The sequence below is a fragment of the Triticum aestivum genome, chromosome 3D, assembly GCF_018294505.1.
Source record: "Triticum aestivum cultivar Chinese Spring chromosome 3D, IWGSC CS RefSeq v2.1, whole genome shotgun sequence".
In the NCBI taxonomy this organism is placed as follows: Eukaryota; Viridiplantae; Streptophyta; class Magnoliopsida; order Poales; family Poaceae; genus Triticum; species Triticum aestivum.
In genome coordinates this window covers 615,047,196-615,119,284 of record NC_057802.1, presented here as the reverse complement: position 1 = coordinate 615,119,284, position 72,089 = coordinate 615,047,196, and the positions used below count along the sequence as shown (strand labels likewise).

The following is a 72,089-nucleotide window of genomic DNA, read 5'->3' as shown; positions in this document are numbered from 1 at the left end:
GCTACAATAAGGCGGATAAGGTGCCAGAGGTGTACGACCTGTATGCCATGGCCCACACTGCCTCTTTCAAGAAAGTCAAGGCTTTCTCTCAGTCTGACCTCGATGATGCAAACAACTTCACCAACATCTCCTCCCACAACAAGCTCGTGAGATATAGAGATGAGGGGAAGGCGAGGAAGGGGACTTTAACCCGAGCCAGGGTCCCATTGATCCAGAGCTGGTGATGATATCTGGTGGCGGGAGGTCCCATGGCTCCATAGCCATTGGAGATGGACTTATCCGTTGTCCTAGCACTCTCCCGGAGATCAAGGCGCGCCAGTCGAGCTCCGCTCCTGAGATAAGGCCTCGTGAACGGCCAGTGCAACTCGCCATCAAGGTTAGTGATACGTACTCAGTTATCTTTCTCCATTACATTGTGTGCGCTTCCATCAATGATTACAAATGGTCATGTGAGTGGTGTTGCAGGCTGCTATACAGACTGAGAGAGATAGAACGGAGAAACTTCTGGCGGAGGCGGCGGAGAGGCAGCGGGAGATGGAGGAGAGGACGAGAAAGATGATGGAGGAGGAGAGGGCACGGAATGACATGCAGGCAAGGGCCATGTACGAGCTCCTTGTGGTAAGTTTCTTCTGCAGATTACTTGCTAGTCTTAACATTTGAGTCTCATTACTAACTAGTATGACTCTGTTGTGAAAACCAAATGTGCAGTCTGTGTGCGAGAAGTCCGGTCAGCCCGCTCCGCCGATGCCAGTGATTGCTCCTGGGAGCACGGTGAGTTTAATTTGAATGGACATTACTTGCTAGTCTTAACATTTGAGTGTCATAATGCTAACGAGACATTGGAAATGATCTTTGGTGCAGCTTAACTCCAGAAACGCATCGCACGATCCTTCTCCAGGTAGCGGCACTAGCCACCCCGCTCCTACACCTCCCTGATCACGGTAAGTTTCTCTAGTGTTTTGCTTAACAAATGCATAAAGACCTAGACTTAGCTTTATTTCCTCCAATATGCTTACCATAATGACCTAGAGTTAGCTTCTTTTCCTCCAAAATGACTTAATAAGCTTACTGACCTCATAAACCATCCATTTTACCTAAGTTAGCTCTAAAACGATATGTACTTAGCTAACTTATGTCAAAAATTGCATAATTAGCTCATAAATGACCCATTTCACCTAGGTTAACTCATAAACGACCCATTTCACCTAGGTTAACTCATAAACGACCCATTTCACCTAGGTTAGCTCATAAACGACCCATTTCACCTAGGTTACCTCATAAACGACCCATTCCACCTAGGTTAGCTCATAAACGACCCATTTCACCTAGGTTAGCTCATAAACGATCCATTTCACCTAGGTTAGCTCATAAACGATCCATTTCACCTAACTTAGCTCATAAACGATCCATTTCACCTAAGATAGCTCATAAACGATCCATTTCACCTAGGTTAGCTAATAAACGATCCATTTCACCTAAGTTAGCTCATAAACGATCCATTTCAACTAATTTAGCTCATAAATGATCCAGTTCACCTAAGTTAGCTAATAAATGGCATATACTTCTTCTTCTAGTCTTCTTCTTCTTCTTCTATTCTTTTTCTTCTAGTCTAATTCTTCTTCTAGTCTTCTTATTCTAACTTTCTTATTTGTCATTTTGCAGGTTTCGTTCACTTCACGGAAGCCAGCTTTCTATGATGGATTGCTTGTTTTTTCCTTTGATGCACTTCTTGTATTCTGCTCGCTTGCTATGATGAAACTTTGCATATTGTACTATGTATGGATCGATGGAACTATGTGCAACCTACTATGTATGTATGGATATATATGTGCTGGATATTTATTATGTTGGATATATATGTGCTGGCTCCTGTGATATATTTGCTGTGATATATTTCCTGTGATAATTGTTGGATATAAGAAAAACAGAATAAAAAGAGGCAGTGCAGGCTCTTTGCCGTCCGCCGCGGACGGCAAAGACACCTTTGCCATCGGTGGCAGACGGCAAAGGGGGCACGTGGCGCCCACCTGTGCTTCCTGAGAGATGGGCCATTTGGCAAATTTGCCTACAGTGGCGGACGGCAAAGCTAAGCTGATGGCAAAGACTTTGCCTTTGCCGTCCACCATGGCAGACAGCAAAAAACAGCGGGCGCTGACGCATTGCTGACGTCAACTGGCGGACGGCAAAGAGGCGCTCAAATTTGCCGTCCGCTGGCGGACGGCAAAGGCCGCCGTTAGCCGCCTAACGGACTAACGCCGGCGGACGTCCAGTATTTTTTCCGTCCCTCCTCTTTGCCGTCCGCCGCTGTAGGCAAAGGACTCTTTGCCGTCCGCCATAAAAAGCAGACGGCAAAGGACCTGTTTACCGTAGCCTACTTTGCCGGAGCCTTTTGCCGTCCGCGGCTGACGGCAAATGCCTTTGCCGTCCGCCGTTCGAGCCTTTGCCGTCCGCCGTGGCAGACGGCAAAATAGTTGTTTCCTGTAGTGCTTGTTTTTGTAAATATGATTAGTTCATCGTTCCTGATTCAGCCTATTATGAATAAACATGTTTGCAATGATAATTAGAGATCATAGTTGCTTATGCCATGCTTGATTAGCTATGAGTTATAATGGTTTACCTTGCGTGCCAACATGCTATTAAAATGGTTATGATGTGGTATAGTGGGGTGGTATCCTCCTTTGAATGATTTAAGTGACTCGACTTGGCACATGTTCACACATGTAGTTGAAACAAATCAACATAGCCTTCACGATATTTATGTTCATGGTGGACTATATCCTACTCATGCTTGTACTCAATGTTTATTAATTTCAATGCATGTTCATGACTGTTGTCGCTCTCTAGTTGGTCGCTTCCCAGTCTTTTGCTAGCCTTCACTTGTACTAAGCGGGAATACTGCTTGTGCATCCAATCCTTTAAACCCCAAAGTTATGCCATATGAGTCCACCATACCTACCTATATGTGGTATCTACCTGCCGTTCCAAGTAAATTTGTATGTGCCAAACTCTAAACCTTCAAATGAAATTCTGTTTTGTATGCTCGAATAGCTCATGTATCAACTAGGGTTGTCTGTATCTTCCATGCTAGGCGGGTTATTCTCAAGAGGAGTGGACTCCGCTCCTCACTCACGAGAAAATGGCTGGTCACCGGGAAGCCCAGTCCCATGCTTTATGCAAACTAAATCAAAATAATTGCAAACAAAACTCCCCTGGGACTGTTGTTAGTCGGAGGCACTCGTTGTTTCGAGCAAGCCATGGATTGATGCTTGTTGGTGGAGGGGGAGTATAAACTTTACCATTCTATTTGGGAAACGCCTATAATGTGTGTGGCATGGAAGATATCGCCATCTCTTGGTTGTTATGTTGACATTGAAAGTATGCCGCTCAAAATATTATTTATCTCTGCTTTAAAATCGAGCTCTGGCACCTCTACAAATCCCTGCTTCCCTCTGCGAAGGGCCTATCTATTTACTTTTATGTTGAGTCATCACCCTCTTATTAAAAGCACCAGCTGGAGAGCACTGCTGCCATTTGCATTCATTACTATTAATTTATATTGGGTATGACTATGACTGGATCTCTTATACCATGAATTACAAAGTCTAGTCAGTCCTTGATCTTTAAAGGTGCTCTGCATTTATGTTTTGCGGTCTCAGAAAGGGCTAGCGAGATACCATCCTGTTATATCATATTATGATTGTTTTGAGATTTATTATTATTGCTCGCTAGTTGATTATGCTATTGATATGAGTAAACATGAGACCTAAGAGTTATTGTGAATGTGGTTAGTCATAATCTTTGCTGAAAACTTGAATGCTGGCTTTACATATTTACAACAACAAGAGCAAACAGAGTTTGTAAAAGTTTTTCTTTATCACTTTCAGTTTATCAACTGAATTGCTTGAGGCCAAGCAAAGGTTTATCCTTTGGGGAGTTGATACGTCTCCGTCGTATCTACTTTTCCAAACACTTTTTCCCTTGTTTTGGACTCTAACTTGCATGGTTTGAATGGAACTAACCCGGACTGACGCTGTTTTCAGCAGACTTTCCATGGTGTTATTTATGTGCAGAAACAAAAGTTCTCGGAATGACCTGAAACTCCATGGAACATCTTTTTGGAAAATATTAAAAATACTGGAAGAAAAATCCACGTCAGCGGGCCCACACCCCGTCCATGAGGGGGGGGCGCGCCTGCCCCCTGGGCGCGCCCCCTGCCTCGTGGGCCCCCTGACGCTCCACCGACCTCAACTCCAACTCCATATATTCACTTTCGGGGAGAAAAAAATCAGAGAGAAGGATTCATCACGTTTTACGATACGAAGCCGCCGCCAAGCCCTAAAACCACTCGGGAGGGCTGATCTGGAGTCCGTTCGGGGCTCCGGAGAGGGGAATCCGTCGCCATCGTCATCATCAATCATCCTCCATCACCAATTTCATGATGCTCACCTCCGTGCGTGAGTAATTCCATCGTAGGCTTGCTGGACGGTGATGGGTTGGATGAGATCTATCATGTAATCGAGTTAGTTTTGTTAGGGTTTGATCCCTAGTATCCACTATGTTCTGAGATTGATGTTGCTATGACTTTGCTATGCTTAATGCTTGTCACTAGGGCCCGAGTGCCATGATTTCAGATCTGAACCTATTATGTTTTCATGAATATATGTGAGTTCTTGATCCTATCTTGCAAGTCTATAGTCACCTACTATGTGTTATGATCCGGCAACCCCGAAGTGACAATAATCGGGACCACTCCCGGTGATGACCGTAGTTTGAGGAGTTCATGGATTCACTATGTGTTAATGCTTTGGTCCGGTACTCTATTAAAAGGAGGCCTTAATATCCCTTAGTTTCCGTTAGGACCCCGCTGCCACGGGAGGGTAGGACAAAAGATGTCATGCAAATATTTTTCCATAAGCACGTATTACTATATTCGGAATACATGCCTACATTATATTGATGAATTGGAGCTAGTTCTGTGTCACCCTATGTTATGACTGTTACATGATGAACCGCATCCGGCATAATTCTCCATCACCGATCCAATGCCTACGAGCTTTTTATATATTGTTCTCCGCTTATTTACTTTTCCGTTGCTACTGTTACAATCACTACAAATCCCAAAAATATTACTTTTGCTACCGTTACCGTTACTTCCATATTACTTTGCTACTAAATACTTTGCTGCAGATATTAAGTTATCCAGGTGTGGTTGAATTGACAACTCAACTGCTAATACTTGAGAATATTCTTTGGCTCACCTTGTGTCGAATCAATAAATTTGGGTTGAATACTCTACCCTCGAAAAGTGTTGCGATCCCCTATACTTGTGGGTTATCACGTATCAGCACCCCCAAGCTTAACTCCTACTCGTCCTCGAGTAGGGAAGTGGTAAAAACAGAATTTTTGATGTGGAATGCTGCCTAACATGTCATTTGGACATTTGGACTTTTGGACTTTTATATTGCTCAAAGCAATAGTCTAGTTTTGACATGATAATTTATATACTCAAGCATATCAACAAGCAACCATGCCTTTCAAAATATCAACGCTAAAATAAGTTATCCCTCGCCCATCATGCTCAACCATTGATCCATTCTTCAAACACACTCGCATACTAGCTAACCCAATACTCAAGTACGATCATATTGCCTCCTAGTTGGTGCTTTTATAAGAGAAGATGGAGACTCAAATTCAAAATAAAAATTGCATAAAGTAAAAGAAAGGCCCTTCGCAGAGGGAAGTAGGGATTTGTAGAGGTGCCAGAGCTCAAAGTGAAAACTTAGAGATAAAAACATTTTGGGAGGTGTATCCATCCCACCAACGAAAACGACTTAGAGTTCCCAACACTTTCCATGCTAGATATATCATAGGCGGTTCCCAAACAGAAAATAAAGTTTATTCCTTTTTCCATCATACTTTCACTTTCCATGGCTAACCGTATCCACGGGTGTCTTTCATACCAACACTTTCCAAGGAATTTATTATTTGACAACATAAAGTAAATTCATTTTTTTATTTCGGGGCTGGGCATCCCTAATACCTTTGCCTTACTCTCATGCAGTGACAAGTGAATAAACACTCACCGTGAGAATAACATATCTAGCATGGAAAATATTAGCCACCCCTCACCACTCCGCGAGCGAAACGAACACACAAAAGAGAAGTTTATTTTGAAAATTAGAGATGGCACATGCAAATTTGCTTAGGATGGCAAAATAATACCGCATCTAGGTAGATATAGTTGAATCATGTGGCAAAACTAGTTTAATGGATTTTGGATGCACAAGTAGAGATCATACTTAGTGCAAAATGAAGGCTAGCAAAAGATTGAGAGGCGACCAACCAAGAAACGGATATTCTCATAAGCAAGCATTAAGCATAATTAATACCGAATAATGCACCACAAGTAGGATATAATTTCATTGCATGACTGTTGACTTTCGTGCTTGCATAGGGAATCACAAACCTTAACACCAATATTCTTACTAAAGCATAATTACTCATCAACATAACTCACATATCACATCATCATACCTCAAAACTATTACTAAGAATAAAGTTTATCCAATGATCTTCATGAAAGTTTTTATTATATCCTTCTTGGATATCTATCACTTTCGGACTTATTTTCATGTGTTGCTTTTCATAAGCTCAAACAAACATAAGTGAAGATCATGAGCATAATATTTCTTTCTTTCTCTCAAATTAATTTAAGTGAAGCAAGAGAGAATTTCTTGAAATTTTTACTAACTCTCAAATAAATCTAAGTGAAGTAAGAGATCATTTATTCAAAAATACTAAAGCACTCCGTCCTCAAAAAGATATAAGTGAAGCACTAGAGCAAGTCCATAGCTCAGAAAAATGTAAGTGAAGTAAAGAGAGCAATTCTAACAAGTCATGACATAATTTTGGCTCTCTCAAATAGGTGTGTCCAGCAAGGGATCAAGACTTAAAACACAAAATAAAACAATCAAAGACTCATATCATACAAGACGCTCCAAGCAAAACACATAGTATGTGATGAATAAAAATATAGCTTCGAGTAAAATACCCATGGTCGTTAGAAGAAAGAGGGGATACCACTCGGGGGCATCCCCTGGCTTAGTTGGCTGAAATTTTTTGGATAATAGCTTGGGATGCCGGGGCATCCCCAAGCTTAGGCTCTTCTACTCCTTATTCCTTCATCCGTCGTAAGATAACCCAAAATTTGAAAACTTCAATCACACAAAACTCAACAAAACCTTCGTGAGATCCGTTAGTATAAGAAAATAAATCACTACTATAAGTGTTATATCAAACCAATTCATATTTTGTTCTTGCATTATATCTACTGTATTCCAACTTTTCTATGGCAAAAACTCGTCAAAGGAAACCATAGAGCCATCAAAACAAGCACACAACGCAAACAAAACAGAATCTGTCAAAACAGAACAGTCTGTAGCAATCTGACTATTTCGAATACTTCTGTAAGTCAAAAAATTCTGAAAAATTAGGACGACCTAAGCAATATGTATATTGATCTACTGCAATAGGAATGGGTATTTTATCGCACTGTGGTTAAAAATGAGAATTATTTTCGCGAGCGCAAAAGTTTCTGTTTTTTCAGCAAGATCAAACAACTATCACCCAAGAAGATCTTAAAGGCTTTACTTGGCACAAACACTAATTAAAATATAAAAAACACAATCATAACAGTAGCATAATTGTGCTAACACTCAAAAAACAGGAAGCAAAAAGCAAAAATAAATTTTATTCATTGGGTTGCCTCCCAACAAGCGCTATAGTTTTACGCCCTTAGCTAGGCATAAAGCAAGGATCTAAGTTTTGTCATCCTTGTTTCGAGATCCATAAGATGCCCTCATGATTGATTCATATGGTGGCCTAATTCTTGTTCTAGGGAAGTGTTCCATACCCTTCCTCAAAGGAAATTGGAACTTGATATTGCCTTCTTTCATATCAATCACGACACCGGTAGTGCGTAGAAATGGTCTACCAAGGATAATTGGACAAGACGGATTGCAATCAATATCAAGAACAATAAGATCTATGGGCACATAATTCCTATTTGCAAGAATAAGAACATCATTAATTCTTCCCATAGGTTTTTAATAGTAGAATCCGCGAAGTGCAAATTCAAAGAACATGATTCAATATCGGTAAGACCAAGCACATCACATAAAGATTTCGGAATTGTAGAAACACTAGCGCCCAAGTCACACAAAGCAAAACATTCATAATTTTTAATATTGACTTTGATAGTAGATTCCCATTCATCATGTAATTTTCTAGGAATTGAAACTTCTAATTCCAATGTTTCTTCAAAAGCTTTCATCATAGCATCAACAATATGTTTAGTAAAAGCTTTATTTTGATCATAAGCATGGGGTGAATTTATCATGGATTGCAACAAAGAAATACAATCAATCAAAGAGAAACTATCATAATTAAAGTCTTTGTAATCCAAAAGAGTGGGAACATCACTAGCTAAAGTTTTGACCTCTTCAAACCCACTTTTATCAATTTTCTCAACAAGATTTTCACCCTCCGAAATATCGGGACGCCTTCTAGCTAAAGTTGACTCTTCTCCAGTCCCTTTTTCATCAATCTTAACTTTACTAAACAAGGAATCAATATAAGAAACACCAATCATTTTAAGATCTTCATCAATTCTATCCTATAACGAGATTGGTTTAGCGGCCATTTAATTCACTAGAGTAGCTTGTGCATCGGATATTTTTCCTAGCAAACTTTGAGCAAAAGCATACTTAGATTGGAGATTGGAAACTTCACTACTAATATCATGAAGTTGTTTTGTGATAGCATCCAGCACAACGGAGTGCTCCTTAAGTTCTTCGGTAAAATACTTATTATGCTTAAATTGTGTAGTCATATATTCCTTAGTACTTTTCTCAATTTCAAGCAAAATATTGGGGTAAGGAATATCATAATACTTTCTTTGAGGCATCATGACCACGCAAACAAGAGCGCACACAAAAACAAATCCGGCAAGAAAACGGCGAACGAAAAGAAAGAGGAGAGAATAAAACGGCAAATTTTTGTGAAGTGAGGGAGAGGAAAACGAGAGGCAAATGGAAAATAATGTAAATTGCGAGGAGATGAGATTTGTGATTAGGAACCTGGTATATGTTGAAGATCCTCCCCGGCAACGGCGCCAGAAATGGCACGTGGCCGGGAGACTATCTTGACTTGATCCTCCCCGGCAACGGCGCCAGAAATTCCTTTTGATGTCGCTTGAAGCTACGTCGGTATTTCCTCAAAGTGGAAGGGATGATGCAGCACAACGGTGGTAGGTATTTCCATGAGATATGAAACCAAGGGTATCGAACCAGTAGGATAACCAAGCAACACAACGTAAACAGCCCATGCACACAAATAACAAATACTCGCAACCCGACGTGTTAAAGGGGTTGTCAATCCCTTTCCGGTAACGGCGCCAGAAATTGGCACGTGGACAGGAGAAAGTTGTAAATATTGATAGATCGAACGCCAAATAAAATAAATTGCAGAAAGGTATTTTTGGATTTTTGGTTTAATAGATTTGAGAATAAAAGCAAAGGAAAATAGATCGCAAAGGAAAATAATATGAGAAAGAGACCCGGGGGTCGTAGGCTTCACTAGTGGCTTCTCTCGAGAAAAATAGGAAACGGTGGGTGAACAAATTACTGTTGCGCAATTGATAGAACTCCAAATAAGCATGAGGATATCCAGGCAATGATCACTATATAGGCATCACGTCCAAGATTAGTAGACCGACTCCTGCCTGCATCTACTACTATTACTCCACACATCGACCGCTATCCAGCATGCATCTAGTGTATTAAGTTCATGGAGAAACGCAGTAATGCAATAAGAACGATGACACGATGTAGACAAGATCTATCTATGTAGAGATAGACCCCATCATTTTATCCTTAGTAGGAACGATACATACGTTTCGGTTCCCCTTCTATCACTGGGATCAAGCACCGTAAGATCGAACCCACTACAAAGCACCTCTTCCCATTGTAAGATAAATAGATCAAGTTGGCCCAACAAAACCCAAATATTGGAGAAGAAATACGAGGCTATAAGCAATCATGCATAAAAGAGATCAAAGAAACTCAAATACATTCATCGATATAAAAAGATAGATCTGATCATAAACTCAAAGTTCATCGATCCCAACAAACACACCGCAAAGAGTTACATCATATGGATCTCCAAGAGACCATTGTATTGAGAATCAAGAGAGAGAGAGAGGAAGCCATCTAGCTACTAACTACGGACCCGAAGGTCTACAAAGAACTACTCACGCATCATCAGAGAGGCACCAATGGAGGTGGTGAACCCCATCAGAGATGGTTTCTAGATTGGATCTGGTGGTTCTGGACTCTGCGGCGGCTGGATGAATATTTCGTCGACTCCCCTATGGTTTTGGGAATATTGGGGTATTTATAGAGCAAAGAGGGAGTCCGGGGGGGCACCCGAGGTGGGCACAACCCACCAGGGCACGCCTGGGCCTCCTGGCGCGCCCTGGTGGGTTGTGCTCTCCTCGGAGCACCCCCCAGGCGCAGCCAGGGCCCATTATGTTCCTTCTGGTCCAGAAAAATCTCCGTAAAGTTTCGTTGCGTTTGGACTCCGTTTGATATTGATTTCCTACGATGTAAAAAACATGCAGAAAACAGCAACTGGCACTTGGCACTATGTCAATAGGTTAGTACCAAAAAAGATATGAAACGACTATAAAATGATTATAAAACATCCAAGATTGATAATATAACAGAATGGATCAATAAAAAATTATAGATACGTTGGAGACGTGTCATCGAGCACATTTGGTTAGGTGGCCAATCATGGCGCGACACAAGATCCAGATCTAGTGGTTCAAGCGCACGGAGGTGTGGTAGGTGTGCTTCACCAAGCGTCGGGCCGGGTTGTTCATGCAGGTGGGAGAGCTGGCCGTGTTGTGTGGCTCCTAGGTGTCTGTCGCTGCATTCTCCACAGGCATCAAGGCTTTATTTTGAAGCCAGAACCATAGAAATGTTGTTCAATGGTATTTTTATTGCGTATAAAAATTATATATACAAAAGTTAAAAGGAATAATACAAAGAGAGAACATTTTGAAAAAATCTAAAACTTTGTGGGAATGATGATCATAAACAAATGTTAGAGATGCTTGGAAATTTTCATGGTGAAATGATATCCGAGGAGCTCTATACAAAAAAGACAAAATTACTCAAAATGTACGTGCATTGTTGATCGAAATTTGTAATCTTATCTCTTTGTACAGCTCTCCTCGCATGTCATTTGACCACCAAACTTTGCAAGCCTCTCTAACATTTGTTGATGATCATTGACACAAAGTTTCTATTTTTTCGAAATGTTTTGATATGTTTTCTTGCGTGGGTGCACCATGGTGGGGTTAAGCAACTACTTTCCCTAATACAAAAGAAAGCATGAGGCTCAACCAATTCAAGTTCTAGGGGAATCCATTGTGTTAAATAATGGTTTTAGCTGAGATGAAGATCAATCCAGTTCTTGAATTCTGTGACAGGTCTGCTCTTAATTCTATAATATATTAGTAGTAAGTTATTCTTCAGGAGAAGTCTCTAGGAAGTGACACTGGGTGATCTATTCTTGATTGAATTTATTCGTATCCAGATATTCCAGTATCCCTGATAATAGTAAGAGACAAGTTACAGGGTAGAGTAATCCTGGTCAAAAGGACATCATCAAACATACATAGGCCTCTGTTTCTGGAGAAGCAATCGGGCTCCCAGAAGGCTAGAGCAAACATGTAGTCCCAGAAAAGTTGTAGTGTAGTCTCTTGAGAGCTCACAGTTATAGGAAGGAACATGATTTTGTTCCTATAAAGCAAATTTCTTGAATTAAGTCAGTCATGCAATAGAATCCATAAGAAATTTTTAGTTCCGAGGAAGCGAGCACTCACGGTCTAGGAGATCATGATTAAGGACCTTGTACATCTGGATAGACTAGCCAATTGTGCATGCGTTGCAACGGGTATATACTCTACTGGTTCACTATCAATCTTATCGAACATATACCTTACATCAATTTTCATACCATTTAATTTGGTGAGAGTATGGGTAGGAGAAGGCAATAATTTTTTTTGATTTAGTTGAGATTTTGGTAAGGTTGATTTGATTTGATTTGATTGAATTAATACAGGACGGGTTTTAGGAAAGTATCTATTTGATTTAGATTATTCCAATTAATATATTTTTTTGTGCGGTATCAATTGGGGTTAGCATAAAACCAACAGGAAACCAAAGGGGGGATGACAACGTGGGAGAAAAAAATCGGGTCGGAGGTGGAGGTGACAGAACGAACTCCCCTTCAACAACTTTTTTATTTTGTGTCGCATCAGTTTTTTTAACACAGTACAGACGCAAGCACTCATATAAACGCGCACCTCCGAGAGACTGAGCCGGCATATCATCTTGAGATTTTACGAAGTCACCGTGAGCCGGCATATCATCTTGAGATTTTACGAAGTCACCGTAGGCGCCTCGTAGTCGACATGAACGTCTCCTCCCACTGAAAGCGCATGGCCGGAAATTCTGAAATAAATTCAGAATATATGCGAGCACCAGGATTTGAACCCTGGTGGACTTGTGATACTACTGTCCACCTAACCATCTCAACCACAGGTTGATTCGATGTGCCGCATCAGTTGGGTTTAACAAAAACAGATAGGAAAGCAAAGGGGGGAGAGCAACGTAGAAGTGAGAGAATCGGGTAGGAGGTGGAGGCGACGGAACGAACTCCTCTTCAATAATTGTTTTTATTATTATTTTGTGCGGCAACAGTTGGGGTTAGAAAAAAACCAGCAAGAAACCAAAGGGTGGAGGGGATCATGGGAGGAAAAAACCGGGTGGGAGGGGGCGACGGAACAAACTCCCTTGTAATAGTAGAGATGAATAACTAGGTGCTTTCCATGGGTATGCCCATTTATCAGATTTCACATTGAGTTGGTACTGTTGGAGCAATAACATCAATTTTTGTTATTGCCGGTAGACTTGTGTGACAAAGACTTCTTCTTGAATAGCAGAAGAGAACAACTCAGGAAATTTATCTTTGAGGATGGTCCCTCTCCAATTATTTTGCCATAACATGACAGTGCTACTTTGCCATCTCTTGTTATATGCATCATGCACCTAGGTGTGATCTGGATGTTCAATCTGGATGCATGTATGCAATCGCGTTGTTCCGGTGCTCCATTTATAACAATATAAAAAGTGATTCATCACCTCGGTTTGTTTTCACATAGCCAAACATTTAGCATACTGTAATTGTTTTAATATACTTCAAAGTGTTCACCTAGACAAATAGGAAATAATTAATGGGAAATATCGCGCTAACATATACATTAGGGTGATTGATGTGCCGAGCGTGTAGATGTGCCGCCATGTATGCCATTTTTTTATGGTAATCGGAGGCACGCATATTTATATTTTGTCTTGTAACAAATGTGCCCTGGAAAAAGATGAAGTATTTCCCAACTACATTGTTTTTTCTAGAATCCCATATGTACATTGTTTGGAACGCTAGCTTTTGTGCGGCAAACAATATATACATGGACATTTCGTTGTCACCTCCCGATCGATTCCACCGCGTGCGAAGGAATAGTTACTAATGTACGTCACGGAGTATGTAGTTATCCTTCTCTTTTTTTGGCTATTTTTTTTAAATAATACATTTTTTATTAAATTTCATAAATATTACTCCGTAATTATAATTTTTTTTAAATATTACCCAGTGGATCTACTGCTGACCGATTGGATCTAGTCGGCCTACTGCTGGCCGATTGGATCCAGTTGGCCCACTGCTGGCCGATTGGATTCAGTCGGCGCACTGCTGGCCGCTTGGCCCAATCGGCCCACTGCTGGCCAATTGGCCCCAGTCGGCCCACTACTGGCTGATTGGCACCTAGTCTGCTTCCTCTAGGCCGACAGGTGCATGCACCCATTTATCTGTTGAATAGGTATTTGAAAAATGTTGAAGAAGTATTTGAAAAAATGTTGATCATGCATATAAAAATGTTAATCAAGCATTTGAAAAAATTATTGAACAAATATTTGAAAACTGTTGAATAGGTATTTGAAAAATGTTGAAAAAGTATTTTAGAAAATGTTGATCATGTGTATAAAAATATTGAACAACATTTGCAAAAAATGTTGAACAAGTATTTGAAAAAATATTAATCATGTATATAAAAATGTTGAACAAATATTTGTAAATATGTTGATCATGTATATAAAAATGTTGAACAAGTATTCGAAAATATGTTGAACAAGTACTTAAAAAAACTTGAACAAGTATTTGAAAAAAAATGTTGAATATCTGGAAGCTGGTGGGGTGGTTAGCTGCGCTGGGGATCGATGCCTGGTCTCCATGGCAATCACCAGCGCAGCTAACCACCCTATCAGCTTCCAGTTAATGGTTAGAAAAGGGATCGCGATCAACTAGAGGTGACTGAGCTGGTCTTCTCCATTATTTCTTTCTTTTTTCTTTTCTTTCTATATTATTTTTTCAAATACTTGTTCAATTTTTGTAATACTAGTTCAAAAAAATTAAATACTTTTTCAATTTTTTTCAAATACCTGTTCAACATTTTTATATACATGATCAACATTTTTACATATACTTGTTCAACATTTTTATATAGATGATCAATATTATTTTAAATATTTGTTCAACATTTTTTTAAATACTTGTTCAACATTTTTTGCAAATGCTTGATTAACATTTTTATATACATGATCAACATTTTTGAAATACTTCTTCAATATTTTTCAAATACCGATTCAACAGTTTTCAAATATTTGTTCAACGTTTTTCAAATACGTGTTCAACATTTTTTTAAATACTTGATTAACATTTTTATAGGCATGATCAACATTTTTTAAATACTTATTCAACAGATAAATGGGTGCATGCACCTGTCAGCCTAGAGAAACCAGACTGGGTGCCAATCGGCCAGCAGTGGGCCGACTGGATCCAATCGGTTAGCAGTAGGCTGACTGCGTAATATTTAAAAAAAATAAATTACAGCGTAATATTTCTGAAATTTAATTTAAAAATGTATTATTTAAAAAAATTAGCATCTTTTTTTGCATGGTTACGTAATTATCCTTTTTTGAGGAACGCTTGCTTTTAATCCTCAAAAAGAAAAAGGAACGCTTGCTTTTGTGCGTCAAACAAATTTTTGTTGTCACGTCCCGATCGATTCAGCTCAGCGCATAAAAAAATAAAAAGAAAAGGAACGCTTGCTTTTGGGGTGCGAAGGAATAGTTTCTAAATAATACGGTGTATGTAGTTATCCTTTGACGCGTGAGTTTAATGTATACAGCTCAGCGCATACCGAATCGTATCTCATTGCCTATCACGAGTTTTAATGTACGTAGCCCAGCGAAGCGATTCCTCTCCTATATAAACCCCTCGACCCCGAGACGAAGCCACACCCACAGCCACTCCTCTTCCTCCCTTTCTCTGAGCCTAGCCACCGAGCAAGCGAGCAATGGCGCCGCCCAACCGGAGAGGTGGCAGCGGCCGGAAGAAGACCGTCATCCGCCGGATCGAGCAGAAGGATGCCCGGCACATCAGCTACTCCAAGCGCCGCAGGGGGTTCTTCACCAAGGCCAGCGATCTGGCGGTCCTCACCGGCGCCCAGGTGGCCGCCCTCGCCTTCTCGCCCGGCGGCAACGTCTTCTCCTTCGGCCACCCCTCCATCGACTCCGTCGTGGAACGTTTCCTGCCGGCGGAGGGTGCGGGGGTTGGCGCGAGGGAGGTGAGCACGGCCGACGACCGCTTGCTGGCGGGAGAGAGCGCGGGGGAGGGCGCGGCGGAGGGCGCTGCCGACGAAGACAAGAAGCTGCAGAAGCTGCACGAGGAGTTCGACGAGCTACGCACGGAGCTGGTCGACGTGAAGAAGCGGGCCAAGCGCAACGAGGAGGCCATGGCCAAGGAGCGCGCCGCGGGCGACCAGATTGCGGCTTGGTTCGACCCCAAGGCGCGCGACATGGGGGACGGGGACATGGCGGCCTTCTTTGCCGCCCTGATGCAGGTCAAGGACGTCGTCTCCGACCGCGCCAACCAGGTTCTCCTCGAGGCGTTTCAGTTCGACGTGAGCCGCATGGCGGAGGTGGCCCCGCCGCCGCCGCCCCAGATCTTCGGTGGCAGCATGTTCGAGTTCGGTAGCAGCAGCGGCAGCGCCAACGACGGGACGGACTTCCAGTTTCTGGTGCCTCCGCCACAGGAGCAGGGGTTCCAGGCCGGGATGGATATGCAGCAGATGGTGATGCCTCTGCCGCCGGGGTTGGCCGGCGGGCTGGATATGGAGCAGCAGATGCAGATGACGATTCCTCCGCCGCCGGGGCTGGCCGCCGGGATGGATATGGAGCAGATGCAGATGACGATGCCTAAGCCGCCGGGGTTCGACGCAGGGATAGAGATGGAGATAGACCAATGGCTTAATGTGATGCTGCCGCCTCCGGAGTTCCCTGCCGGGATGGAGACGGTGCAGCAGGGGCTCCATCAACCGAACGCCGGCTTCCCGTACTGAGATCCAAACCCAGTCAGAGTCCGAGTCCAGTGCATCTTCTATTTGAGTCTCGGCGTCAATCTCTTTTTTGTTTTGAAATGTAGTCGTCGCGTCAATCTTTGGTATATGCTGTGCGTCTACCCTGGATTTGGACGAAATTAAATATTTCATCAATATTTTTATTTGGTCATTTCCTTTCCTTACCATGCATATCATAATTAATGGGCTGTAATCTGTATTGCACCGATATGATGCTGGCTGGAATTTAATGAAAATACAAAGGTCCATCTGTGCTGGATACATCTATGTATTAATTACTGCGTATATTATTACTAAAACAAGGGACAAAGGAGCCATCACATGCATTCACATCATCTACAATTTTGACAACGTTTATCATGTTTTTTAAGCGGCTGGGATTTAAAAGATTCAAAGGTTACATACAACTATATTTTGTACAAACAATTCAAGTCAGAGGAGGTACATGCCATATGACATATGTATATGCAAACAAGAATACACGTGCAAACCTCGCGGCAGGCGTGGTGAGCAATCTTCAAATCATTCAAATTATAAAGAATACACGTGCAAAAACCGTTTGGGACATGTTTTAGCAAATTCAAAATTCGTATAGAATACACGTGCAAAAAGTAAAAAAAAAACAGAATACACTTACAAATATGTGAAGCATCCCGACTAAAAAAAACATGCCGAGAATCACGTGACACATATTCATACCGACCTGGACACACACCGCAAATAGATACGGACATGCAACATGAAACTCTCGCCCGTAGCACGGCCGCCGATAAAAACACACTGCATGAACCAAGACGCCCAAACGTCTAAGACAGCTACAGTGCAGCATGCCTAAAAAATTATACAGGCCCGTGATGCTTGCACGTATGAAAGTCAACTAGGAGTACTATGGAGGGAGTACTGTATGTGTATAAAAGTTAGTCAAACATTGAAGAGTTTGACTTGAGACAAAGCTCATATTCAGAGTAAAAAGAAATGGAGGGAGTACATAATTTTGCATGAGGTCTATAGAAACTCCGGAAGGTCAACCGTAATAGGAAGGCAGCATTACCCAAGAAAAAAACTCCAGAGAAAAAAACATTCGCCAACTACATAGCGAAACGGCCACAAAGATCGACAAAACTGTCAGAGGGGCAGATGCAAAGATCGTCAACCAATCATAAACATAAAAAATCCAACAAATATGTCAATTTATGATAATAATTATATACATGCAGTTTTATCAAGCTGTGGATAAAGATAATATGAGTTTTTTTATCTTTTGTAAAGTACATCATAGATAAATCTTTTATGATGAGGATAAAGAAAATGATTCACTCGTGTATATATATAAAGTATCATATACTGAATATTTTTTCATAAATCTGATTGTGTTTTTAGAAAGCTGCACATTCTGGCTACAATGTTTCTTCTATAATTTTTATGTATATTATTGACTAATGCAGAAAAATTAAATAGGATAACATTCTATAGACAAACTACTGTAAGAGAAAACAACGACATGTGCACCACCAGAGAATAACAAGTTATGACGAGGGTGAGTGAGAGAACATTTCACAAATCTTGGCAACACTCAATGATAGTTACATTGATTTACATTGGAAGGCGAGATAGTGAATTGGAGTAATATGAGAAGACATCGAGCATATGGATCAGGTATGATATGGTATAAGAAATAAATGTTTAGATTTTCTCTAAAATTCCAAAAAATCTTTGTAAACAAAATCAAGGGATGAGAAGGACTGGAAGATCGAAAGCTGAAGAATAGTACGGGAGATACTTGTTTTGCATTATCGGGCGCATACCACGATCGCTTTTGTCCTTCACCATCACACATCATTGTAGTTGCCAGCAACTTAATACAAAAAGGAATTGAATTTGCGCCAAAATCTAATAATATTTTCCCGAGATGTAAATGTTGTTCATATTATCTATATCAAGATGAATGCAACAACAAATAATAAATATAAAATCAAGATGCGCAAATGCGCAGGTCTCACTGGTAGGTATAGATATTATACAAATATCTATGCACAATCTTTCGTGTTCTTCTGTTACTCATTATCTTTCCTTTTTAGGGGAATCATAATCTTACCTGTTAATTCGTTCTTATTCACCCAAATATGGTCCTTTGGACCATACAAACGTTAGGCCCAACATGACATCCGACAGCACAAGAACATTATTGCCTAACAAACAGCCAGTGAACCATGCCAATGGAACAACTCATATTTGACTCCCCCTGTCTCGCTAAGTAGGTACATGTACCCTTTGGATCGCTCATCCTTACCCAATCGGTCATTTAGTGACCTCCCTTTTACTGTAAGAATTGGAATGTCCTTTGCCATGTGTTGGCTAATCTACCATATCATTGAATTAACTATCCTCTCATGTCCTGGTGCACACAAATTTTGTCTCACACAAACTAGTTGTCATTTCTGCACTTGGAATGTACTACGTGGCCAAGGCCAACCTCCTAAGTGTGCCAATGACCTCTTCGAATTAATCTCTACAAATCCTCGCGCTACCTTCATACAAGAAACAAAACTTACCTTCTTAGAAGCTAAAAATTGTCCTTTTTACCAGCTTGACTACATATTACTGACATGAGGATATGGCGCAAGATCAACGATAGCATAGAGAAAAAATTGATAGTTCTATCATGCGATTAGCCCTCACATCACTCTCTGCATGCCATTCAAGGGCGATTAGGATTTTGCATTCCGGTACACTTCTCCAACCCTCTTCTTCTCGTCGGCACGAGGGCATCCACCGGAAGAGCCTATGTGGCCGCCAGTGAGGGTGGCAGGGAGGCCTCGTTTGCTCCCCTGGTTGGGTGGAGGTTCTATGCATGACGAGGCGGTGGCCTCGGGGTGGGTGGGGGCGGGGCTACTCTCACGTTTGTCGTATTCAAGTCTCAACTTCATGGAAGAAAGGTGAAATATTCCCATGTTTACTTAACGACTTCAATTCATTATGATATATAATTAGATAAGCATGAGCAACTCTTCAACCTTTTAATGTTTGGGCCGGATGCATATATTAATAGCAAAATAATAGCTACATAAAAGAAAAGGCCATGACAAGGAATAAATAATCACATATATCTGCACATTCAATCAAAGAAATTTATAGAATCTTACACCAATATTATGCATCACATGAAATTGGTTCTCACCCGACGCGGTAGCATTGCTTCATGCTTATCAACCTACAAACTAAAAGGACCGCCATGAATAATTGACTAATGGATACCCTAATGTGAAATATAATAACACATTATTTCCAACTAGCACATGCGCCCATGCGTTGCAACGGGTGAGAAATTAGTGTGTTTTCAAATTTCGCGAGAAATGTTAGATGTTGCTCATTTCACAAAATCCACTTTGTGTGCCACTGTGTGACTTCTTTTTATCCAACTCTAATAAACGTCATAAATAAGGTTACTCTCATCTCCAACAACTTGTGAAAGTAATGTTATTTTCGCCATCCCTAGGCTACCATATAGTTCCACTAAAAGGAATAAAAATAGCTAGATTCAAGAATGAAGGGAAAACTTTGTCAAACTTGCACACTTGTGTTACATTATCTTTCTTTGAGCAACTTAATTTTACTTGACTGAGATGTATATGACACCTTGAAAAACTACGGCTCCTATGGAAATGTGAAAAAAAAAAACTTAATTTGTATGTAGGAATCCTTTGTCAAACTTGGAGAATGTATAATTATTTTACTTTCTTTCAGCAACTTTACCTAACATATCTGCTAGCATAAACATAGATAAGTAACATGTCTGTATCAAAATATAGAAAAATTTTGAAGGTAAGATATGCTTGACAACGTCTGTGCTTCAATACGGAGAAAACGTCAGTCAAAATGAATTAGGGTTGGCCGGCTCAAGGAGCCATGTAGTCGTAATGAATCAGTTGTTGACCAAATCGAAGAACCATATCGCGGGACAAACATTGCTGATGATAAAAATGATGGATCAATTGATGGTACGGTTCTTTGGGACGCAAGTTCAGGCATGGCTTTGAAGAAAATAAATTTCAAATTCGATAATTATCTTTCGACCTCAATGAACATGTACATACACATGCATTTGGGTGGAACACAAACGTGCCCAATTAAGCCATGCAAGTCATACAGCATATATAACAGTAATCATTCTAAGAGCACCTAGAAAAAATTCTTTTGCCAACCGAAGCGATCACACAATTACTTAGGTAAACATCCAAAATCACGTAGATGCACCCTATTATCTAGTTCAATTTTGATAAACATACAAAATCACAAAGAAGTTCAATATGAACACCCTCGAGTAACAAGCATAGGAAAAAGGAAAAGAAAATTAAGAAGAAGGGGCATTGTTGTTGGTGCCTTGGTGGTGGTATTCAAGTGCACACTCGAGTCGACGTGGTGTAGTTGTTGGCGCGTGGCGGTGTCGGACGAGTACGGACCGACACAGATGCATGGAGTAGGTACGGTGACACGGATGGATGGTTATCGACCAGAAAATTGCCGAGATCATATTGGTAGAAATAAAATTTTCTTACATGACCGCCAGTTCTTAGATCATCACGTGAATTTACAACCGATGCTTATACCCATATTTTCATGGAGATCCTTAAGCTATGGGTTCTTAGGGCCTGTTCGGCAGCTCCCCAACTCCCAGCTTCCCCGAATCCAGGAGCAGAGCTGGCCCGAACACCCTGGCTCCACGAAGCTAGCTTCTGGGATGTGTGGCCTGGGTATGTGCAAAAACCGGGAGCTGCTCATTTGAAGATCCCAGAAAACGCAAAAGCTGGAGTTCACTTTTATTACGAGGATGTGCCACCGCCAAGTGACATACATGTTCGATAGATAGGCTGGAGAAGTCTCGATACATCTCGATCCCCATTCTCCTCCTCCCGTATCCCCACCGGCTAGTCCAACCCTAGCCGCCGGACATCCCGCCGCCGCATCCTCGCCGGTCAACTTCGTCCGGCAACCTCGACCCCACCCCGAAGAAGTTCTCGTCCTCGAGCAGCCCTTCTTCGTCACGCTCGCGACTCCTTCAAGCTCGCCCCATTCCGCCCCCACCTGACAGCAGCCGGCACCCCCGCCGTCTGCGACGCTGCTCCTCTGCCTCGCCCTCGCCGCTCGAGAAGCTCAAGGTGAGCTCGTGCAGATGTGCAACCTCACCACTCTCCATTCAGTTTATTTTACATTGAGTTATAGGCCATTTGGTCCAGATTTTTGGATGTCCAGATGCACAATCTTTTGTAAATGAGATGAACTTTTCTGAATGAGAGCATACATATTTGTAGACGAGAGATATAATTTGGTTCACATTTATAGATGTACAAATTTATAGATGAGAGCTATGATTTTTAGATTTATAAATGAAATAGGCCCTGTACAGAATTATAGATGAAATAGACTCTGTATATGTTTATAAATGAGATATTCCATATACATACGTACAGATTTATAGATGAAATAGTCTCTGTATATGTTTATAAATGAGAGCATACAGTTATTTTTATGACATGAATCTTTATTTTTATAAATAGGGATTGACTATTCGTCACCCTGGTTGAGGAATAGTTATTCTTCACCCCCTTTATTTTACCATCAATACACCATAATTTTACGTTTCGTAAGTTTTGTCTTATTTCTGACGTAAAAAGAGACCGTAAAAAAATACAATCGTCGTAAAAAATATTTTATGTTATATAAAATTACAAACGTAAAAACATAGTGTAAAATACACATAAACTGCAAAATTTCTTGTCTTATGCCCTATATTTTTATTTTTCATGCCAAATTTTACGTAGTGAATCAATAAGAATGTAACTATTTGAATTCCAAACGTAATTTAATTATGAAATGATCGTAAGATTACCTCGGGTGAAGAATAACTTATTCTGCACCCTGGGTGATGAATAGTAACAATATATATATATATATATATATATATATATATATATATATATATATATATATATATGTGTAGTATGTAGTATATAACAATGATTAGGTAGTTACAAATATTTCCTACAAGCAGTGGTAGTTACCACCACTTGCGTTTTGTATGTTGTATGTAGTATCTGTCGAAACCGAGAGTATGTATGTGTAGTATGTAGTATATAACAATGATTAGGTAGTATATATACTAATTTTTAGGTAGTATATACCATTTTTTGAGTATGCTCTTTTTTACGTACAAATATGTACGTATTTCACAAATATAACAAAAACTATGGGCTCATATGCAATTTTTCATGTAACTTGCTTTGAAATAGCTTAGATATAGTATATGAACATATTTAAAATAACAAAAGTATATATAGTACCATATGGTAGTATATGAGACATGTGGGGTAACTACCACCGGATGGTAGGATGGATTTTCCCTATATATATATATATATATATATATATATATATATATATATATATATATATATATATATATATATATATATATATGAGAGCATACAATTTTATTAGCACACTCAAAGTGACATGGACTTTTATATAGAGTTGTTAAATGGTTGCCGAATGGAGTATTGAAAACACTCGGATTATCACCGAGTTGTTTGTCAAGCAAGTGAGAGCCGGAAATAAGCCAAATACTCACTTGACCTCCAATGCATATGATGAGGTGGTGAGGCAATTCAAAATAAGAACAGGGTTGGAGTACACGAATGATCAATTGAAGAACAAATGGGACAAACTGAGAGGTGAATATGGTGTATTCAAGAAACTTAAGTTGAAGGAGACAGGAGCGGGATGGGACACAGAGCGCAACACTGTGAAACAAGATGCTGAGTGGTGGAAGAAGGCAAAGATAGTGAGTTTTCATCCTCATGTTGTGCATACCATATCTTTCTTCATATTACATCTTGTTGACAAAGGTTATCTTGTTTGTATATTTACAGGACGTTCCAGGTTGTTACAAGTTCAGGAAGCATGGACTTCGCAATGAAGAGAACTTGCGCATCATGTTTGAAGACATCACATGTGACGGTTCCGATCATTGGAATCCGACTTCTGGCATCCCCCTACTTCTACTACACTAATATCAAGTGCCATAAATCTTGAGCAAATAGAAGATGTTGATCTGTTGGAGGATCCCGAAGAGGCACCATCTCCTATTACACCAAAGGTTAATAAGAGGCATGGCAAGATCATTTGTGACACAAACAAGAAACCCGAGACCGCACAAGTGATGCAGGAGCAGATTACAATGATCGGGGACATTTGTAAGGAATCACACTCGTCATTTCAGTCGTTCTTTAAGCACGATGACACCACCTCTGTTGCATCTGTTATGAAGGAAGCAATTGCTTGTGGTGCAATAGAAGGCAGCGATGAGCACTTCATTGCCTCTGAGCTTTTCATCAAGAGAGAGCAAAGGGAGATGTTTCTGAGCATGAGTGTTCACACTCGTTTGGGTTGGCTAAAGAGGAAGTTCAACGTCAAGTACGGGAACTAGTAGTTCCCAGTTTATGCCATATGTGTGATGGTTGCTTATGTCCTATGCTACCGAACCATTTTATTTACTATGTCAGTGGTTGAACAAATTGTTTCCTATATGGCTTGTAATAACTGGTTGGATAATATTTATGTATGAAGTGGAGTTTCGTCTTCATATTTCTTGTTCTCCATGCTAACCATTGTTTGTTAACTCATTGGCTTTGTATGTGCAGATGTCATCTGACAGTGAAAGTGACGATGAAAACTATTATGAAATGAAGAAAAGAATGATTCGTGCCCATGCACAAGAAATGAACATTATGTATCTGAGTGCATCAACCATATTTGGGAAGTATTGTGACAATTGGGTGATGAAGGCCAATCCTAGGACATCTATCTTGAGTGGATTTGGATGGTTGCAAGAGACTATCGGTACACCCGGAGAGACATTCACCATGCTGAGAATGAAGGCGATGGTATTCTTTGAACTTCATGACTTGTTGAAGGATAAGTATGGGCTCGGCCATTCCCCGTTTGTTAGTAGTTATGAGTCTCTTGCTATGTTCCTTTGGACCTTGGGTGGGTGTGAATCAAATAGAAGAACCCAAAACCGTTTCAAACATTCCGCAGATACAATCCACCGCAAATTCCATGAGGTACTACTTTGTGTCGTGAAGATGTCTGCTGACTACATCAAGCCTAAGGACGCAAATTTTAGGACCATACATCCAAGGATTCTGAATGACAGAAGGTCTTATCCACACTTGAAAGACTGCATTGGTGCAATAGATGGGACTCACATTAGGGCTTCTATTCATGAGGCCGGACAAGTGAGGTACATCGGAAGAACTGAGCAATAACTCAGAATGTGATGGCAATATGTGACTTTGATATGCATTTCACTTATGCTTCTATTGGTCAACCTGGTTCTATGCATGACACAACTGTGCTATATACCGCAATGCATATGGACAAGGCTACCTTTCCCCATCCGCCAAAAGGTGAGCTTTTTTACTTGTTGCAAGTTATCTCATATATCCAACAACTTACATTCATTACTCTCTATGTTATTTAGGCAAGTACTACCTTGTAGACGCTGGCTATCCTAATAGAATTGGATATCTTGCACCCTACAAAGAAGAAAGGTATCATGTCCCTGACTTTCAAAGAGGTGCACCACCGAATACTCCTAAGGAGAAGTTGAACAAGATCCATTCATCCAAACGCAATTGCATAGAGAGAACCTTTGGAGTTTGGAAGATGAAATGGCAAATACTTTTGAAGATGCCAAGCTACTCAATTGAAACCCAAAAGATGATAGTTGCTGCTACTATGGCATTGCACAACTATGTTCGCTTCCATGACAAATCAGATCTCCACTTTGTTCGATGTGATAGGGATCCGGATTATGTGCCAACAATTCCTGAACGGTATAGGAAATTTTCTGTTCCGACAAATGCTTCAGATACATCAACTTCGGAGGAAAACGGTGTTGACATGGATCTGTTTAGGAACCAACTTGCTACTGACATTGCTCTAGGTTGGTGAAGTACATGTTAGGAACATGTACCACTTTTGATTTGCAAACTTATGCAAATATTGTGCCCTTTGTTATATGAAATACGTGCAGACTGTCTTGGTCCTTAAGATATGTGTTGCCATATATATATTTTCATTGAAAATACATTTCTGTTTAATAATTTATAATTTATGTACAGAAAGTATTGCAAACTACCCTTTATAGTTCTCTGGTTGTCAAAAACGCACAGAAAAGAAAAGGCAACTCTTTGTCCCGGCGAATCTTGCCATCTCTGTTAGAGAAAGAAAGCAGAGGAAAAGGAGAAAAAACGCTGCCTGCCAGCGAACTAGGCTGAAAAATGCCCTCCAGGCACTCCAAACTAGGCCTTTAGCCATCTTTTCAGCCCCTAGGAACTGGGCCTCACGTGGCTTTCCATCCAGCCTCCATCTTGGGCTCACTTCGGCCTCTCATCAATGTCCAATAAGGCCGAATCCCACTGAAGATGGCTGGCAGCCCATCTATGGCGATCGAAACCTGGAGGTGAGACACCGAACGGATTTCTGAGCGCTAGCGCTTGGGTCGGAAGCTGGCGATGGAAAAGAGAAGCTGGATTTGAGGATTTATTGGAGTTGAGAAGCTACCGAACAGGCCCTTACTAAGCAGGTTAAGCTCCAAAACTGGCTGACACCACAGAGCACTTGCTTCAGGACCTGAATATATATAGAGTTGTGTTGCTGCCAGTGACTTTCTGCACATATGTATGTACAGCGCATCGCACTGGTTAGTTTTGCAGGCATGCTATTACTGCATCACGCAAAGACTTGGGGCAACATGAGTGGACACTCATACAGCTTTGCTTCGTTTAGACTCATACAGCTTTGCTTCGTTTACACCGCGGCCGCTACCTATCATCGGCAACATGCACATGCTGGACCAGCTGATGCACCTTACGTAGGCCGGCAGCCAGGTACAGCGGCATGTTCCATGTACTCCTCGGCCATGTCCACATGATACTTGTCTCAACTCTCAACTCTCAACGCAAGCATACACACCAGAGGAACACAACGTCTTGGACGTCGCCTTCTCGAACCGGTCGGCGAGCATCGCCATCGCCTGCCTCATATAGGACTGCGTTGATATGGGTTTTGCCTACTGCGGGAACTTATGGCACAAGTATGCAAGCTCAGCTCGACAACATCGTCCACTACCCTTTCGTCCAGCGTTCTCCTCTGGTACTCAGAGGGTCCACCAGTCGTACTCGAGCACCGCGAGTTCAGCCGTGTGAAAGGACCCGAGCCAATATCATTGGCCGGTTTCTCTGTCCCGGATGTCGGCCACCCAAGTCCCCCACCACCGTTGCCGGACGCCGTGGCACTCCCTCTGCGGCGGCCGCGGCGCAGGGACGTCGGGGAAGCCGGAGAAGCTGCATCGTCGCGGCGGTGGCGGCGGCGGCTGATTGAGGAGGATCTGACGAAGGAGGATGCGCGGCTCGCGTGGTGGCGCGGATCCGCGCTGCGGATCGGCGGCGGGGACCTCCGGCTACCGCCCGGCCATTGGGAGGAGAGGGGTTGGTGGGGAACAATGGGGGGAGGCGCCGGCGGCACCGAGGGGGAGGAGGAGAGGCAGAGGAGGCGAAGATAACGTGAAGGATTTTTACTCCAACGCCGCACGGTGGAGTAAATGTAGGCGGGATACGGCCTGGTGGATAGTTTTTCCTCCTCTATTGGCTATTGGAGTTTGGTTAGGTGTGCGTTACTCCCCCTAACGCAGCATAGGGGATCGGTTACAGTTACCCTTAGGCTGCGCATATATTAACTGCATGTTACTGCACGTCATGGGAGAAGTCAGAACAAGCACCGAGTCATCTCTGGTGAACAGAACAGACGACAATCTCCTTTGGCTGGTTTCTACAAGTGGTTAATAATCGGGAAAAGCGTGCACAGTGTTCACGTTTTAGGCTGTCAAAACTAACACAGGGTAAAATCGTGTCAGCACCAAATCACCTGCGTTCCATCGCAATAACTTCTCATCAACCTTTTGAATCCATGGACGGATGGACCTACTTCTTCATCTGCGAGTTATTGCGCCATGCATGGCAACAACTACCCGCTTGCCGGCTGCCACCATTTAATTACTGTCACGCGCTCGCACCTGCCCATCTCGTCGTCGTCCTCTCTTTAAACCCCCCTGCCACTGCGTTACTCGCCTCATCCAACTCTCTGAGACCAACCAGCCATGAGCAAGTGGTGGTGCATCGCCTCCCTCCTGCTGTGCCTCGCGGTGGCGGTGGCGGGCAGGGGCATGCCTGCTCGCGACGACTGCGATACTGTTGCTCTTGCTGCCGGTCGCAACGGCCAAGACGGTTCTGGTTTCGGTGAAACCAAGACCGCCTTTGCTGGGAGCAATGGTGGTGACGGCGGGCTCTTCGGCGGTGCCGTCAACGGTGGCCCTCTCGGCGGGGGCATCGCCGGCTTTGGCCCGCACGGCGGCTTTGGTGCCGGTGCCGGGCCGTTCGGTGGTTTCGGCGGTGGCTTCGGTGCTGGTGGTGGAGGTGGAGGAGGGGGAGGCGGCGGCGGCGGCGTGATACCTTGAGGTGGCCGGGACACGAGCGCGTATGTAAACGTGGTAGTAGCTGTACGTGTGTCCCTGATTTCATTTACACGCATCTGTTAGTGTAATAAGAAGTCCTTTGATTAGCTGCGTGAGCATGCATGTATGAGTCATACGTGTCATCATGTCATTAGCCTCATCGTGTTCGTATCTGATTAGTTAATGTATAAATGAAAGCATTGGTGTGTGAGATGGTTTCTTGGTCTGAGCATGGATGCATGAAGTTAGCCGTGTTGCGGTGTTTGTATCATATTGATGCTTATTTATTAAGCTCCACTTTTCGAAAATTTATTAAGCTCCAAAGTCCAAACAATATAGTGTCATTTTCCCTTGAACGTCCTTCATTCTTAAGCACCGCTGACTTGCTAGAAATTACTCATTTGCATCTGCTAGTGATATGTTCTGATCTGAATCTTCCGTCATTCATACGCAGTACGAGTATTATTGGTGAAAAGTCGCAAAACTTTATGATGTGCCACGAGAAAGATCCAACAGCTAAGTGAAATCGTCCGTGGCCTTTTAGGGCATCTCTAACGGCAACCTGCAAATTTTCTCACGCATCCATCCGTGGATAGGGGAAACCAGTCTGCGGACACGGATGCGGAAGGCAGCCATCCATACTAGTCGCATATATTTCAAACTTTTTTTCAGCAAACAAGATAAAATTTATGCAAATACAATCGGTTTTCATGCAAGCTGGACGAAAACGGTAATATTTTGAACATATTTTAACTAAAAAGGTAAAATTATGTGTATGTACGGTCTCTCGGAGCTTCACTCCCATGACAGGTATACATTACACTAGTTTACGGCCGGCTGCAGCGGATCACTGGCCGAGGGAATACTCCAGTTTTTTATACTTAGGCTTTAGGGATAGATACCCTCTCCTAAGAGGCCTTCAAAAGGGAGTTTGTGTTTTCCTGCGAGAGACCAGGTATGGCACATTATCATGTAAAAATATTTCTCTAGTTTTGTATACAATGGACTTTTGGGATAGATCCCCTTGCTTAAGAGGCCTTCCAAAGAGAGTTTGTGTTTTCCTGCGAGAGACCATGAATAAAGATATGGCACGTTAAGGACTCATGGTTGGTTTCAACAATGGTATATATATGTTGCGCATATCTAACGGTTACATGATAATAATTTTGAAGGACCCACCAGATCAATGGCCAGTATTTTCTAATTAACATGGATTTTTAAAACTAATTCTCTTGCTTCTAAGTAACCCATCAGTTACTTTTGATATATAATAGATAGATAGATAGATAGATAGATAGATAGATAGATAGACAGATCGATAGATAGATAGATGCCTATGTTATGTTGATTTCTCTCATTTGAAAATACCGATTTTAGTTGTTTTGAAAATCTGATTTCGCTTTATTGAGAAGCCTATTTCACTCTTTTGGAAAATGGTTTCCCTCGTTCCAAAAATATATTCCACTCATTTCAAAACACTTAATTTCCACCAATTACTCATTTTAAACCAATTTCTGTCATTTCAAATAACTGATTTCACTCATTTCAACTAACAGGTTTCACTTACCTCAAAAAGATAAATTCACCAAATTTGAAATACTGATTTCACTCATTTCAAATATCATATGTCATTCATTTTATCATACTTATTTTAGTTAATTAAAAAATCACGCATTTCAAACAAATCGATTTCACTCACTTCAAATAGCAGATATCCTTTCAAAAAACAATCACTCATCTCAAAATGTTGACTCCACTCATTTCAAAACACTGGGTTACTCATTTCAAAAAACTTATTTCACCAAGTTCAAACACATATTCCGCTCAATTGAAAACAATGATTTAACTTCAGAAAAATTAATTCTCTCCTTTTAAGAAAATTAATAGTTTAAAAATAATCATTGATTAGAAAAAAAAACCAATTTCAGCCATATTAGGCTTGTTTTGGAGATATCACCAAAAGAAAGAGACATGTTTCGAGTGTGGCTATTTGGCTCCCGAGCTCATCTGCTCCGCCATGAAGAGTAAAATCTATAACATACTACAATTTTTTTAAAAAAAATCCAAGGAAAGATGTTTCAGTGCGTAACGTCAGTGCCATGTTTTGGCTCGTTTGGACAACTGTGTAACTCTCATAAAAAATACAAATCAGTTGTCCAAGAAATAGTGTACTGTTCTAACCGATTATTATTTTTGTTGAGAGCTACTCAACTGTCGGAACGAGCTGAAATTTGGCACGAACCTCACGCCCTAAAACAAAAGAAAAGTATTTTTTTAGTAATTATTTTGAATTTACTATTCACCGGGTGCAGATGAGCCCAGGCTCAGAAATGGATATTTTACATGTTTGAGTTTATTTATTGCTTATTTATTTCAACACATTGGGCTTGTTCTATGTTTAAGCTTGTAAATTTAAATGTATGTACTAGTTGGAGGGAGAGACAAGTGTGGTGTGACAGAAAGTAACTATTCAAGGGAGATGAGAGGTGACACTGAAGATAAAAGGTGGCCAGGATCATGGTCAAAAGGGGTCAGTCTAGGTGACGTGCTAGAAGAAATACAAAACAGTGATCGGTAGGGACCGACTAGGTGTCAATTGACTGAATCCTACATCCCAAGAGCAATATTTTGAACATTGCCTAAGAGTCATCCTCACTATTTTTATATATCTTGACATGCGACCTATCCATATCATTAAGTAGCTCCACAATGTAAAAATGTTTTCCCACTAAGTCATGCACATGCTCCCACTAACTCTACATTCACGTGCAACATGCCACAAATAACCATTAACTATATTAGTTTGTTTTTCTACATGTATATGTCGTGACGCCATCCGATCCACTCCATGCGTCCAACACAAGTCCCCGTCTAAACATTGGATAGACTTTACGTGTTGTTAATGTGATCGTCTTGTTCCCAAAGTGGAAATGACCGACTTTTCTCATTCTCATTCTCTTGTTCTTCGTGTTCATGCCTCTTTTCCTCCCCACAGGCCACATAATTCCTCACTTCTCCATCTCTGTTGTCCATGCTATGCTACCATCAAGACTAGTTGTAGAGTTGGTTGTTGCATGCGGTTGGCTCCTTTTGGCATTTCCCTATGATGCTCACTCTTTTCTTCATCTGGTTACAGCGATACAATATGAAAATTGTCTATTTGTTTTATCCCCGTCATTCATCTTTGGATGTTTTTCAGTACAAAAAACTATCAAACCGTGTGATTGGATTATTTCTCTCGTCCAAATTAGCTTTTCTCGTCCAAAGTAGTTGGCACCGAGACAGAAGAGCCCATCTGGCGGATCACATTTCCTGTAAATAAAGAACCCTGGCAATGGCAAACTCGTCAATCTCTCCTCAGATCCCTCCTCGTCTTATAGTCGGAACCTATGACATGAACAAATTGATTGGTGGGAGTGATTCTCACTCCTTGTGATTATGCTTGTCAGTAGAATTGTTACATGGACGATAAGGGCCAAGGGCAGGATTAGCCAGCAACCTATGCTACTTGTATCCTTAGCGATGTCGCATCGACATGACCTAGGAAGCACCGTGCAAAGCTCACATTGCCCCTCACCACGATGAAAACCACGACATCCATGATGCTGAAGATGCCCTCGAGTTTAGTGGAAGGAGCATTACGAAGGAGTGGGGGAGGGGCTAGCTAGATCGTCTTCCGCGGCCACCGACCTCCCATCATCACCAACAACCTCGCTGACCACCGCACGCGACCTCCACGGCTTCAGTCTCGCCATCAATGCACTCCAAACTAACACCACCCTTGGACCTAGTCTTTGGAACGTGAGCTAGCACATGGAGGCGACTATAGGGAGCCAATCCAGCATATATCTCGGCCCATCAAAGGGAAAATGTGGCCCTAGACTTCCCCATCAACGTCTAACCATTTAATTTCTCCACCTTTTTTCGCTAGACTTTTCAGAATTATCCCTACAAAAATATATTTAAACATTAAAATAGCATGAAATTCAATAAAATTCAAACAAATCCATAGAATTGCATAAAACTCAGAAATGCAAGAAAAATAGGTTTCATTCTGAATAATAATAATAATAATAATAATAATAATAATAATAATAGTAATAATAGTAGTAGTAGTAGTAGTAGTAGTAATAATAATAATAATAATAATAATAATAATAATAATAATTGGAGGTCGATAAAAAATAGGCACACATTTATGCGTCCCTCTTTTCTACTTCTATTAGCTAAATTCTTGTCTTCGTCCTTTTCTTCGGGAAGAATGCCGGAAGCCTAGAATAACCTATCTAGCAGTGAATGGTGCAACTAGTGTTTGCTTGTTTAGACCACCATATTTGTCTGTTCTTGATATATAGTCTATTCTGGCATGTACATGCTAGAATCACTAGTAGAAAAAGGGTCAAATGTTCAACTCATTAGTCCCGGTTTGTATTTGAGCCGGCACTAATGTGACCATTAGTGCCGGTTCGAACGGCTATGCATTAGTGCCGGTTCGGGTTAAACCTTTAGTACCGGTTCGTGCCATTAACCGATACTAAAGGGGTGGTGGCAGGCTGGCGTCAGGCCGGGGCCCCACGAGCCCTTTTAGTGCGGGTTTGTGACACAAACCGGTACTAAAGGTCTAACCTATAGTACCGGTTTGTGTCACCAACCGACACTAAAGAGTCTTAACCTATAGTCCCGGTTGGAGACACAAACCGGCACTATAGGGAAATTTTCAAACTCTACCCCCCGTGTATCGCCATTTCAGTTTTGAAAAAAACAAAAGAAAATTATAAAAACTTCAAAAAATAAAATCCTTCGAGAGGTAGTTATATTACTACATCTACTAGTTAGGAAAATTTAAAAACTTAAATTTGGACATGTTTTGCTAAAATTGTAGGGGAAATGTAAAACGGCTATAACTTTTGCATACGATGTCAAAAAAGAACGTATAATATATCAAAATGTTCAGCATGAAAATCCGCATCCGGTTTTATTTTGCATACGGCCTGTTTGCAAAATTTTAGAATCCTCAAATTCTAAAAGGAAAAAAAAGATATGCTCAAATTTCAGTTTTTTTGAATTTGGGTCAAACTGTGGTCAAACTACTTATTCAAGAAATATTAGTGTTACTAAATAATTATTCAAGAATATTAGCGTTACTAAATAATTATTTCAGTTTTTGAATTTTGGTCAAATCTGGTCAAACTATGATCAAACTACTTATTCAAGAAATATAAGTGTTACTAAATAATTACTGTTTTTTAGAATAAAAACAGTGAAACGTGTGACCTAATGCTCAAGCTAAACTCCTGAGGGTTAATAGGATTGACAGCTTACATTTGTCAGGAAAACAACAAGTTTAGACTTGGAAAGTAGGGGGAATAAAACTCTGAAGTTAAGCGTGCTTAGGCTGGGGTAGTGAGAGGATGGGTGACCGGCCGGGAAGTTAGACGATTTGGAATCAGTGATCCATACTTGAGTACTTAAGAGGGGTGATTAGATACTAAATCATCAAATAATTCAGAAAATAAAAAAATTCCAAATTTTTCACCAACCGGTACTAAAGGTTCCCCATACCATGGCGCGAGCTCACGCCACGTGGTGGGCCTTTAGTGGCGGTTCGTGCCGAACCGGTACTAAAGGGGTGGGGGGGCCTTTAGTCTCCACCCTTTAGTGCCGGTTGCAAAACCGGCACTAAAGGCCCTTACGAACCGGTAATAAAGCTCCGTTTTCTACTAGTGAATATTGATAAGTTTTTAATTTTGTTTTTAAAAAGAGCTTCATGTAGCTGGAGAGTAAACACAAATTCTTACTCCTCCGCTAGATCCCTACACATATATCAAATTAATACTCCATCCACAATTATTTTAACATATTTACTTTTATCATATTGTTGGACACAAAATGCAATGATATGTACCTATAGACTTGATTAGACAAAGGAGCTGAGTGTACCTCTAGGTCCAGAACCCCGTACGCTTGTCATCCCAAAAATTACGGTCGCGTTTATAATTCTTTCAAGATGACAAACCTGGTCTCTATCAGAAGTTTATCAGTCCATACTTCAGTCTGAAAAACATGGGTTGACTGGCGGCCAAAACTAGTCATGAACACAGTGTCGACTCTAGCAACAAAACAAGATTCAAAATTTTGCATCCATACATGTGGCAATCATTTTATGCATGATGCATATCAAACCAACGAAAAAAGACATATACTTGATGGTGAGTCGATCTGGACAATACTAATTCTAGACAAAGAGCAAAGCATTCTTGTTTAAGCGAAAACATGAAAACCCCGGTTGGCCATCAAAAACCAGTAAAAAGCAAGGCAGTGGTTATTGGACAAATTACACATAGTTAATTTTCTGTTTAGTACTCCTTTCGTCCCATAGCTTGAAAAACATTCTTATATTATGGGACGGAGGGGGTAGTAGGTAACTATTATTTCTATTTCTTGCACCCAAAATCGATAAGCAAGCATTCTAGAAACCTTGATCAACTTTCCAGCTCTTTTCCATGATATTTAAGGAAAATAAATAGACACAAATGGAAATATATATGTGTAACGCGCCTCAGTGGCACAAATTAGTCTATGAAAACTTAACTTCTTGGTCTTATCTTTTTTTCTTCTGATTTACATCGACTTGGGTAACAAACAAAATAATGTGTGTTACAAAACAAACTACTACAACAATCTCTCTCTAGTATATGCTTCAAATTTAGTGAGATTGCAATTTCATTGACCGGTGTTAAGATTAATTAAAAGTATTATATGTTAAAAGTTAGTAATTTAAATGTGTTTTTGCTAAGCATAATAGAAAAACTATGCTGGTATTTTTGTCTAAAATGTAACAAAAAGTCAAATATTAAAACAGATAAATTATAAATAAAAAGAGATAAAAGAGTTTAGTCTAAATTAAATAATAGCCGTTTCAAGTTTTAAGACCCTCTCTCATACGTAGGGATTTTAGAATATATCATATTATTAAAACAAGAGACAAACAAATCACAATTTTGTCCACACATATTATTTTATCTTGACAATTAATATTAAATATAAACATCTAACATTGAAAGATTTAAAAGTTATATACAAATAACACGCATGTATCAATCATAGAAAACTGCAAGCATCATCACGTGTGTAGGAGAAGGACAACTCCAATCTTATAACACATGTGTTGTATGTGGAAATAAAGTAAAATCTTATATTTGGAAGATCCAATGATGACTCCTCTAATCCTAATGAAAAAAAAGAAAAAATAATCATCAAAGGACATTTATAGCTCTTAAAACAATCGAAATATGTTTCTTTTATGACTCCTTCCCTACCTTTTTTTAGAAGGACTTCTTCCGTACCAAACCGGCTGTATCACTGCTCCGTCCAATCATGTTTCATGTATGAGTTCTACCGTTCGTAACCTGTCGCATGGTTATTCCTCTAATATTTGGTGCAAAAATACATCTCTAACCAAAATGCTTTTGTTATCATTTTCTTAGACATAATTTTTTTATCATTTTATCTAAATAGTAGTCTAAATGTCATCCTACCAGTAATAAAATTGCACAGGGAAAAAAGAGTACTTACAATAATGTCTACATCCGAAATTGTATCGAAGGTAATCACTCACATCCCAAGCCCATGTTCACGCCCTTTCTCACCATCCCTTTGATCGCACCAATACGGGTCATTCAACCACAGCCCGTAGCAACTACGACCGCTGAATTGTCATCACGACGAAGGGGTGGGTGTCAAGCTCAATGATGTCAACGGGAAGCTTGCCATTGATCAAGGGTGGGAGGGTTTTGTCATAGCCCACAATCTTCGGATTGGATACTTCCTCACTTGCAAGTTCCCGAGTGATGCTTTCAGCAAGAAATATATCGAAGAGTTAGCAATGGTTTAGCCGAAAATCTTAGTTTTATATTTTCAAGGTCAGTCTTTGACCATTCTGGCGCTGAGGTAGTGGTCAAGTGCGGCCAACACGTCCCAGCGCTTGCCGTGGTCCAAGAGTTGTAACATGTCTGCCGTCCTCAACTACTATGCCTATGACTCTTTGGTTGTGCGTATCTCTTGCGTGCTGGTGTTGTGCCTATGACTATATCTATATGACGGTATGCATGCTTATTTATTTATTTATTTATTGTTTGATTGGAAAGGTAGGAGCTCTGCCAACCATCATTAAAGCAGGGGGGAATGGGTATGTGCTTGTTAATGTGCGAGCAATGCTACACATACGTAGACTTACGTTGACTTTTACGTAAACCTCCACTTGGCAAATTCTAATTGGGAGTACAGGGGATGAGGGGCCCACCCACCTAGAAATCAGAGGGGGTGGTGGGGGTGGGGGAGAGAATGTAGTATTATTCTTAATGTGCTTATGCCTATGTTTTTTAATGTGGTTATGCGTATGCTTTCTTCGTACTCATGCGGGGACACTAACACATTTTTATCTACGAGTGAGCTATGTAGTATGAATGATCGGCTTGCCATCAGTTTGTTTAATGAGTTCATATGGTGCGAAAGTCACTCTAGAGTCTGCGGCTAGCATCACGTTCCATGCACCTATAAAATGATCAGGACAGGAGCTTCTCAACTGGTCCGAGTATCTTCTCATCTTCTCAACTGGTCTGACCCAACACCAGCTGGTGCGGTCCGGCCGGAGAGCGTGATACCTTCTCGCCTCCCGCCTGAGCGACGCGCCCATGTCGCCCTTCGACCTAGCATAGCCAGCTGAGTATCCGGACGCGGATTTTTACAGCTCAGATTTCTGTACACCCCTTATCCTTACCCTCCAATATTGCTTTAAGATCCGTGCTAGACAACTAACTTTGTACATCAGATTTTTCTTTTTTGTTTCTTCAAAATAAAACAACATATGAACTTTAAACTTTGCAAGACACCAAAACATTCTAACTAGAATGTGGGAAAAAACTTTCAGATTTTTTGTTAAACATAAATATACGAAATTAGATTTTTTGTATTAAAAATGTACTTTTTAGTATTTATATTGCACGAAAAAATCTAAAAGTTTTTTCCCACATTCTAGTAAGAATGTTTTGTTGAGCTGCCAAGTTTGAAGTTCATATGTTGTTCTATATGGGAGAAACAAAAGAGACAAATGTACTCGCACGAATCGCGATGCAAAAATGAGTGGCTAGATAAGGGGGTGTAGGAACGCCTATGCTTTCTCAAATGTTAACCCTGAGTATCCGCCTCCGGCCTCGACGCGACAGGCACCTCTGCGGCCGCCTCCCCGCCGCGCGCACGGGCGTCCAAGTCCACGGTCGTCACGCTGCTCAGCCGTGTCCGCTGGCAGGACGACAGCGGCGTGCTCTCGTACGAGCTGTCTCCGGAGAGCGCGTCGTGGCTGCTGGAGGACAGCCACCGCATCGCCTTCTTCTCGCTCTTGTGGTTGTGGCCTTGGCTTCTTCTTCTGCTAGCTAGCAGCTTCTTGATATTCCTCACAAATTTGAGCTTGCCATGCCCGGCAGGATTCTTGGGCGTGGCCGCGACTGCCGGCGGCATGACTGGGCTCCGCCATGGCTCGTCGTGATCTCCAAAACGCAGCTGGTGATTTTTGCCGTCGCGGTCTGTCGTCTCGTTAAGCGGCGAGAAGAGCGCGGGGTCGTAGCCGCCCAGGCCGAGGCTGCCATACCGCAGCATGAGCTCCTTGGCCTTCTCGCTGGAGCGGTAGCTCATGCTTTTGCTCAGATCCATGGCCGACGTCATGGCTCTGCCATCACCGTCCTGATCTTGTTGGGCGGACGAGGGGTGGTGGTCTCTGCCACGGATTTCGTGGCGGAGGCAGGCGTTGACCCACTTGAGGTAGACGAGCTCCTCGACATGCACGCAGTGGTCGCTGCGTAGCTGCTCGATCTGCCTGGTCAACCTGTCGTTCGCCTCCCTCAGGTAGTTTGCTTCATCAACGATGTCGTCCTTATAAATTCACAAGAAAAGAGGATGATTAGGTAGCTTGTTTAGCCACATATATGGACGGAGATTGCCGATCGTAGCCCGTGGTAAAGTATTTTCTAAGCAAAACAGGAAATGGGAAATTCAGACGCTTCGCACTGGGAAGGAAATGTTCTCTCAAAACAAAATGGCATATGTCTTCTAAAAAAATGTACTACTCGCTGATCCATATTAATTGTTGATGATTTAATACAAAGCATACATATATGCGTATGCTTTCTCAGTGGGACACAGAGTAACTGACATACGGCTGAATATCTTGTGCTACGGAAGCACCTCACATTAGGTGCTCCCAATTTTCAAAATAAATATTTAAATGTTTCAAAAAATTCCAAAAACAATTATGGATGTTCACATCACATGAATGTAAGATCCCTAAAATTTCAAATCAAAATTGGAAATATACATTGAGGAACAAAAAAGACAAATCTAGCATGAATCTTTTGCAGAAAATCCTCGAACATTCCCGAAATGATGGTTTGGTCCACATTCCGTGATGCCGCCCATTCGATCTCAGAGCGATGGCTGAGGTCGCGCGGAGCACCTAATGCGAGGTGCTCCCGTAGCACCTAATGCGCGGGAGCACCTAATTCATGCAGGTCGCTGCTTATGCGACAAGGAATTTCGCTACCTTAGGGCAGTTAGAGTTATTGCCGCTGTTTACTGGGGCTTCCATTTGAAGCTTATCACACTTCTCTTTCCGACCTTCCAGACCCGGGCAGGTGTCAGACTCTATACACGTGTTACCGCTTAGCAGAGTCATGTGTTTTTAATAAACAGACACTACCCCCAATTCTTTTTGAAAAAGTTAGGGTTTTTAGAAGTTTTTTCCTCTATGGGAAGGGCACCTTCCCTTGATCAGTTGCTTCAACCCTCATCGGGTCGAATGGATTAGTTCTTGAATATAGTTTCCCGCAAGGGACATTACTTAACTGACCACGGAAAAATATTGCATTCTTGTTTGATCATGAGTGAGTTCATTGTTGTTGTATAGCGAAACCTATACTCCAAAGCTTACCAACGAACGTGAATTCCCCCTATTTTGCTTGGGTAATTTTCCAATCGGCTAATGTATCTCAGGAATTATACAACATTATAGAAAAATGCAGCTACTTACTCGTTTGGAGTTAACATAGTTTGTAAAGGTAATATCAAATAAAGACTACGAAACTATGTTCACTTAGGTCATCAATAGCCAATCTGTGACCATAACATAAACTAATTAAATGACCATCTTATGTTCAATGGCCATCTTGTGTTTTGCCAAAAAAACAGCAAGCCAGCACATAAAGAAAGCTATGTTACCAGCATTCCTATGGTTGGATAATCCAGACATCCAAAGAATTGGTTTCAAATGTCAACAATTTTTGTTGGATTTGCTATTTCAAAGCGTCATCGGTTAAGAAAGAAGGACTTTTTGGTCGACAAGAAGATATAAAAAAATGTTTTATTATATTTTTCTCTCCCAGAAGATAACTTTGTTCACTTAAAGCTGGAAACCAGTCGACAATCGACACGCACTCCCTCCGTTCCATAATACTTGCCGTCGGCGACAAGTATACATAATGTGGAGGGGGGGGGGGGGGGGGGGTGTCGTAATTTTCGCAAATTTAGACGAAATGACAGAAAATGTTGAATTGAAATCAAGAATTAGTAATGCAGTTACCTCATGAACCAGACTAACAGTAACAGAGGAGGAGACCTGCTCCGCATGCTGCAGCCTCAGAGCAAGCTCCCTGTTCTCCTCCTCCAGCCCGGCCTTGGCCTTCCATAGCGTAGCCGCCTCCGCGGCAAACGCCCTCTCCCTCCTCCCGCCCGTCAGTTCCAGATCCATAACCTTGTCCCGGAGCATCGCCGCCTCCCTCTGAGATTCCACCCGCTCGACCTGCACCCGCTCCTTGAGCGCACGCAGCTTCTCATTGGCGCGACGCAGCTGCGCCCGGACGGCCTCCAGCTCCGCCGCCTGGGTCTTGAGCCTCTCGTTCTCCTCATGCAGTAACAAGGCATTGAGCTTCAGGATCCAAGTCTCCACGGCGGCGACGCTGACGCGGTGCTCGAGCTGCTCTCTAAGGCCATCGAGGTGCATCAGCCGGAGCTCTAGCCTCTGCTCCCGCTCCACGAGCGACAGCCACAGCTCCTTGAACCGCTCGACCTCCTCCTCCTTGACCAGCTGACCGTGCTTCGTTTCCAATGCAGAGGTTGCTCCAGCCACGTCGGGTGGCATGCTCTGAACTCTTGCCACCGGAACCGGCTCATCGTCCCGGGCACCGATGGACGCGCTGTGAACCACGTTCTCCAGATATTGGTGCTTCGATACCATGGACAAGAAATTAGAGGTGGTTGGATTGCCACGATCAAGAAACGAAACGGGAGCTCTAGCCTAGGATCACGACTTACATTATTCCATGACAGAATTCTGAGGAGCCCACTGTCCGGCGCAGGCAGAGGCAGAGCACGAGGTCTGAGTCTGACTGCTGCAGACAAATCCATAGACGCAAATCAAATCGCACATGAAAAGAACTTGAGCATGAGTGAGCCATGAAGTATTGAAACAAGCTGCATACCAGAAGTTGGCCTAGCTGCAGCAGAAGCAGCCAGACGTCGCCGGCGAGGCTGCTGACCGGAAACAAAGAGCACAGCCACGTAAAGAGCAACAGCAGCGGCGACGACCATCACGGATCCCTGCGGCCTCCCTTGACCACTGTTGTTACTCCATCCGAGAAGGCGACTAATCAGCGATGGAACAGGGAAGCTGATCAGAGTAGGATCGAAGCCCGCCCTCATCGGATCAAATTGGACGGAGAATATGAGACCTCCCTCCTGGTCGTCCATGGCGTCAAGCGAGCGCCATATGTTGGGCATGCTCTGCTCTCCAGTTCGCCATGCCCAGAAAGCTTGAAGAGGCCCCATGCCGTATTTACGCCAAACTCCTACATTGAGTCTTGATCTCTCCTACATTGAGAATTTGAGAGGACGATGCACTTTTTGCTCGTGTTCGCGTGCCACCTTGTCCTTGTGACCCAGCACGCCGAAGAAATGGAGGTTCAGTTGGTGCTTGGTTGGAATTGTTTTGGCGCTGTGAGTTAGTTGCATCTAGAGAGAAAAACAAAACAAAAATGATTATGTGTAATTTTTGTCGTCTGGGAATAGGACGGATAGTGTAGGTGTTGAAGATATATATGAGCGCGTCATGATGTATATCAGCGGTGGCAAAACCATGTTCTGCATACCATGGATGCTATACCACCTCAACCAACTATTTTTTTTTTCTGGTCGCATACATATACATAGAGAGCCAGAAAAAATGTTCACGTGTTTTGAAAATAAGTTCATGGCATTTTTAAAAAATATTTATGATTCTTGACATTCTAGAAAATACTAGCTGGCATTTAAAAAAAATTATGATTCTTGACATTCTAGCAAAAAGTAAAAAATGTTGATAGCATTCTAGAAAAATGTTAGCTGGCATTTTATAAAAAATCACAAATTTGAATAAAATGTAATTGACATTAAAAATGTATTTATAAGGGAAATTTTACGGTGCATTATAATACACCAGAGCACGTGTATTATATGGCCGATTTATCGGATGAGACTAACTGGGCCTTTTTAAAGCCCAACGGTATTTTTGACCTAAAAATTCTTTAACTTTAATTGGCCCAATTAAGTCCAGGGGTATTCCGGTCCTAAATTCTCTAATTAACTTAATTGCATTAACATTGCACTTAACTATAACACCACGTCATCGTGCGTGGTCATTTGAATTTGGTTTCGAGCATCATCTCCTCTCGAGCCCTAGTTGAAAGTGCAACTAATCCGGATGGTTTTGATAATTCATAACAACATATATCTCATATATTATACATTAAAAGTAATATACGGTGGAACCAGAAGCATGCAAATTGTGCTAGAAAATCTCACATAATTAGAAAATACTAGCCCTTGATTTGGTGGGTCTATTAAAATTAAGAATATGTGACCGTTCAACTGCGTGACATATATAAAACATGGTGGGCCACAGCCCCCACCTACAGCCCAAGGAAAGACAATATTTGTACTCAAATAATGTGCAACACCTCACGTACATTTCTAGGAAAGAAAAAAAACTAAATGTGCTCTCCAAGAAAAAAATGGGTAATAAAAAAAGATACATCACCCAACATACAAACCTAGGAAAGAAAATAAACTAGACTCTTCAACGAAAGTAACTGCCCTATTATCTATTTATATATAAAAAGTAATTGACGAGTTAATAAAAAGCAGAGAAATAGTCTAGAAAAATCCACGTTAATTAGTAAATACTAGCCCTTGATCTGGTGGGTCTATTAAAATTATGATTATATAACCGTTTCATATGCATAACATATACTATTTGGATGCATGATATATATAGCATTGTGGCAACCCACCACGAGTCCGTGATGATAAAAAAAACACTATGAGTCCATACCTGTTGGGAAACATTGCATGGAAAACAAAAAACAAAAAATCTACGCACACGTAAGATCTTCTTGATCCAGCGAGACGGTGAGGTAGTGGATGACTTCCGGCAGCACGACGACGTGATGACGGTGATGGTAAAGCTATCTCCGCAGGGCTTCGCCTAAGCACTACGAAAATATGATCGGGGGTGTAAACGGTGGAGGGGGCGTCGCACACGGCTAAGCAATTTTCGTGGTTGTGCTAGGCGTCCCCCTCCCACATATATATAGATGGGGGAGAGGAGGGAGCAGCCAGGAGGCGCCCCCAAGTAGGCAGAATCCTACTTGGGGTCCTCCCCAAGTGCCCCCCCTTTCCTTATTGGAGAGCGGGAGGAAGGAAGGAGGAGGTGCCCCCCCTTTCCTTTCTCTTCTGAGGAGGGAAAGGCAGGAGGGGCCACCCCTCCCCTTTCCTTCCCCTAGGGTCGACCAGCCATGTAGAGGGGCGCACCAGCTCTAAAGTGGGCTGGTCTGTCCCCTCCTTTGGCCCATTAAGCCCATACACTTATCCGGGGGTGTCCGGAACCCCTTCCGGTGACCCGATGACTACTCGGAGCACTCTGAAACACTTCCGGTGTCAGAATACCATCGTCCTATATATCAGTATTTACCTCTCGACCATTTCGAGACTCCTCGTCATGTCTGTGAACTCATCCGGGACTCTGAACAACATCCGGTCACCAAATCATATAACTCATATAACACTATATCGTCAACGAACTTTAAGCGTGCGGACCCTATGGGTTCGAGAACTATGTACACATGACCGAGAGACCTCTCCGGTCAATAACCAATAGTGGAACCTGGATGCCCATATTGGTTCCTACAGATTCTACGAAGATCTTTATCGGTCGAACTGTGATGACAACATACGTAGCTCCCTGTGTCCATCGGTATGTTACATGCCCGAGATTCGATCGTCGGTATCTTCACACCTAGTTCAATCTCATTACTGGCAAGTCTCTTTATTCGTTCCGTGATACATCATCTTCCAACTATCTCCTTAGTCACTTTGCATGCAAGACTTCTTATGATGTGTATTACCGAGAGGGCCTAGAGATACCTCTCCGATACCCGGAGTAACAAATCCTAATCTCGATCTCTGCCAATTCAACAAACACCTTCAGAGATACCTGTAGAGCATCTTTATGATCACCCAGTTACTTTGTGACGTTTGATAGCACACAAGGTATTCCTCCGGTATCCGAGAGTTGCATAATCCCATAGTCGAAGGAATATGCATTTGTCATCAAGAAAGCAATAGCAAAAAACTGAACGATGAATATGCTAAGCTAACGGATGGGTCTTGTCGATCACATCATTCTCCTAATGATGTCATCCCGTTATCAAATGACAACACATGTCTATGGTTAGGAAACCTTAACCATCTTTGATCAACAAGCTAGTCTAGTAAAGGCTCACTAGGGACACGGTATTTGTTTATGTATTCACACATGTATTTAAGTTTCCAATCAATACAAGTCTAGCATGAATAATAAAACTTTATCATGAATAAGGAAGTATAGAATAACAACTTTATTATTGCCTCGAGGGCATATTTCCTTCAGCCTCTCACTTTCACTATCATTAATAATCTAGGTCACATTGCCATGTGATTAACACCCATAGTTCACATCGCCATGTGACCAACACCCAAAGAGTTTACTAGAGTCAATAATCTAGTTCACATCGCCATGTGATTAACACCCAAAGAGTACTAAGGTCTGATCATGTTGTGCTTGTGAGAGAAGTTTAGTCAACGGGTCTGTCACATTCAGATCTGTATGTGTTTTGCAAATTTCTATGTCTACAATGCTCTGTAATGAGCTACTCTAGCTAATTGCTCCCACTTTCATTATGTATCTAGATTGAGACTTAGAGTCATCCAAATCGGTGTCAAAACATGCATCGACGTAGCTCTTTACGACGAACTCTTTATCACCTCCATAACCGAGAAATATTTACTTAGTCCTCTTAGGTAAATAAGGATAATTTTGACCGCTGCCCAGTGATCTACTCCTGGATCACTATTGTACCCCCTTGCTAAACTCATGGCAAGGTACACAATAGGTCTGGTACACAACATGGCATACTTTATAGAACCTATGGCTGATGCATAGGGAATAACTTTAATTCTCTCTCTATCTTCAGCCGTGGTCGGGCTTTGAGTCTTACTCAACTTCACACCTTACAATACAGGCTAGAACTCCTTCTTTGACTGATTCATTTTGAACTCCTTCAAAATTTAGTCAAGGTATGTAATCATTGAAAATCTTATCAAGCGTCTTGATCTATCTCTATAGATGTTGATGCCTAATATGTAAGCAGCTCCACCGAGGTCTTTCATTGAAAAATTCTTATTCAAATATCCTTTTATGCTATCTAGAAATTCTTATTCAAGTATAGGCAATGAGGCGGTTGTGCTGCATAAGGCAGCCAAGTCCAAGGCTGCACCGGGGAAGCTCCCGTTGGAGCAACGCATGGGCGGCAGCCACCCCCAAGACCCCGTTAGCAAAATGTCATAACAATATATTAATATTTATTGTTGTGCAAAGGAGAAGGCTATTTTTTGTAGTTATATTAGTTTATTTCCTCAATATACAATGACCTGGCTTATTCTGTGTCCAAGAGGAAGGAAAAATATATTTCTAGGTGTCATGTGACTTACCTTTTAAAAGGAATAACCTCATGCTATTCAGTCTTCACTATTTGCTTCACAGAACTATTGTAGCCATAAAAAGAAAGGCCATCATGGAGTATATATAACATCGTTTTTCTATTATTCTGCAACTCTATGTACCTCTAATAAGAAATCCTATTTTATATGCCGAGTTGATGAAATTTGTTCCATAAGATATATTCGGTAATTTGGGATGAACCCAAATATCTCCTTTTCCTTCAAATAAATTATCCCTGAAAATATCTGTTTTGAGTAAACATTTCTTTATGGTAGGCATGTTTCAACTGCTAACCACGCCCGGTCACAATCACATCTTTAGTGCGTTGATTCTGCCAGTGTCACAATATTGGAATAACCGACACGTGTGAGTCATCTATAATCTATGAGATGGCCAAATGGACAAGATTGTTTGGAGTTGAACAAGATTCTCAGTATAATTGTGCAAGGTAGGGGGAGAAAACACAGATTGGTGGACAGTACGGGAGGAAGGAAGCAAATTGTCACGTGGTGGCCGAGAAGATGGAGGAGAGGAAGGCGATAATGAGACGCATTTGTCTACCACATGAGGCCGAGAAGATGGAAGAAAGGAAGGCGACAATGAGACGCATTTGTCTACCACATGACGACCATGAAGTATCATCCCATGTGGATAGTCAACGACTCCAATGTCACACAACATTTTTCTTTGTAGACTTTGATAGCTTGTGGCAATGCATGGGCATTGAACTCAGATTCATTTACTTTTGCAGTTACCCATGGTTTGATGGATCAAGAATTTTAGTAGCATTTATTGCAAGGAGGAATATCATATATCCATAAACCTCAGGGTTTTTTTGCAGCAGAACATGATCATGATGAACAGGACAGATTTTTAAAATGCCCGTGGCAACGCACGGGCATTCTATAGTATGAAATATATGTTTCGCTTGATATCTTTTATTAGTTCAATGCCAAGTTATATAAATCTGTCTGTTGCGTATGTGATTAATATTGACAGCTTACGCGGTTGAATTTATATCCTCTCTCCATTTCATATTAGTTGTCACTAATTTAGTATAGTTTATAATAAATCAGCTACAACTAATATCACCGAAGTGTCCACTTCCATGACGATACATCGCGCGTCACAGAAGTGCTTTCGTCAAGGGTGACCGACACGTGGCATCCACCTTAACGGAATGCCGTTAAGCTATCGGGTCCGGTTTTGGATCCGATAACCCGTTAACAGCCCCGACCAATGGGGATTTTCCACGCGTAAAATCATCATTGGCTGGAGGAAATACGTGTCGGCTTACCGTTGGGACAGGTGTCACTCACCCAATGGGCGAGATGCGCTTATGAAATGTTGACACGTGGACCGGCCCGAAAGTGGCCCATAAAGTTTAAATGGGTTGGCCCAACTAAAGGCCCACAAGATTTTGTGGTCCATAATGGGCCGGCCCAGCAAAAGGCCCACGAGATTTTGCGTACCATAATGGGCCGGCCCAGCTAAAGGCCCACAAGATTTTACGGGCCATAATGGGTCGGCCCAGCTAAAGGCCCGCGAGATTTTGTGGACCATAATGGGCCGGCCCAGCTAAAGGCCCACAAGATTTTGCCGACCATAATGGGCCAGCCCAGCTAAAGGCCCACGAGATTTCGCCGACCATAATGGGCCGGCCCAGTTGAAGGCCCAAAAGATTTTGATGACACTAGTAGGCCGGCCCATTAACAGACTGCCATGTTTTGGGCCAAATGCCGGCCCATATTTGATCCGGTCCATTAACAGCCTACCACGTTCCGGGCCTAATAAAGGCCCATATGTGATCCGGCCCGTTAAAAGCCTACCACGTTGTGGGCCAAATTACGGCCCAGATCAGGTCCGGCCCTTGGAGAGGCTTTGGGCTAATTATGGCCCATATCAGATTCAGCCCGTCAACTGGACGCTATGCTTTTGGGCCCACTTGATAAAGGCTCACTTAGTAATTCGGCCTGATATTAGTTTCGGCCTGTTAAAGGCCCGTTTTTAACATTTCAGCCCTATATATATTTCGGCCTGTTAAAAGCCCGTCATATAGTTGGGCCTAACTATGGCCCCGTTTGCATCCGGCCTGCTCACAGATGATAATATGATTGGGCCAAACAAGGACCGAGACAATTTTGGCCTGTTATCAGCCCATGATTTGGTTGGCACAATCATGGGCCGGGGTCTATTTCGGCCTGCTGCCGGCCCCTGAGCTGTTCGGCACGTTTCAGGCCCAACCTACTTTTCAGCCTCCTAAAGGCCCATTGAGTTTTCTTGAGAAAATAGGGCCGGCGGTTTACTCGGCCTATTAAAGGCCCGAATCTACTAGTGGGCCAGTTTACATTTAGGCCTGTTAACGGACCAAGATGACGGGGCCCATGATGCGGATCATACATGGTGATTTGCATGACGGCCCGATTATGTACCGTAATTTTACGGTTTGGCCGGTTTACTACGAAGACAGGATATATATACAGTAAAATAACTGCAGCATCATGAAAGAAAAAACCTAGACTATACAATAAAGAAATTACGGCATATTACATTCACTGGGCATCAAAGTTCGCCACTATGATAATAAAGCACAAGCAGACAGCAAATTACATACACTGGGCATCAAAGATCGCCACCAGTGCAATTAAATATGCCGACAAAATAATATATAAAACCGACAACACTTCAATAGAGTTCAAGAAAGGTTAGCCCTGCTCGGGAGCTGCAGCGCAAGCAGCTGAGCAAGCTGGTGAGACTGCACTTGTTTGACACTTATATCCTTCTCACTTTGAAAGATAAACAAGCAGACAGATGACAGGTTTTGCACATATAAGTATCAGTGCTAACAATTCATCACATTTCTTACTGACGAATAAAGTGACACAGTTTAAAATAGCATTAACACAATATGGTATTGTTCAGTTCAAGACATGGCAGGAAATGACATTGTGAAGGAGTTGGCAACTTCACGACACCACTGGATTACAGATCAAGAACTCATAAGTATCAATGGTTAGTGTGCTGTCAATTTATCCCATTTCAGATTGGCAAAATAAGATCACTTGCTCTGTATAGTTTAATTTACATGGTATGAAGAAGGAACTTGGTTGTACAACTAAAAACTTAAATTGAGAAGGACAAACTTTTGTTTATGAACTACTCCCTCCGTCCCATAATATAAGAACGTTTTTTACACTACACTAATGTAAAAAAGGTTATTATATTATGGGACGGAGGGAGTACATAATAAACTTTAAACATGCAATTTGATGCAAACACCAAAAATAAACAGCTGTTGCAGTCATGCCTAACCAAATATACACAACAAAGTTTGAAGGCTTAAGAAGGACAAACTTACATTATTCGTGAAGGCAGGCTCTATAAAGCCCTTGTCCATGCTGATGGGGGGGGGGCAATTCAAGAAGTTTACCACAAATCTTCTTCATAAGCATTGCCTTTATTCTACATTTTGTTAAGAGTAAATATAGATGTGACAATATAAGAAAAAATGGAGAATATTTAAGATAAGATGAAGAGTGATGCTACATAACCAAGTAGCTATAAATGTAAGTACAGCGATACAGGCAAAAGGTACAGCCAAGAGCAATGCAGAGCTAAACTTCTTCAGTACCATCGGTGTTATCCAACCTTATGGTAAGAGTAAATATAGATCTTATGTGTAGAAAATGGAGGGCAAAGGAAAATAAGCTGCAGAGTGATGGTACATGAACAACTACCTGTCAATATAAGTACACTGATAAAGGACAGCAGGTACTTACAAGAACAATGCAGAGCTAAAAAATTTCATTGGCATTGGATATATTCTACACTAATGTAACCATTCATACAGATCAGATAATTTGGAGCGAACAATTGATAAGCAAGCTATCATGCATACTGCTGTCACATAATGAACCAGGTATGTATGCAAGTACAGTGATACAGGACAACAGGTACTAACAAGAGCAAAGCAGCGGGCATCATATTTGCGATATCCTGTCGTTCTTTTCAAACCGAATTCTTTTTCGAGCAGATTTCCTGCAAAAAAGATCCGTAAGGCACATGCGGAAAAGTAGAAGTTCAAATTGTCATGCGATATCATAGACAGTACCTCATCCTCGGAACGAGACCAGTGCATAACAAGGTTTTTCCATTCAATGTCTTCTAAATTTAGCACATGAGACTTCACCAGAAATTCGTTTGCCATCAAAGTGTGATTTCCTCAGGTAACACCAATACTGCTGCAATGCTTCCTTGAAAAGCGCAAGCAAGCTTTGCTCGTCATGACTATCCAGATTGACCCTCGCCTACTTACAACAATGTAATGTAAATCATTGATGTGTTCAATCAGCAGAAAACAGGAAAATAATCACCATGAATAATAGCACTTACACGTAAGTGGGACAGGAAGATGTGAAAATGGTGTTTGTCTTCACTATAATCTTCCCATGATGGGAATATATGCACGTAGTCCCTAACAACATTGAAAGCATTGTCTTTTAAACTGGGAATAACTGGAATGGGGTTCCAATCTGCAGGAATTGGCCGTCTCTGCAGTTGGGATAGGTCTTCGGCCGGTGGACTTGCTGTACTTTTTGCTGGAGTGGGATTTTTCTGTGGTACGGCTGGTGCTATGGCAACTGAAATCGGCATACCTTTTGCTGGAGTGCAGGTCCTGTGTGGTGGGGCTAGTGGTGTGGCCAGTGAAGTATGGGTACAGTCTGCTGGAGTCGGTCCTACGTTTTGTGTCACTGGTTGTACAGCCAATATAAGTGGGGTGCTGTCTGATTTCTCCGGCACAACCACGTTTTTCAAGGACTTTGCTGGTGCTCCTTCAGGTTCGGCAATCACCCTCTTCCTTTTTGATGTCTGATGCACAAGAACAACATTTGAGTGGAAAAACATGGTATGATGACAGATGGAATATGTATTGATAATGGATGGGCATGGCATCTCGACATATATGATGAGTAAACTAAGCAGATGGCGGTGCAACAAAGTAGAAGAAATGCAAGACAACATATGCAAGATACGCGCAATCAATAAAACCTTGCCAAATTAGAACAGGCACCTTGATGGGTGAACATGACAGGCCATCTGCCTTTGACTCCTCGAGGTTAGAATAGTCATTAGGATCATATTCTGAACAAGAATCTACAGGTGGGGAGCGTATGAGTTTCATTGCATCCAGAATGGCACTCAATGCCTTGGTGCCAATTTTGTAAGTCATTGCAGTGTTCCACAATATTCTTCTGATGCGCGGATTCTGATATTCACTGTAATTACGTATAATATCTGAGAACCATGAAAACATAAATAGTTGTGAGATTATCTTTGTAATGCAGAGGATATTCTAATATAGGGGCGCCCCTGTAAACACTTGTGTGCTATCACTGGATTCTGATGAGAGAGCTCATGTGTGCTGTAATATGGTGCGTGCATTTATATAATCTGGCACAAGTACACAAAAAATAGGCTCCAGAAGTAAGGATAGTTGGCAGATGATAGGTTCAAAATATACTGTATAGAGAGTTTATTGCCAAACCATGATAACAAGAGCACACAGCAACTAGGCAGATCATAGTGTACATAAAAGGGGTACACCATAACCACGATATATAAATCGGGAAAGTGGAACTGGCTTGAAAATACGGTGTTGTATTGCCACTAGTAATTGAAAGCCTATCGATCACGTACAGGCCAGCTCTATCAGCTGTTGACTGCAGATGTCCCTGCTCCCCTTCCTGACAAGGAACATACTGTACGTACTAAATACAGAATAACAAAAGAGGAACATGTTAAAGAACAGAAGAGGAAGCATATTCTTGAGGTTCCGCTTAATTGCATACAATGTTGGTTGCCCACTCATGATGAATCACAACGCCCAAAGAAATGCAATTCCATGCTGTCTCTCTATATGTGGCAATTTTGAACAAGAGTCATTAGGATCATATTCTGAACAAGAGTCAACAGGTGGGGAGCGTATGAGTTTCATTGCATCCAGAATGGCACTCAATGCCTTGGTGCCAATTTTGTAAGTCATTGCAGTGTTTAGCTTCAAGAGTGGACTGCTGCTAGTGCGACACAAAGCAGCTACACAGATCATAGTGTAGATATAACGGGAAAACCGTAAGCATCAGAGTAAAATCAGCAAAGTGGAACTTGCTGGAATATATGTGCTAGTATTGCCGGTACGGCTAGAAAGGCTTCGGATACCAGCTCTCTTCAACTGAAGGTGCGGTACTGTTAATATCAGTGTAACTCTCAAAGGCGACACAGCTCCCCGCATTTCCTTGCTATTCTTATAGGATTCAAGTGGGCAGGCCACTACAAATCCTATTCCCATGTTTACAAAATCCTACGAATCAAAGAGGCCCGAAGAGTTCAAAGTGTCCATCACAACCGACCGTATAGACCTCTACACTGCAAATGTCCCTGCTCATCTTCACTACAAGGAACATACTGTACTACTATCATACTCCCTCCGTTCCAAAATATAAGTCTTGGTAGAGATTTCCACTATGGATCACATACAGATGTATCCAGATACATTTTAGAGTGTAGATTCACTCATTTTGCTCCATATGTAGTCCATGGTGGAATCTATACAAAGACTTGTATTTAGGAACGGAGAGAGTACTTATTAAAGAAGAACGGAAGAGGAACATGCTAAAGAAGAGCAAGCAGATTTTGGATAATAAAATGTTCGTTGCGCAGTGCCCACACATGATGAACCAGAGCGCATTAAGAAAGCAACTCCCTGCTGTCTCTCTATATGTGGTGCACGTGCTTTTTCGAAAGTAAAGTAGGAACATTAGCTGACCAATTAAATGTTATCTGTTTTAGTAATATCAGCATCATATCAGATTCGTACTTGAGCAACAAGTTTGGAATTATGAGTGGCACGTTGTTTAGCTTGATGGATTCAGGAGCAGTGCTAAGCAGGTACGATGATGGTACTGAATATAAAGGCATGTCTGCATGCAAGTCGCGTGACTTTTGTCATTTGGGTCAGTCGACCATTTCAGGCGGTTGGATGAAGATCCTACGTCTCCTAACCCTTCTTCTTCCTCGTCTCTGATTCTTCCCATACAGAACACCGCACGGGCCGCCGGCCGGACCACCGGCCCCCACCGCCTGTGTTCCTCCGCCACCCCCACCCCCACCCCCGCCCCACCCGCGTCGAGTTTTCTTCGTTCGGCGAGGCCCCACCACCGCCCCCCACAACCACCGTCCCCACCCGAGCCCCTTCGTTCGCACCGGCGAACTCCGGCGAGCTCTGAAAAATCGACTGACCCAATTTTGAAATTTAGTCTACTGTGATTTAACTAGTGTGGAATATAAAAGGGGAAAACCATAAGCATTGGGAGTATAGTGTTGAGCGTGCCATGGCGGATCTGAAGGTGCAAACCGGACAAAGGCAACTTCGCAACCAATGTTTGCTTTCAACTAGCAAGTAAGTGATGGACAAGAAATCAGAGTAAAGCAGTGGCGATCTATTTTCTTGCTGCGATAAATAAGTTGAGCAGATACGAAAGAGTACCGCCTCTGGTGCGGCGCCGTGTATGCATCTGCTGAGAATTTGACGGTGCTGCGGTAGCGATGGCTGTCGGCGGCGTGGAAGCAGATCTAGGAGGGTAGACGGTGGCGGCGGGGCGCGGTGGACGAGACGGTCGTAGGAGCGGCGCCGGCAAGGTGGACGACGGCGGGGATGAAGCGAGAGGACGGGATGCAAGGATCCCGGTCCGAAGCCGTGGATGAGAGAGGTCGATCTCTTGTAATGGACGGCGGCGTCGGGGTATCAGCTCCGGCATGGTGGAGGAGGACGGCGGTGGATGGGGTGGCGGACGGAGGAGGCTGGGGTGGAGAGGGTGTTTTGGCGCCCACGGAGTACGAATGGGGAAATGGAGGTGGAGAGGAAGGGGGGAACCATGTCTTCAGGGCGCGCTTGTCTCAAATGCGAGGAAATTTACAAACTTAGCCCCCGTTTCAAATTTCCTACATCACAACAATATTAGTCGGTTGGGGATAGGACGGTAATCTCGCATACACCGAATATTTGCCGACGAGAGTTTGTTTTTGGCGCCCACCGTGTATGAATCGGGGAGGGAGTCGATTTCGGCCGAGGACACACTGTGTTTTGGCGCCCACCGTGTATGAATCCGGGTGAGAGGCGGTTATGTCACGTTTGAGTGAAATTACAAACCTACCCCTATCGAAACCTATAGAAATCGAGCAGATAGGCTTTGCGTGGCAGGGATAGGCAGTAGTAATTTCCATCTCGCAGATTTTGGTTTCGGGCGGTTACTGCGACTTTCCCCGCTTCGTTCAAATTTTGCAGAGTGCACGTTTACCGTGCCAACTCAATTCGAATCCCGTTTGTATTCTATTTTTTCGGGCGGGATCCATTTTCGATTGGAATAAAATTCTATATACATCATTTTTTATATATACTTTCAAAAGCACAACACCCTTTATACATAAATATGGTTTACAAATGGCATGATCTCAGATTCATAAGGTTGTATCCATCAATTTGGATTTTCAAATATTTGAAACCACTTTATGTTGAAATCCAATGTATGCATTCCTCGCTAACTGTCTCCAATTAATGTGTGTTTCATGCGGGTTTTTTTTACTTCTCAAACATGTATAATGTGTTTCACACACGCAACATATAGTGTAATCCCGTTTAGACATTAATTGCATATAAACCATGCATTGTTTCTAATTAAAGAATCTATGGATCACCAATATTGATAAACTATATAACATTACACGTGTCCCCAAATTCAAATGAATATGCATGTTTGATACACCAATTTGCGTTATGATATTATCGATGTCGTGATCTCCAGTTTAAATATTTGAATCCCATTTAATCCAGATATTCGTCTCATATAACTATCACTCATGCTTATATAGGACTATCTCTCTAGACCTATACGCGTTCATCGTCTCTCGGGTATCTCTCGTGCTACCTGTATGTCGACAATGATCTTTTATCTTCGTAACACACTGACGGTACTCTCTCCCTCGACCTTCATCACTCTATCTCTCTCTAAGTATATCTCGCTCCCTGCTATGTGTCTCTAACTATGATTCTCCATGTGGAATCTCTTTCTCTCACACAAACACAAAACTTTGTCTCCCGGGGTCTCATTTCTCTCTACTATTCCCCTGTGTGCCACTCGCACACCCCTCATACAGAGATGTCTTTCGCTCCTTAGGTATGAGAACCTACGACTCTTCCTCTTAAATATCTCTTTCTCACACACAAACACAAACTCTGTCTCCCAGGGTCTCATATTTCTCCACTGTTCTCTTGTATGTCGCTCACACACACTCTCTCTCCCTAGAGATATCTTGCGTTCCCTCATATGTCTCTCTAGCTATCACTCTCGTTTTGAAATATCTTTCTCTCTCGCAGACACAAAACTCCGTCTCTCGGGATCTCATTTCTCTCCGATATTTGTTGTATGTCAGTCACATGCACCCTTTCTTCATCTCTCTGACACCCACACCCATAACTCAGCCTTCTGATCCACTCGACTCCTATCTCTAACGCACACTAGCTAGCATCTTTATCTTTCTATTTATCTGTTTCTCCATCAACCTTCTTTCATTTATAGGTTGATCTCTTTTGCACAATCGTTGTGCCTCACTCCCTCTGCTCGCCATAGATGCATGCTCCAGCCCACGCCACTATCTCTTAAAGACAAAAACACATGCTCAATTGCCGGGCCTTCTTCCCTGCATTCTCACATTCATGCATATTGTCATACCGATCCGTCTCTCCCATGTCGTTGATCTTATGACTTATGTCTTGTTTCTTTTATCTCGATCATGCGCGTGCACACACACACATCCCACGTATACATGTATACCTCTCACACATGCACGTTCAAGGTCTCTATGTCTCCATACATAGTTAATTACCCTCAACCCTAACGCCACATCGAATCGTTCTCTTCTTGTGTGCGCATAACTTCCGCCTGGATGGGTAAAACACACACTCACACTTAACAATCTCCTTCTAGCTACCCCCCTCTCACTCTTCCCCTATATCCCCGAAACCAATAAGACCATCCCTTCGTTTAATTCCCGCCTACATGCACCATCGATATATAGTAGTCTTCCTCGGTGTCTCTCGAACAAACACGTTCTCTCCATGTCGACTACTCTCACGCGCACACACCTTCTCTTCCCTCTCTACGGGCATTTTCTCTCTCGCACCCCATCGTTGGTGGCCTCTGCCATACACATCACCTCTCTATGATGAAGCCATGCACACTTAAATTACATCCTCCACCGAGGACCCCACGACACACACACACAAACACACACACACACACACACACACACACACACACACACACCCACACACACACGGAAACACACACACACGCACACAATAAGACTCCATCACACGCACACGCACACAATAACTAAGACTCCATCTCTCTCTCTCTCTCTCACACACACAAACACACACACACACACTGAGACTCCATCTCACACACACATGCTCTAGGCCGAGCATTTGTTCCTACCACCCTTCATCCCCTTACCCGTATGATAAACAATCACCTTAATTTACTTGTATAACATGGACAAATTCCACTTTACTTTAGTAGTTAGCAAACTTATCATCTGTACCCTTATAAAAAACCGAGTTGGCGATGATGGTCTGCCTGCCATCTTGTAATATAGACCGTCTGATATATATCTGACGGATAGAAAGCAAACTATGATAATTTTACAAAAGAGAGCCTCACCTCTCTCCACATGCTTATCTCCCACAACCTCATTGCTGAGCAATTAAAAAAGAAAGTCTCTGGAACAATCTAGCATGGTGGCCGCTGCCGCCTGCCGGCGCCGTCCATCCCCATGCCTCCGCCCATTCCGACCACCAGTCACCACCACGCTCCACTCCTCCTCACCTTATCTCTCATCTTTCATTTTTTCGATGACATTCTCGAGATACCAGTTTTCCGATAAAATTCTCGAAATATCATTAGTTTTTACACATGGGATTACTCCTGCATGGGTAAATCACAACAAGTGTTTTGTAAAAAAATGCATATTGATGTTCCGTGCAATGCACGAGCATCTTGCTTGTAATTATATAACGCTAATCACGAGCAGGAAGTGACATTTTTTTTACACAACCACGTTAACATGGCCACGTAAATCACTAGCTAAAGTAAATACCATTATACTTATATCCCGATGCAAAAGGTTGAGTACATGTCCGAAGAGTAGAGTCGCACACACGCACTCTGTCTCTCAGAATCTCTCACACACACACACACACCAGTTACGTGACGCCCACTTAAGCAGACACGTATGTTACAATTTGTGCACCCGCGGGTACACGTGATGCTGCGCATTTATTCAAGCCGGACGGCGAACCCAAACAGTAGCTGCATTCATTCCCCTCCCACCGCCTCTTCTCTGGTCGCCGTCGCCCGGTAGCCATGGCCCGGCCGAAGGTAACAACATACGCCATACTCCCGCCGGAGCGGCGCTTTAATCTGGAAATTTTAGTGGTCATGCATGCATCTTTTTGTGCTAGCACTCCTATATAAGGGTTGACCGGTCGCTTCCCGCGGACGTGCGCGGGCGGTGGAAGAGGAAGGAGAAGGGAAGCGGGCTGTGGAGTAACGTTTTTTACCACAATTTCTTAGGAAACTGAGTGCAATAATTGAGTAGTTTTGCAAACTACCAGTACTACACCTGAAACGGTTCAAAACCTATACTCCCTTGCCAGCGTGCGCTTCCTGCGTGAAACGGTCAGCGTCGCCCTGGAGCGTCAGTGCCGCATTAATGCCCGGCCAGAGCGGAGGCGACCTCTCACTGGCGCCGGCTTTGAGAGAGCGCCGCTTCCCGGTGCACGCGACTGCTCCGCGTCGAGGCTGGCCATAGGCTATGTTTGGATCCATTGGTCTGAGTTAGTTTGAGCTACTTGGGGCTCAAATAGCCCTAAAGTATCCAAGCATGAGGGTTTAAATTGGAGCAAGTTGCACCGAACCCACCAAAAAAACTATCCCACCCAAGAGGTGCTAACTGGAGATAGTTCTCATTGGGACCACCGAAAATTCACTTTTCTCTCTCCATCAAGTGCATTTATTGTCAATCTAACCCTGTCACCCAAACACCTCTTTGGCTACAGTTAGTTCAGGGTTAGTCATGAGTTAGTCTAACCTCTAGCTAAGTTAGAGTATCCAAACAGGAGCAGTATAGGACATGCAAGTTGCTCAAAGCATACAGTCAAATTCGTACGTGAAAGGATTTTTTTCTTTTTGAAAACGGAACGTGAAAGGAATTTTTTTAGAATGCTCTTGGCATGTCGCTAACATGTGATGAGTTAACCGACCTCAATAGACGGCAAAAACGCCAGCCCGCCGCACTTTGAGAGAGACGAGGAGGGAGAAGCGATACGGGCTGCTGGATTACTAGAGATAGGTGTCGCACGGAAGCCAAGAAATATGGTGATAGCGTGGGTTAGCCATGTACTAGTATGATGTAACTACACTGGGCTGCCGTGTTTCGTACTCTTCCAGTCCACTGTGGAGATGATTGGTTGATTTTATATCGCTGAATAATATAAAATATTATGAGTGCAGACGCTCCACCCCGAGGTTCCTTGCTCCTTCTCGGTCGTCGGGAATCTATGTTCTTCCACTCTATTTTTTACGTGAGCTTTGTTCATCCTTTTGCCAACACGCGACACATCTAGCATCAAGGTGCACGTGTCATGCAAGGATCGTTCCATCTATATGAAGAACACGTGGGACTGGAACTACGAGACGGACATGTACCCAGGAGTGGACGTGCGAACCTGTGTAATGTAGCGCAGTAAGTGAAGTAGAAAGGCACAAATAGTATGAACATGCGTGGCATATAGGCATTTGTCTCTTACTACCACTAAATGTTGTACGTGCAATGCCCGGTGATGTTATGGAGTATGTGACTAAGTACTCTACTACTACTACATTAATTAGTCACATATTAGGTTTTATATTTGTTTACGTGTATGCCCCGAGACCTTCCAACTAGACGTGTCTTTCTCTCCGGGTCGCACTTTGTATTGTTCATACCACTAGTACAGTAGTACTACTACGTGTGGTCTCCGACCCAGAAGTGGAGACGCTCTACCACGCTGTTCATGTCCCACTCCTTTCGCTGACGTGTGGGACATCCAGCACGTGCTGTGTGTTTGGCACTCCTTCATCGTAAGAGTTGAAACGCTAGCATTCATTAGAAATAAAAAATAAATATAAATCACCAGTGACACTATACCACGCGGTTTGCTTGCTCCTCGATATCAGAAAGAATACTTCCGCTCGCCGACATGTGGGACGTCGACCATCCTGGTCCACTTGCCATGCCCGCAGAACTCCAAGGGAGAGTCACCCCGGTCGTCGCGCCGCAGTAATTACTAATGAGCCGTCAAATCACAGGCCCAACCTTACCCACTTTGAAGTTGCTCGGACGAAGGAACCATCATGACTTCGTTGAATTCCGCTTCTTGAAGAAAACTACTGTACCAGCAGTACTGCTAGCTACAGTAGTTACTCCAGCAGAGGCCTCCTTTGGTTCATAGGATAGGAATTTATAGGAATATGAAAATCATAGGAAGTGAGATGACATGCATCTCAATTCCTATAGAGAAAGAGATGCCATTTGATGCATAGGATAGGAATTTTTCCATTGAGTCTAGGCTAAGGTACTTATAATTTGCTCTAAAAACTACAGTAGTAACTAGTAGTACTGGTACATGCTCGTAATTAACTAAACAAACGTACGGGCGACACAGACACACACACTAACTACTAGTACTACTACTTCTCACATGCTGGCCAGACGCCGTCGTTCTCCTTCCCGGCTTTGTCGGCGACACCCCACCGTGCTTGGATCTCCGCCGACCTCTCCGCAGTAGCGCGTGCATCCTCTTCTTTCTTGCGGCGGCGGGCCTCTCTTTTCTTGAGTGCTTTCTGACTTTTCCGCTCCCTCTGTGCGGCTTTGGCCGCCTCTTGCTCTACCGCCCATTCGGCCTTGGCAGCTTCAAATTCGCCCACATAGGTGTGAGGTCGCGAGCGGCGATGAACTCGGCACGGCGGGATGCCACCGCTTCCCTACCATTCTGTGTGCGGTCGTGGGCGGCGAGGAACTCGGCGCGGCGGGATGCCATCGCTTCTTTACCGGTTAGTGTGCGGTGCGGTGGGATGAACGATGCTTGGTGACAGCTCTTGGGTGGAGTGGCCGGAAAACCGTAAAGTGCATTGGTTTGTCAAGAGCTCAAGGAAAGAAGACGAAGGAAATTTGGATTCCCCTTCAAATCCTGGTCATTTATTACCGAGTAAAATGCATTGGCGGTCATTGAACTTGTCTTGATAGCTCACTTTGATCATGGTATACGAGATATGGTGATTATACGGTCACTGGCTTAGCGTATAGCTCCATATTTGTCTGGTTGACCAGTCAACAGTCCGCATGCGCCTCATCAGCCCGTGTTCTTTATCTATCTATCTATGAGGGCCTACCTGTCAGTGGAGAAAGAAATAAAAACCAAAATTATGCGTATGTGACATTACTATTTAGACGTTTGCTGGAGGCCTCCGCGAACACCGAGCATGTATTCACCTGGCTCAACACCAATGGTCATACTCGCAACTCGGCGCCTTGCTCATGTATATCGTCCATCACAACGACAATCTATAAAACAGCCTAGCTAAAGAGGGTACTATGGTGCGGAGTATGTACTATCGTGAGCAACCGATCATAGTGCCACTGCACACGAGTGTGTGTCTGATCGATTCGTCCATTATTCGTAAGTTATGCATGGTTGTGTGGTGTCTAATGGTGGTCGTCGAATGCTAGCTGGCGACAAGAGCGCTTGCATGGACGCCTGGTTGACAATACGTGCCGCATACGCTTCAAAGGCTCGTCATCCATGAGTTCACATTTTACCACCACGCCAGCGTCTGACCGGCCTGGCCTACCAAAACCCCTTCCATCGCTAGCGCGCGCTTCCCGCCTGAAACGATCACCGTCTCTCCAGAACGTCAATGCCACATTCACCGGCCTTAACTACAGGTGCAGTTGGTGAGTCACTGACATGCGGGCCAGATGCCGGTTGGGCCCACATGTCAGTGAGACAATGCACCTGCGGTTAAGTCACTGAAGCAGCGTCCGCATTCACGCCCGACACGACCTCTCACTGGCGTCGGCATTGCAGAAGCACGACGGCCGAGAGAGTGCCTCCCGCGCGGCATCCCGGTGCAAGCGACTGCTCCGCGTTAATGACATCACGGCCATCCTTCCGTCCGCTGTCAACACTAATGACACGCGGCTGCCGACGAACCTACTCCGGTGCCAGCCGTCCATCCGTCTGCCGCGGCTCATTGCCATTCGCCCGCTATATTAACTTGAGCCCCAGCTCCCAGCCATAGCCAAAGACCCACACTCATTCTCCTTCGGTCCCTTCCTTCTATTGGCACCACTCCAACCATGGCCTCCGGGCACTCCAAAGCTCTCTCGGACGTACTGTCGCAGGAGCAGACGAAGGACATCGGTGGCTCTGCTCTGGGCACGCTCCAAAGCTCTCTTGGACGTACTTTCGCAGGAGCAGACGAAGGAGATCGCCGGCTCCCCCCCTGGCCGCCCTCTGCCGCCACGACCACGAAGCCGGCGCGCGTGCGCGGGCGCAGCCGGCAGCGAGGAAGAGTAGTACATGGTAGGTCGCCACCGCTCTGGTCCCAGGAAGGCCACCGCTCCTCCACTCAGTCAACGCCAAGCTTGGTGGGATAAAAATAGGCGGTCGATTAGCCGCTTGATGGCGATGTGGAGGCGGAAATCTTCATAACCTTGTGCTCCGGAGGAGGAGGTTATCGAGGCGGATAGGGAGGAGGCAAAGGCAATGGCCGGATTTCTCGGGTTCATGACCGGACATGGTGGTCGGGGCCCGGCGATCGTTTAGATTAGGTTTATAGTAGGTTTTAGTACGGTTTGTGCGAAATATGTAACGAATTTCGTCCTGTTTATAGGAAAAGTTCTCAAAAGGTAATGAATTTCATCCGGTCAATTTGAAATTTGCTTTGTTTGCACGAATTTCGTCCGGTTAGTTCATATAGTTGTCGAAAGGTATGTGGGCAGCATTGGATGGCATCCATCAGTGTCCTCGGACAGATGCCGGTGTAAATTTGAGGGCCAGCGCTGGAGATGCCCTAACTATCATGCTATAATTGCTAACAGTGCTCCATTATTTTGCAGGAAACAGTTATCCCTCGATCAAAATCAGATCCGCCGTGTTCCGCACTCCTCCCACATAAGAGTGTAGACTCTTGCTTACATAAAAATGGAGCAAGTGGACAGCACTGTAGCACGTCATATCACTCAAACTAGCCCGCCTAACTCGTGGGAAAGCACCGCCCTCGTCATTTTGTTCTGGATTTCTATCAATCGATCGCACGAAAATGTTACGCTTTGCAAGTTCAAAAGGAAAAGGTGGCACACTTACAACTCGTACGCGTCGCATTCACATCGCACCCCCGACAGTCCGGCTCGCACGCCGCTCACCAGAGGGGACAAGCGTTGTCTTGCATTTTCACCGACATGTGGGACTACAATTGAATAAACCGTCGATAGCCGAAATCTAATCGCTCGGCGGGCGTCGGCTGAGAGGAAAGAGACGGGGGAGGGAGAAGAGATCGCCCACCCGCCATGCACGGACTCCAAGAAATATGTGGTGATAATGTGAGGTGGGCCATGTGGGAGTCCGCACCGCTTCCAAGCCCGCTTCTTACCGCCCTGGCCCACCAGAACCCCTCCCCCACCCCACCACCTCCGCGCGCGCGCTCCCCCCTCAGAGGCCAGCTGCCCACATTCATAGCAAGTAGTACCAGTAAAATTCTGGGCTATAAAGGGCATGTACAATGGTTGATAAGATAGTCTTATCATAAGTCTTGCATGTAATTTAGAGATGACAAAAAAACATGTGTACAATGGATCATCTCTTAGCCTTATCTTCAATAACTAGTTATTCCTAAAAACATGGTGAAACATATTGTGCTAAGAGATCATCTCTTGTCTCCTCTTAAATAAGAGAAGACAAGCCTTTTCTTATGATTTCTCTTTCCTCCACCTCATCATTTTTATCCTATGTGGCATCACTACAATAGAACCATTGTACATGCCCTAAGCCCGCTTATGTGGAGGAGAGAGATCTGCAGGAGCCCGTCTCTACACGTGCTCCTAGGTATAAACAACTAATTCTAAAAAAAGAGGCATAAAAAACAATTGTGTCTAAAAAAAGAAAGGTAAAAAACATTTGAGAGGAAATAGATAGAGAGAATGTGAGAAAAAGTTGTAACCTTATAGCCAGCCTTATAGTCAACACTATGGTAGTATTACATGAGGAAGGAGGGAGTGGTGCACATGCGAAGTTCACTGGGCTGCCGTGTTTCACACTCCTGCGTCGTAACGGTGGAGACAGTAGGTTTCATCAAAATTAAACAATGAATACTCGTTGCTCGTCCACTATATCGGAAAGAATACTTTCATTCGCCGACATGTGGGACATCGACCAGCCTGGTCCACCTACCATGCACAAAATTATCCTGGTCCACCCCAGTCGTAGCGCAGGCTCAGCCTTTCCCACTGTAAGTTAGTCGGACGAAGGAACCATCATGACTTCGTTGAATTCCGCTTCCTCAAGAAAACTTACTCTACCCGCAGTACTGCTACCACACGCGAAGACTGGACGGCAATGTACCACGTCATATCACTAAAACCCACTAGGCCAAACTAGCCCGCCTAGGATTTGTACTCCCTCCGTTTCGAAGTTAGTAGTACAAAGTTGACTCATCTCTTTTGGAACGGAGGGACGTCTCTGTACTGCTATGATTTTGTGTTGTACGTCTCTGTACTTTTTCTACGATTTTCCTACCCTATGAACCAAATGAGGCCTGAATGTATCCGTGTCGACTATTGTCTGATCGATCGCTAAGCCTACAATTTTAGGAGCTTGGGCTATTGGCCGATCGACGACGGATCAGTATAAGCGTACCACGAGCTCATCAGCCCCAACATTTCTCTTCGGTGAGTGTTTTGCAAGTACTATAGCTCGCACACTAGCTAGCCTACTAACACCAAGAATCATCAAATAAGCTCTGCTGATATGATAAACAGTTCAAACTTACATCTAAGCATGCCATATATTACATCAAAAGCTGGTGAGGATACATCTGTTTCCATAACTCGGAGAGGGTTCGCATGATTCACTATCAAACAAAAGTAGCAAGTACCGCCCACACAAGATAGTGCACTAGCCCTAAGATGGTTTGATAACACGCATCGTTCTGGTAATTAAACACAGGGCAATGCAAACTATCCTGAAGGATTAGCGCGACCAACTATTTCTTGACATCGATCTCTCGGGCATTGACCACAGGACGAACAGCAGCATGGGAATCGATCTCTGGGGCGATGTCCACAGGACTAGCCGCGACATCGGAATCGATCTCTGGGGCGATGTCCACAGGATGGACAGCGGCATCGAAATCGATGTCCGGGGCGATGCCAACAGGATGGACCGCGACATCAAAAACGATCTCTGGGGTGTTGTCCATAGGACGGGCCGCAACATCGAAATCATCAAGGACGTCCACCGGCACCTGCACAACCCTAACATATTAGCAAGCGCATTGCAAATAATCAAAAACCACAGCTGTGGTAATAAGCCATTAGTTTTTACCTTGTGCAGCTCACCGGGGGATCCCATCCCTCCGGGGGCCATCTCCTCGTCCTCGATGGGGGCCATCACCTTGCCAGGGGAATACTGCTTCTCAATGGTGACTATCTCCTGAAACTCGGCCTTGAGCCTCGCATAGGTGGCCATCAGAGTTTCTGGGGTAGGCACGGTGGGGCCCTTGCTGTTCTTCCAACTTTCTTTGAGGAGTTCATCCGCCAACGTCGTCAACTCTTTGGCCAGTGCTTGTTTCTTGGAGTTCTTCGTCTCCATGGGTTGGCCCGCCAACATGGTCAACTCGTTGGTCGGTGCTCACTTCCTGGAGATCGCTATGTCTAGTGGGTTGTCCGCCGGCAACTCTTTGCCTAGTGCTCCAGGATCCATCAATGAACTGACAAACAAAAAGCAATCGAAAGGAAACCACAATCGCAATGAAAACGGGAAAAGAATAGGTTGTGCGAATTGGTCGGTGCTTCGCAAAAAGAAGATTCTTGGAATGAAATTATAGCAGCATCACTGATTCGCCCACCTTTCCTTCGTCAGTACAGAAGAAAAATGGCAGAAGTGAGTAGCGTGGAGTGAGGCTTTCTTCAAGAAAGGGGAGAAAGGGCTTCAACGAGCATTCCAGTGAAATGATTGTTGCTTCGTCCAGTCCAACTTCAAGGCCACTTTACCACTGCTGGTAAAGGTGTGGGTTTTGTGATATGACGGGTCATGACGGCCACACTGGGGTGACCGGTGATTTTCGACTATAGCACCTCGCTGTGATTTGGTGGATGGCACACGGGCCCGGATGCTTTGATGTCCCGCATGTAGATAGAGCGGCTAGTCATATAGGAGTGCTCAATATTGTGCACCGCGACCAAGGCGGAGAGGAAAATGAGAGAACTATGTAATTAATGCATTAGTTAAATTAGGGTAGTTTTATAAAGTACGAGATACATTCCTCCAATGGCAAAATGCGTTGGTTGATGAGATTTGAGATTCGAGCCCTATAAACCGGAAGGGAGATTTGAGATTTGAGGTTTGAGATACTGCACGCGGTGTAGTCTAGTCACTTGTTGGAATCTCTAGAAAGACTTATACCGCATGATTCTTTGCTCCTTCTTACTACTACGTACTACTTCGCCGACAGGTGGGACAACCAGCAGCATCCGGGTCGACGTAATACGTGTCATGCGCCATATTAGAGTGCGGAACGGAAGGGGGGCATAACCCCGGTCGTACCGCCTGGCCCTGTTTGGATACTCTAACTCAGTTAAAGGTTAGAGTTAGATTCTAATCCTGAACTAACCCTAAAGTAACTCTAGCGAAAGAGGTTTTTGGATGACAGGGTTAGATGGAGCGCGGATACGGCGAGGTGCCTTCATGGGTGGTGCGAGAGGGAGGGAGGGAGAGGACGAGAAGCTTCGAGGAAGTGGGGAGGGATCTGCTGCGGGGAGAGCGAGTGAAAAATGTGTTTTTAGTGTCCCGAGAAGAACTAACCCAAATAAGCACCTCTTGGGTGGGCTAGATTTTTTGAATGGGTTAGACGCATCTAACCGAAACTAACCCTCCAGTTTTGATATTTTTGGGTTAGTTGAGTTCAAACTAACCCAAACTAACTCTAACGCATGGATCCAAACAGTAACGCACCGTCAAATCGCATAGCCCGACCTTTCCAGCAGTAAGTAAGTTGAATCCACTACTCCCTCACCCTCCTCGCCTCTCTGTCAAACCGCCTCCGAGAAAACTGCCGCACGTACTGCCCGGGAAAAGCCCCGCCCTCAACTTTTAACTATGTGAAAATAGTTCGAGCTTGTTCGTTCTATATAAATACTAGTACTATATGTTTACTCACCCGTTGGGTTGTTCAATGAATGGAGGGCCGGGGAGCACAAGTGAACAATACTACTACTGGTAGTAGTAAGTAGGAGTCGTACAGTTAGTCACCTTAAATAGAGAGTTTCTTTTCTTTAATGCCACGTACACAAATTGAAACGCTTGTTGTGGAGAGAAAAAGATAATCACTCCACTATATATGTACGCAGGGGCCTGAGCGCTTGCTTTACTAGGGTTGCTCTCTTCATTCTCTCATTCTCTCCAGATATAAACAAGACAGCGGTAGCGAGATTTTCTCTCTGCTCACCGCTGGTCACAGATCCGGCCGGATCCCTTTGGCTGGTGTGTGTAGACGACTAGGTGCATCGTTCACGCATTCATCACTGGCGAGGGAGGAAACCCACAACTGCCGGAGGGGCCCGATCCTCTGCCTGTGCCGTTCTCTCCGACACAACGCCGGCTCGGGAGGTCCTCCGACCCTTCTTCCTCCCTGTCGTATTGTCCGCAGATCCGACCTGCCGCCGCCGACATCTCGACGACCCTTAGGTATAAGTTCTTCGAAAGCGGCCGTGCTCTACTGCCCCAGCTCCCCATGTGTCTGCATGTGCATCTTTTTCTACTCCCATCAGCTCTTCCAAAGCCACCTAAATTTTTAGTATTATTAGAGGTAAAGCTACTTCATGCATTCGAATCGAGGACTTTGTTCAAACAACAAATAAAGGGGGGAAAGTTGTAGCATGAATCTAGGACTTGATTCAAAGAGGAAATAATATGGTGAAAGTAGTAGAGACCGGATACCCAAATGGTCTCTTGGTTGAAAAGGGAAATAATGGGAACACGCAGTACAAACTGGATAAGGAACAGATCTATTATTGGTTGAAAAAAGGATAGAAAGTGGCGGCTGGTGGTCAAGTCAACAGAGTATGTCCAGGATTAGATTTCTTGCCCTCACATAGTGAAAGGTCTCCAGGATTAGAATTGCTGCCCTCACATAGTAAAAGGTCTCAGGATTAGATTTGCTGCCCTCACATAGTAAAAGGTCTCCAGGATTAGATTTGCTGCCCTCACATAGTAAAAGGTCTCCAGGATTAGATTTGCTACCCTCACATAGTAAAAGGTCTCCAGGATTAGGTTTGCCACCCTCACATAGTAAAAGGTCTCCAGGATTAGATTTGCTGCCCTCACATAGTAAAAGGTCTCCAGGATTAGGTTTGCCGCCCTCACATAGTAAAAGGTCTCCAGGATTAGATTTGCTACCCTCACATAGCATGAACAAACTCGGCATCACCACTTTATGCCTCCTTGTAGGTACATTGTGCTGATGCGTCCACTGTCGCATGTCCTTATACCAACCTTTTGCTGTTGTTAATGTAAGGGCGCATGTAAAATGAAGTGATCACACTGTTACCTTAGGGACACATCTAACCAGTGTTATTGTTAATCCAATGCCTCCAGTGATAAGATGCAATTAAACTGTGTTACAAATGGTACTCCTGCTGTTTTCCCCAGTATGATAAGTAAGTTGCTCCTTTACGCTGCTGAGTGTCCTGGTGTGCCCACGGTCCCATGCCCTTAAACCAACTCTTTAGCTGCTGTTGATTTACTGTATCTGGTAAACAAGCAATGCCACCATTAAAGTAATCCCATATTTGAGTAATCTCATTGTTGATCGTAATGCTTCTGGTAACATGAAGCATTGCTGGCGTTTTAAAATTTCTACTGTCCTTGCATGATTGCCATGAACATAATTAAGATGCTTCTTTTCATTTCGTATATTCTTATTGACCACACTACAGGAATCAACTACTTTGCCGTCTGCCACGGCAGACGGCAAAGGCAAGGATGGCGGACGGCAAAGGCCTTTGCCGTCTGCCGCGGACGGCAAAAGGTTCCGGCAAAGTAGGCATCGGTAAAGAGCGTCTTTGCCATCTGCTTTTTGAAGCGGACGGCAAAGGGGCCTTTGCTATTAGCGGCAGACGGCAAAGAAAGCCGACGGCAATAAATGCGCTGTTAGTCCATTAGGCGGCTAACGGTAGCCTTTGCCGTCCGCCGCTGACAGCAAAGAGCATCCGGCCTTTGCCGTCCGCCGAATGACGTCAGCTGGACGTCACTGCGGGACAAGCCTTTGCCGTCTGCTGCTGTAGGCACATGTGGGCATTCTTTGCCGTCTGCCACTGTAGGCAAAGCCTTTGCCGTCTGCCGCTGTAGGAAAACTGACCAAATGGGTCAGCTCCCAGGGAGCACAGGTGGCCGCCGCGTGGCTTCTTTGCCGTCCGCGGCAGACGGCAAAGGAGCCTTTGCCATCAGCGGCTGACGGCAAATGTGCCTCTTTTTTCTGTTTTTTTTTAATCCAGCAATTTTCACAGCAAATATATGACATATATATATATGGGGCACCTAGGTGCCCAGGCACCTCATTCGGATCCAACCCGTTAAGCGTTTTGTATTTGGAAATAATCACTAGTACCATCCAAATAATCTTCTTTCCTTTCTCTACTTGCATGCAATTACTTCCGCTGCCATTTATTGCAGATTGGTTTCCAAAAAACTAGAAGCTATTGATTCCCTCGAATAATTTGTTTCCTTAAACAAATTCGACTAGTCACATTAAAAATAGTTTGAACGCTCGTACTTGGTTCAGTATATACCCTATGACTTATTCTAATTTTTACTAGATACGTACAAAATAGTCCAGTATATTTGTAAGTGCATACTCAGGCCCGCGAAAAAGTGCATACTCAAGATATTGTTAATGAAAATATACAAATACCCGGGGCAATTATATCTAATGAAAATACATACCGAAAATATTATACCTAATGAAAATATACATATACCCGAGGTATTGTTTCTACTGAAAATATACACATACCAAGGTATGATACCTAATAAAGATTATGGATATATCTCGGGTATCCTAAATGAAATGAAGTTTGAATAACCAACAGTGATATAATTTGGTGCATACTCAAGTCCCAAAAAATGAATAGTGAAAATATTGCTCAGTATGTACATATACCTCGAAGTGAAATTTATTGGTATATACCCACAAATGACACTACCTTTTAATAGGTGGATACATGTTCGTAAATTAAATACCTTGATGGATGATATGTTTCATTCCTGTAAATATGAATATCTATACAACATAATCGATAGAGATGTATTTGACGCATGATACTCAAGGATTATAATAGCTCTGCTATCTTTGCAAAAATCTTTGTGAAAATCAAAATAAATTGTCATAAATTCCAATTTAAATATTAGTACATGTACATGTATACGTACACATGACGTTTGAAGCGTTTTCTATGTACCTTAGACTGCTAGTTTTCCACACACGTACATGTACAAATATAATTTAGTTACATGCACTAAAATCTGGAAACTTTAACGCATTGATGACTATCAATTAGTATTGAAATGCCATGCACGCATGCATGCATGCTTACCATAAATTTTTGTTACTACCAAATATACTCATTAACGGGTTTACCCACTAGTACTTGGATCAACGGCAATGCCATACATCCAACGGCTAGGAGGTAAGGTGTCCCGGCACCTAGGTGTCCCAAACAGCCGTCCTATATATATATAGATATATATATATAGATATATATATATATATATATATATATATATATATATATATATATATATATATTTCACAAGGCTATTTAACAGCAAACATATGACATATCCAGCACATAAATTTCATCGTGCATACATATATAGTTCCATCCATTCATACATAACAAGTTGCACATACACATTGTTCCATCCATACAAAGTTTCATCAAGATAGCAAGTTCCATCATAGCAAGCTAGAAGAATACTAGAGGAGAATGAAAGAAAAAACAAGCACTCCATCATAGCAAGCTAGCTTCCGCGAAGTGAATGAAATCTGCAAAATGGCAAATAAGAAAGTTAGAAAAAGGTGACTAGAAGAAGAAGTATATGCCATTTATGAGCCAACTTAGGTGAAATGGATCATTTATGAGCTAACTTAGTTGAAATGGATCATTTATGAGCTAACCTACTTGAAATAGATCGTATATGAGCTAACTTAGGTAAAATGCATCATTTTAGAGCTAACCTGGGTGTGATGGGTCATTTTGGAGCTAAACTGGGTAAAATGGATCGTTCGTGAGCTAACCTAGGTAAGATCGGTCATTTTAGAGCTAACTTGGGTAAAATGCATCATTTTGGAGCTAACCTAGGTAAGATGGGTCATTTTGGAGCTAACCTAGGTAAAATGGGTCATTTTAGAACTAACATAGGTAAAATGGATCATTTTGGAGCTAGTCTAGGTAAAATGGGTCATTTTAGAGCTAACTTGGGTAAAATGGATCATTTATGAGCTAACTAAGGTAGAATGGGTCATTTTAGAGCTAACTTAGGTAAAAATGGATTGTTTATGAGCTAACTAAGCTAATTATGCCATTTTTGACATAAGTAAGCTAAGTACATGTCATTATTGAGCAAACCTAGTTAACTAAGCATATTAGAGCTAACTTAGGTCATTTGGGAGGAAACAAAGCTAACTATAGATCGTTTTAGAGCTAACTTAGGTAAAATCGATGGTTTTGGAGGTCAGTAAGCTTATTAAGTCATTTTGGAGGAAAAGAAGCTAACTGTAGGTCATTGTGGTAAGCATATTGGAGGAAATAAGGCTAAGTCTAGGTCTTTATGCATTTGTTAAGAAAAACACTAGAGAAACTTACCATGATCACGGAGGTGTAGGAGCGGGCTGGCTCGTGCCGGTAGCTGGAGAAGGATCGTGCGATGCTTGTCTGGAGTTACGCTGCACCAAAGATCATTTCCAATGTCTCGTTAGCATGATGACACTCAAATGTTAAGACTAGCAAGTAATGTCCATTCAAATTAAACTCACCGTGGTCCCTGGAGCAATCACTAGCATCGGCGGAGCGGTCTGACCGGTCTTCTCACACACAGAATGCACATTTGGTTTTGACGACTCAGTCATACTAGTTAGTAATGAGACAAACACTACATGAATGTTTTGGCTAATCTGCAGAAGAAACTTACCACAAGGAGCTCGTACATGGCCCTTGCCTGCATGTCATTCCGTGCCCTCTCCTCCTCCAACATCGTTGTTGTCCTCTCCTCCAACTCCCGCTGCCTCTCCGCCGCCTCCGCGAGAAGTTTCTCCGTTCTATCTCTCTCACTCTGTATAGCAGCCTGCAACACCACTCCTTGTTACCATTTGTAATCATTGATGGAAGCACAGGCAATGTAATGGAGAAAGATAGCTGAGTACGTATAACTAACCTTGATGGCGAGTTGGACTGGCCGTTCACGAGGCCTTATCTCAGGAGCGGAGCTCGACTGGCGCGCCTTGATCTCCGAGAGAGTGCTAGGACAACGGATAAGTCCATCTCCAATGGCTATGGACCATGGGACCTCCCGCCACAGATATCATCACCAGCTCTGGATCAATGGGACCCTGGCTCGGGTTAAAGTCCTCCCCTTTCCTCCCCTTCCCCTCATCTCTATATTTCACGAGCTTGTCATGGGAGGAGATGTTGGTGAAGTTGTTTGCATCATCGAGGTCAGACGGAGAGAATGCCTTGACTTTCTTGAAAGAGGCAGTGTGGGCCATGGCATACAGGTCGTACACCTCTGGCACCTTATCCGCCTTATTATAGCGTGCCTGAAAGAGAGAAACAAAGTAAATTAGTAATTAAAGGGCTCAAGCTAGCATGATGAATGAATTGCATGAATCATGAAGCAAACCACATACCCAGTTCCGCCCAAACTGATATAAGTTGGAGCTGCCTTGATGGTGTGGCACACCTTCCATTTGGGCACGTTTGTCCTTGGCCGCGTTGTGGACGGCTAGCCATTCTTTTGAGCACCACTCATTGACCAACACCTCCCAACAATCCATCCGATCCGCACACCATCTCGGAGGCGCCTAAGTTAGCAAATAGAAACTTGAGCGCTACGGCTATGAATTACTAAATGAAGGAAGTAAGTACAAGGCCTTAAGAATTAACTTCATGTACTGCTCCTTACTCAGGAACTTATCGCGGCACGCCGGCTTGGGCTTCTTGATACCACGCAAGGCGTAGTAGTCTCGAACAGCCTGCTCCCGAGCCTTGTGCCGTAAGTTCTGTAGTAGGCGCTTGCAGACGTTCTCGATAACATTTGCCGCCTCCTCCTCGTATCCCTCCTCACACCTGTAGAATGTCTGCAA

The 72,089-nt window shown here is 43.1% G+C and overlaps 3 protein-coding genes across 4 annotated transcripts; 2 read left to right on the top strand and 1 right to left on the bottom strand.

Annotated features, from left to right (window-relative positions):
- Positions 1-15,541: 15,541 nt before the first annotated feature.
- Positions 15,542-16,585, top strand: LOC123075964 (agamous-like MADS-box protein AGL61). Its single transcript, XM_044498451.1, has one exon. The coding sequence runs from the start codon at positions 15,542-15,544 to the stop codon at positions 16,583-16,585; it is 1,044 nt and encodes a 347-aa protein (XP_044354386.1).
- Positions 16,586-27,740: 11,155 nt separating this feature from the next.
- Positions 27,741-28,450, top strand: LOC123075961 (glycine-rich cell wall structural protein-like). Its single transcript, XM_044498450.1, has one exon. The coding sequence runs from the start codon at positions 27,822-27,824 to the stop codon at positions 28,176-28,178; it is 357 nt and encodes a 118-aa protein (XP_044354385.1). The 5' UTR covers positions 27,741-27,821; the 3' UTR covers positions 28,179-28,450.
- An 8,745-nt stretch (positions 28,451-37,195) lies between these two features.
- Positions 37,196-41,181, bottom strand: LOC123075960 (uncharacterized). 2 transcript variants are annotated; one of them, XM_044498449.1, is made up of 4 exons: positions 40,703-41,181; positions 40,536-40,609; positions 39,805-40,446; positions 37,196-38,102 (listed from the first exon to the last, which is right to left on the bottom strand). In XM_044498449.1, exons 1-4 carry the CDS (start codon positions 41,046-41,048, stop codon positions 37,362-37,364), a joined length of 1,803 nt encoding a protein of 600 aa, XP_044354384.1. In that variant the 5' UTR covers positions 41,049-41,181; the 3' UTR covers positions 37,196-37,361. The 2 variants fall into 2 exon arrangements, with proteins under 2 accessions (XP_044354384.1, XP_044354383.1); XM_044498448.1 differs by having other exon boundaries at positions 40,536-40,612; positions 40,703-41,180.
- Between the last annotated feature and the right edge of the window lie 30,908 nt (positions 41,182-72,089).

Excerpts from the sequence above, each read along its gene's own strand:
- LOC123075961 (XM_044498450.1), top strand. The coding sequence starts at position 27,822 with ATGAGCAAGTGGTGGTGCATCGCCTCCCTCCTGCTGTGCCTCGCGGTG.
- LOC123075960 (XM_044498448.1), bottom strand. The coding sequence starts at position 41,048 with ATGGGGCCTCTTCAAGCTTTCTGGGCATGGCGAACTGGAGAGCAGAGC. Across the intron at positions 40,447-40,535 it reads GAATTCTGTCATGGAATAAT|CACCAATATCTGGAGAACGT; the intron begins GTAAGTCGTGAT and ends ATGGTATCGAAG. Across the intron at positions 38,103-39,804 it reads CTGTTAGTCTGGTTCATGAG|GACGACATCGTTGATGAAGC; the intron begins GTAACTGCATTA and ends TGAATTTATAAG.
- LOC123075964 (XM_044498451.1), top strand. The coding sequence starts at position 15,542 with ATGGCGCCGCCCAACCGGAGAGGTGGCAGCGGCCGGAAGAAGACCGTC.